Raw genomic sequence first — 72,089 nt, forward strand, 5'->3', positions numbered from 1 at the left:
CTTGACCAGAATCGAACCTGGGACCTTTCAGTCCGCAGGCTGACGCTCCATCCACTGAGCCAAACCGGTTTCGGCCGATTTGAATTTTTTAAAGTTGTTCCACATAGGCTTCAAGTTGACCACCATTGTGCAGACAAATTCACAGTAGACACTGTGTGTGTGTGTATGTGTCTGTGTGTGTATCTGTGTGTGTCTGTGTGTGTGTCTGTGTGTGTCTGTGTGTGTCTCTGTGTGTGTGTATATGTGTGTGTCTGCGTGTGTGTGTCTCTGTGTGTCTGTATGTGTGTGTCTGCATGTGTGTGTATCTCTGTGTGTGTGTGTGTCTGTGTGTGTGTGTGATGGTCAAGATCCTTTCTAGTTTCTTGTTGCTTCCTGAAATTTATCCTACTGAGTTTCACAGCTGTTAAGACATCTGTATGTTCCAGCTGACACTCTGGATTTATGTATTTCTGTAGTTACACAATTTCATTTTTACTTTAAATGACAAAATCATGATTAATACTTCTGTAAGAAGACATTCTGATTCATTACTTTTCAAGAAAACATATGTTTTCATACATATTTTCAAAAAAATAACTTTATTGAATTTCAGCTTTTATTTTACCAAGAAAATGGTAACTTAAAATTCTTATCATCATGCTGGAAAATCTTTGTGCAGTATTGCTGTTAGAGGAACAAGGGCATATTGAAAAGTACTTGTAATTCCTATTAAATGATGTGTGTTTGATTAACATAGTAATACAAAACTACTTAGACACAATAGGAAGACATTTTAAAATTAGAAAAAAGACTTATTTTAATTCATTTACAAATTACTAAGCATGACATTTTAAAATAATAAAGAAATAAATTGAAAGTTTTCTTTCTTATTATTTATATATTTCCCATTCTTAAATTAGTTACAAATGAAGGTCACAGGAAAAATGCAAAATCTTAATTAAAATATTCTCTCTCTACAAAATATCAACTCTTTACCTGGAATAAACGGGCATATATTCATTTTCTGATTATAGGATCTACTCTAGTACATACTAATTAAAAAATTACCTCTAGCCAGTTTTCCTCAGTGGATAGAGCATCAGCCGGTGGACCAGCAGTTCTCAAACTCTGGGTCGCCACCCCTTTGGGGGTTGAACGACCCTTTCACAGGGGTCGCCTAAGACCATCGGAAAACACATATATAATTACATATTGTTTTTGTGATTAATCACTATGCTTTAATTATGTTCAATTTGTAACAATGAAATTGGGGGTCACCACAACATGAGGAACTGGATTAAAGGGTCGAGGCATTAGGAAGGTTGAGAACCACTGCTGTGGACCCAAGTGTCCCAAGTCTGATTCAGGTCAAGGGCCTTGGTTGCAGGCTCCTCCCTGGCCCAGGGCCTGGTCATGCCTTGTACAGGAGGCAACCAATCGATGTGTTTCTCCCACATTTATGATTCTCTGTGTTTCCCTCTCTCTTCCACTATCCCCCCAAAAAGTTAAAGGAAAAATATCCTTAGGTGAGGATTAAACAAAAAAAAAGTTACCCCCAAATATTATGTATAATAACTGTATCTGACAAGATCATGTAATATTTATGTTTTTTTTAAAAAAAAAAAATATATATATATATATATATATATATATATATATATATGTAAATTTGACACAATGAATAAATTTTTATATTTAAAGATTGGTGTTTTAGAGTTTAAAATATAATTTAATTTTCAATCTTACATTCTATGAATATTTATTACCTGAAATGTTATTATGATAATCCACTAGTACTTCAGCAACAGAAACAGTATTATAGGTTCAATTCAAATTTAAAGTTAATGTTCTACCAATAATAAGGTTGTACTATAACAACCTAATCAATCTAGTGTTTATTTCTAAAAACAAAGGACATGACATATATCTGTAGTTTTAATATGATATTAAATTCTCATTTTTTAAATATAAGTAATCCATATATCATGTACATGGAGCCTTCCAATTAATTCTTATTTGACTTATCAGAGGGCTCAGTAATTTAACTGTTTTGCTCATAACCCACTATAGTTAAAACCTGTTGACAATAAAATAGACAATGAACTATGTGTAGAAAATTAAATGCATATAATCTTTTTTTCATGTATTCTTTTCTGCATATGGTCAGTCTTTAGTTTTTTCACTATACTATATCTTCTGAATATATTTTATGCATCTTAATTTATAAAGGTTTGATGACTCATCAACTATATTGAATAGGAAAGGAAGGAAATTGATATTTACTGAGTAACTACTATATCCTTGATGCTATATTGGATGATTTACTCTCACTGTACCAACTAATATTTAAAATAATCCAGAGACTTTTATATCACCAGAATAGAAAGCTGATATTCATAAGGATTATGTAACCTGTCAAGGCCTCAAGGTACCATTACACCATGCTGTCTCATCACAAGGGGAAATAGTGATATCTTATACAAAGAAAATCTGAGGGTATGGTTCCTTTATATGGAGATGTAGTTTTGATAATAATAGATACTGTGAATGGTGTTATGCAAAGAGCTGAAGTAAATAAATTTCAAACAGAGACAATGGAATACCTTGAGAAATGAGGCTGGATGAGTAAGAAATAAGTGACCGATACTTATGGGGCCATAAAAACAGATTTTCTCATTTTGTGTGGAGATATATGACTAAGACTCAAGGGCAAAATGAATAGTGAAGACAAGCGAGCACTAACTTGCTATAATTCTTTATACTAGTATATAAAAACTTGATAGAATTTAGCATACCATTTTGGTAATTCTAGTCAAGTATAAATATTACCAATAAGTAAATTGCTATTCACCATTATAGAATTCCAATTTGAAAGACTCTATATCAAAATATTTACATATAATTGTAGTCATTGAAGAAATGATCAGTCACTTGAGTCTAAGTGGATTCCCATTTTAGCTGAGAGATGAAAAAAGTTTTGTAAATTGAGGAATTCAATAAATTATTATATAAAGCATAGAGTAACCAAAATGCAGATTTAGCATATTTCTTTTTGTTTTTTAATATATTTTATTGATTTTTTACAGAGAGGAAGGGAGAGAGATAGAGAGTTAGAAACATCGATGAGAGAGAAACATCGATCAGCTGCCTCCGGCACATCTCCTACTGGGGATGTGCCCGCAACCCGGGTACATGCCCTTGACCGGAATCGAACCTGGGACCTTTCAGTCCGCAGGCCAATGCTCTATCCACTGAGCCAAACCGGTTTTGGCAAGCATATTTCTTAATAAGATAGAATTATAGTGAGAAAACACACCCAGGATGATAAGATACATTTACTTTTAAAAAAATTAAATGGCAGTGTTTTTTTTTTTGTTTTGTTTTGTTTTTGTTGTTTTTTTAAATCTGGAGTGAGATACCTAAAACTGTGATTAAACTAAAAATATAATCAGTGAAAATAATGGGAAATGTCATATATTTTGGAAAAACAACACCTTACTGATCATAGTAGTTCATCCAAAGACTAACTAGTTTTTAAATTTATCATCACAATTTTACTAAACTATAAATGATGAATATGAGAATTAAGGTATTCCATTTAGTCAGGTATTTCTTCAAATATCTCCACAATTAATACTTAGAAATGTATCCAGGAATTGATGAGATTAATTTTGGGGTATCTACTTATAAAATTCTATTTGGTTTGTTTCCAATGTATTAAGACTGAACCATTGAATATATATATTCGTATATCTCAGGATGATAATATATCTAAACTAGAGGCCTAGTGCACGAATTTTTTATTCACAGGTGGGTTTTGGCCGGCCCAGCCCCAATCGAGGTGAATCAGGGCCAAGCCTGTCAGGAGGAGGTATAGCAGGAGGTTGGCTGGCCAGCCCACCTCAATTAGGGACAATCAGGGCTGGGATGGCTGGGGGGTGGGGCAAAAGGCAATTGGCTGGTGGGGCCCACCCCTTATTGGGGTGGGGGGTGATTGGGAGTGAGGCTGGACATCAGGAGGGGCTGTGGGCAATGGGCTGCCTGGCCCCACCCCAAAATGGGGTGGGGGGGCTGATCTGGGGCCAGTGGCTGGGGGAGGGACCATGGGTGGTTGGCTGGTGGGCGCTGCCCCTGATCTCAGTGGGGGGCCTATTAGGGGTAGAGATGGCTGGGGGGAGGGGCAGTGAGCTGATCACAGTCTTGTGGGACCCTGACCAGGGCGGGGGGCGATCTGGGGTGGGGACAAGCTGGGAGGGGGCTGCAGGAGATTGGTGGGCCAGCCTGTTCCCTATTGGGGTAGGGAGGAGCAATCGGGGTGGGGGTGGCTGGGGGAAGGGGCTGCAGGAGGTTGATTGGCTGGCCCCACCCCCTATTGGGATAGGGGTATGCATCAGGTTGGGGCCAGCCAGAGGGGAAGGGACATGGGGGGTTGGCCAGCCAGCCCAACCTCAATCTGGGTGGGAGAGGCTGATCAGGGGTGGGACCAGCTGTGGGGAGGGGCTGCCGAAGGCTGGTCGCTGGCTTTTTATATATATAGATAAGTAAAGATTATTTATAATATAATTTATAATATATATGACTACAAATTGCCGGGAGCCGGTCCATCCTTGCTGTTTCAAAGGACCTGGCATATATGGCATACTGTTCTTAATATGTTTGCTCACCTTCTTGGCACTATGTGTTTTAACCAAGGTCTCTGAGAAAGGTTGTTTCGCCAGGTAGGGATTTTCCCCTGAAGTTAGGGAGGGAATAAAACCCCTCAACTAAGTGCCAGGCGGGTAATTAATCACTTTAACTACGAACAATCATGCTTAATCTGGAGAACCTAGCAAGAGACCATGGACACAGAACCTGGCTGGAAATCCTAACCAGAACTTCGCTGGAGATCCTAGACAGAACTTGGCTGGAGAACTGGCTACAGAACCTGGCTACAGAATCTGGTGACTGAACCTGGCTAGGGAACCTGGAGAACCTAGAGAACCTGGCTATGATGATCAACTGAACTCTGCCTCCGTGTCCTTCCTTCTTCGCCGACTCCGTCCACACCTTTGGGGACCCCTGGACCTGCTGGCGCTGGATCCCGGCATATGGCGCCCGAACAGGGACCCCTAGGTAAGCGCCCCACACTCGGGACGGATAAGACTCCACCATAGGAAGAGGGTGGATAGTCTTCGCCGAGTCCGTCCACACCTTTGGGAAACCCTAGAACAGGATTCCCCTAGGTAAGCCCCCACACCCCCATTGAGAACCCCACACTCGGGATGGATAGGACTCCACCAGGGTACTGCAGACCCCCCTATAGAGGATAAGTAGGGTAAGAAGGTGGATAGTACAAAACTTAGATTGAGAAGATGTGCCATACTGAGTCCAAAGAAAGAAGACTCTGTATTGATTCTTAGATTGAGAAGATGTGCCATACTGAGTCTAAAGAAAAAAGACTCCGTATTGATCTTTTAACACATATGCTTGCTAGCAGAGGAGTTAAGGTTACTCCCAGTCAGATGGAACATTTTATACAAGAAGTATGTCCATGCTTTTCTGAGGAAGGAAAGGTGCCGGAAAGGTAAATGTAGAGGCATGGGAGAAGGTAGGCCCAAGGAGCCTTATCCTTAACCCCACTGCAGCCTTTCCACCCCGGGAAAGTGCAGGATTGGCAAGCTCTCCCTGGGGTGATAGATCAGGACTCAGGTAATAGCGGAAAGCGCCAATCCTACTCTTAAAATGGATACAAGAGAGCATTTCAGGTTTTTCTTTTTAATGCCTGCTTTTAAAAAATAAAAAAGGGGGAATTTGCCGGGAGCCGGTCCATGCTTGTTGTTTCAAGGGACCTGGCATATATGGCATACTGTTCTTGATATGTTTGCTCACCTTCTTGGCGCTATGTGTTTTAACCAAGGTCTCTGAGAAAGGTCGTTTCCCCAGGTAGGGATTTTCCCCTGAAGTTAGGGAGGGAATAAAACCTCTTAACTAAGTGCCAGGCGGGTAATTAATCACTTTAACTACGAACAATCATGCTTAAGCTACATAATCTTTACTCCCTGGAATGGAGATAAGAAACGCCCTAACCTTTGAAATAGAGATTGATAGGATTGAATCAACTGGTATAAATACAGATGTAAGAAGACAGAACAGAGAGAGACAGAAATTGGCACAGAACCTACACAGAACGTTCTCTAGAGACAGAAGAACTTCGCTGGAGAGAACATGGCAAAAGATCCTGGACAGAAACTGGTCTCAGAACCTAGAGACAGAACCTAGCGAGAGAACATGGCAAAAGATCCTGGACTGAACCTAACTACAGAAATTGGCAAGAGAACCTGACTAGAACCTGGCGACTGAACCTGGCTGGAGAACCTGGACAGAACCTGGCTGGAGAACCTAGTGAGGGAACTTGGCTACAGAACCTGGCTGGAGAACCTAGCAAGACAACATGGACACAGAACCTGGCTGGAGATCCAGAGCAGAACCTCTCTGGAGATCGAGACCAGAACTTGGCTGGAGATCCTGGCTAGGCTGCTGATCAACTGAACGCTGTCTCCGTGTCATTCCTTCTTCGCCGACTCCGTCTACACCTTTGGGGACCCCTGGACCTGCTGGGGCTTGACCCCAGCAACAAATCATCTAAATCTTACAATGAAATTTATTTACAAACATTTGTCAGGCAATATGTAATTACTAAGGGCATTTGAACATTCTGCTGATAACACTTGGGGGGTGGGGAAGCATTTGTATGTAAAGAAAGAAGAAAATTAATATTCAGGTAAAACATTTAAGTATATATGCAAAATAATAAGAGGCTTGCCATCTTGTTTATATTATGCGGTATTAAGCATATAAAAATTTATCACTATTCTATTAACTTGCAGTATTTAGGTCATTTCTGTAAGCACCAATATCAGAAAAAGCTTAGAAATACTAGCATCCTTGTCAGTGTCAGCATGGAGGTATCTCCACCACTCCATGAATTTTGGGGATTGATAGAAGGCTTTGATTCGCTTCTTGTCAATCAATACTTCATTTTTCACTTTCAATAGACTCAACAGTATAAAGATGTATTCCCCCAGCCACTTGCCCTTTGATTTGAATTGTTTTTCTTGTTCCAATTCTGTTAATTCTCTTCAAAGTCTTCAGCAGTTAACACTATTTTTTACATTACCCCATAGATTGTATAGAAATAATATATATTACATACACTTAAAAATATTTTATATTTTCTCCTACACATATTACATATTCCTGAAAATATTGATATTAATAAAGTCTGGAGAATTCACTGAACTTGCAAGCCAAGTCTACTATTTAAAGATTTAAAGATTCATATTTTCTGCTTGTGTATGTTAAACCTAGTGTATCTTTGAAAATATCAAAAATCTGACTATTCTGGGCTCTCATTCCTAAAGAAAGCTCATGTCTGTAGTTACCCATTTTTACAATGTTTCATTCTAAAAACTAAGTTAAAAATTTGAATTATTTCTAGAACTTTAAAAGAAAAAAAATAGCTTTATTTTAAATTATGAATGACCTGCTGAAATCTAATTCTTTAGTATTTTTAGCTATTCTGTGATAATATGCACTGTAATAGTTTTCTAAGTATATGTAAACATCCTCACACCTTTAATGCTTTCACTCTTAATTTTGTCAATATAGAAAATATATTATTTTCATTAACAATGCTCATTAAACAAATATTTATTGAACACCTATAATGTGCTAGATATTGTTCTAGGTACAAAGGTTACGTCAGAAAACAAGCTAATCTTGCTATCTTTTATATTTTTTCTATACAAAATTTTTAATACTTAATTATTTAGTGTATATCTTTACTGTTTGGTGTTATAAGACATCAATAACCTCAAGATTAAGCCAAAATCTTTATACATAAATTCTAACATGTTTATTTTAACTTACATGTGTTTCCCTCTAATGGATTATCTCTCATGACACATCTCTTTAAAATATATATAAAAATAAACAGTTTTAAAACCAAGAAAAGAACAATATCATTGCAAACACCTACAAAAATTAATAGTGGTGCAAAAAATTATGCACAGCCAGCAAAACTAGCAAAATTAATGTGCTGATTCTAACCAGATTTGCAAAAATGCAAATACTGCAGTTTTATCTCACAGTTTAAAGAGATAAATTTCAAGAAAAGAGCAATACTTTTTTTTATTTACAAACATAATAGTAAGCTTAAATAGTTCTTGGTACCAAAATATTTGTTACAGCAAAATTTGAACTGTCAGAATTTATATTTATTTCTGTAAGATAAAAATTTTCTAAACATCTTTGACATAATATTTAACTTCATTTTTTTGTTTTTATTTTTACAGGGCTATTATTGTTTACATCATCTACAAATACTACTGACTTTATAAATAGGAGTATATATAGTTCTCCACAATGCATTTTACATCTTAACTACTTGGTGGCTCATTAATTTACTTTTGTGTATGAAATAAGAAATCTAACATTAAAACTGGTTACAAAAAACACACACCATAAACCTGTTTACAAATCAGAATTTAAGGTAGTGATGTGCTGAACATGCTATCAGGATATTTTAAAGGACGTCTTTTCCAAAAGACAACATAATAAATCCAATATCTAGGTGAGGCTTCATGTTTGGTAACATAAGCAGAGCTGGGGTTTGCTATAAATGCAGATTCCATTCTAACTATAATAAAAAAGGGAAGAAACCATTTCCTTTAAAATGTATAGTCATATGAGAAACATACTTGCTATTATGTTTATAGTTTTAAAAAGTGTTTTCTTTCAGCTCACTATGGAATTTTGAGCATGAAGGAATTTTAAAATATGAAAGATAAACTGGTAGGGGTCAAAACAAGATTACTCGTTTAAAAAATTTTTATCCAGAAAAGATAGAATAACAATAACATGAAACACCAAGAGATAAGATTCTTTCTTCCTCTGACAGTGAAATTCATCAGCTATGTAATATTCAACCCTTGGCTTGAGAAGGGTCTGTTCAAGAAGCAAATGAAAACAATAAAACAGAAAATAAAATAAATGTCAAGTAATGCAATTCAAAGATATTTAAGTGAAAACAGGCTAAAATTAAACTTGATTTTACTACATACAAATTGGAAACCAAAGATAGAGATTATAAAAGTTTCTAACAGGTAAGTAAGTGGTGGCTGAAATACAGACTAAACAGAGGCCCACATAAGGATGTTCTGCCTTCAGTGGCATCAAATTGAGACAGTATATATGCAGAGATTACGGAAGATATGCCTATGTCTGTATCTTTACCTGGATAGATGGATGGATGATAGGTAGGTAGCTAGCTAGCTAGATAGATGGTATGGGGAACAAACATATATAGATAATGAGGAAGAAATGATGGAGTAGTAAGAACCAAATATTGGAGGTCCTTTCTAAAAAAAAACAAAAAAAAAACCCACAAATATTGGAGGTCCAATAGAAGGCATTAAGGGGAGGATCAAAAGATTAGGCAGATAAATAGTAAGAAACAAATCTGGAAGAAATGGAAATGTGGAGTAAAATAAAGATGTCAGGAGAAAATAAAAATAAAAACAGAAAGAATTTACAGTTAGTGGAATCTTATATTTCATTGAGCTAGGTCATCTATCCAGTGGTCAGCAAACTCATTAGTCAACAGAGCCAAATATCAACAGTACAATGATTGAAATTTATTTTGCGAGCCAAATTTTTTAAACTTAAACTATATAGGTAGGTACATTGTTATTAACTTAATAAGGGTACTCCTAAGGCTTAGGAAGAGCCACACTCAAGGGGCCAAAGAGCCACATGTGGCTCGTGAGCCGCAGTTTGCCGACCATGGATCTATACAAATAAGAATATAGTCATCAGGAACTCAAGTTGAGGATTGCTGTAAAGCTTCTGAGAAAAACTTAAAGTCTGTGTTTACTTAGTGGTTGACACTGGAAACATTTTCTTTCACAGGAATCTGGTAATGCCAAGGATTATTTGGTTTTTATATTGCGGTTTAGAAAATGATGTCATTTCAAATATACAGACTATACTTCATAATACTTTTTTTTTCTTTTTAAAGAAATGGTCAAACTAAACATTCTTTTAAAATATTCTATCTAATAAAAGATAAACATGGTAATTGACGTACGACCGCTACCCTTCCCATTGGCTAATCAGGGCGATATGCAAATTAACTGCCAGCCAAGATGGCGGCCGGCAGCCAGGCAGCTTAAACTGAACATGAGGCTTGCTTGCTTCAGTGACAGAGGACTGCAAAGTTCCCCGCCTGCCTTGCTGGCCCCTGAGCTTGCAGTTTAAGAAACATTGTAACGAATATAGAAGCTAAACAAAACCCCAGAAACCAGCTTTCGGCGAGCAGGGATCTCAGAGCTGGAGTTGATACAGAGTTTCGATTATAGAACCTAAACAAACCAGATACCTACTTTCAGCAGCTGAGGCCTCAGAGCTGGAGCCAAGCCTCAGAGCTAAAGCTGGCCCAGAATAAAAAAAAAAGAAAAAAAAAAAGGAGCAGTTGGGAGCTTCAGTCCCAGCCTGAAAACAGCCCTCAGCCCCTCACCCAGATTGGCCAGGCACCCCAGTGGGGACCCCCACCCTGAAGGGTGTGTGACCAGCTGAAAACAGCCATCATCCCCTCATGCAGGCTGGCCAGGCACCCCAGTGGGGACCCCCACCCTGATCCAGGCACCCTTCAGGGCAAACCAGCCAGCCCCACCCGTGCACCAGGCCTCTATCCTATATAGTAAAAGGGTAATATGCCTCCCAGCACCGGGATCAGCGGAGCCGCGAGGCCTCCTGGCACCGGGATCAGCGTGACAGGGGGCAGCGCCCAAACCCCCTGATCGCCGCCCTGCGGCTCTGTGTGTGACAGGGGGCGGGGCAACAACCTCCCTATCTGCCCTGCTCTGTGCCTGATAGGGGGTAGCTCCCCAACCCCCTGATCGCCCTGCGGCTCTGTGTGTGACAGGGTGCGGCGCCTCAACCCCCTGATCGGCCCTGCTCTGTGTGTGACAGGGTGCAGCGCCCCAACACCCCCACCCCCCACAGGCCCTGCTCTGTGTGTCATGGGGTAGAGCCATAACCTCCCCATCGGCCCTGCCCTGAGTGTGAGAGTGGCGGCACCCCAACCACCTGATCGGCCCTGCTCTGTGGGTGATAGAGGGCGGCGCTCCAACCCCCTGATCCGCCCTGCCCTGAGTGTGACAGGGGGCGGTGCCCCAACTCCCCTATCGGCCCTACTCTGTGAGTGACGGGGGGGGGGAGCTCCCCTACCCCGTGATTGACCCTGCTCTGTGCATGACAGGGTATGGAGCCCCAACCCCCCTGATGGGCCCTGCTCTGTGCATGACAGGGGGCAGCGCCCCAACCCCCTGATTGGCCCTGCTCTGTGCATGACAGGGGGTGGCACCACAACCTCCCCATATTCCCTGCCTTGAGTGTGACAGGGGGCGGTGCCCCAACCCCCTAATCGGCCCTGCCCTGAGCGTGACTGAGGGTGGCATCACAACCTCCCAATCCGCCCTGCTCTGTGCATGACAGGGGGCGGCGCCCCGACTCCCCAATCAGCCCTGCTCTGAGCCCGACCAGGGGCTGCACCTAGGGATTGGGCCTGCCCTCTGCCACCCGGGAGCAGGCCTAAGCCAGCAGGTCGTTATCTCCCAAGGGGCCCCAGACTGCGAGAGGGCACAGGCTGGGCTGAGGGACCCCTCCTCCCCACTCCACCCCACCCCCCCCGAGTGCACAAATTTTTGTGCACCGGGCATCTAGTATATATATAAGTTGATTTAAGAGAGGAAGGGAGAGGGAGAGATAGAAACATCAATGATGAGGGAAAATCATTTATCAGCTGCCCCCTACTGAGAACTCCTGGCTCACTGGTCAACACTCAACCATTTAGCAACACAGGCCAGGCAAGAAATTCTTATTCTGGAAAAAAATACCAACATTCCTCTCACATTGAATGCACCTATAAAATCTAAATAAATTCGTTGAACAACTCTTTGAGGTTTCTCTAACTTAGATATCAGCAGGCAGGTTGGGAAAAGCATCAAAATCCAAAGAACTGAAGAAATGGTAGTAAATTTTGTATGTTTTCCCCTCAGGCATTCACTGGCCTGAAACTGAGAATTGCAGAGAGAGGTCCCAGAGAAACTGCCTGGTTCTAGATTGAGAAACGGAAAAGGAAACCCCTAAATGCAGAGAGAGTAAGAACAATCCCCTATGTTTTCTCCCCTTTTTTCTGTATATACTTACCCCCCATACCCAGGCGACCTGATGCTGGGTGTGACAGTGGCAACAAATGCAGCTGACTGCTGAGGCAGAAACTCTCGAAGAGTTCAACTTATTTCTAATTAAATGAGGCTGTGTTTGCAATAACGTGGAATCCAACACACTGCTTTTTTTTTCTTTCCCTTTGTCTTCCAGACTCCATGCTGCAATCACAGCAGTGATTATAATCTGAAACATAAGACCCATCAAACCACAGAAAGGAGGAGATAGTAGTGGGAGAGTTTGGAAAAGCAAGGCTGTTTGTGAATCACGAGGCTGCTCACAATCTGCCCATGTGTGGCCATGTCCCTAGTTAGGAGGTAGAAGTCTTCAAACGCTGAGGCAATGTAAGAGCTCTTAACCTGGAAAGAGCAAAGTTACTCCAAATACAGCCAAAGCATTTCATAAAAATAAAAGCAGAAGTCAATGAAATTAGAGGAAAACACAAAATTGGTTTCTTTTGAAAAGATTAATAAAATTGATAAACTTCTTAGCAAGACTGATAAAGCCAAAGAAAATAAAAACACAAATTATAAAAATCAGGAATAAAAAAGTGGTCTCATTACAGTCCCTGCAGCTATTAAATAAATATTACTGTAATGCTAATTCTAATTACTGCTATAAACAACTCTACGCACTATCAAAATGCAGCCCAAAATGAAACAAATGATCTGAATATAACTATTAGCTAGACCGAATTTATAAAAATGTGCAAAACAATATCTTGACAATATTTGCATTAGAGATTCATCAACTATGTTATGAACAAAATAGAGGCCCGGTGCATGGATTCGTGCACAGGTGGGGTCCGGAGTACCTGCCCCGATGGGAGCCCATAGGGCGGGGCTGGCCAGGGTTTTAATGCTGGAAGCTATAGCTTTCCTCCAGCTGGATCTAATTATACTTAAAGGATGGCCAAAAGAAAAGCCACAACAGAATTGTTTTGCATTTCACATGCCATGAGATGAAGTTGTTTATGTGTCGTTGCAAACGTATATCAAGATGGAAGATGGCCCTTTAACAATTTTTGCTTTCTTCCAGGGGCTCTGCCCTCAGTTTCCCAATATGATCTTCATGTATATTTGTTTAAAAGTTTTTCTGTATTTGAATGTGCCTACCCTTCGCTGTTGCTCCTGGCAGCCTGCGGGTCCTCTTCACTGCCCCTTTTTAAATAAAGATTGAAAGCTCACCTAATCTGCAAGGCACCGCAATTTCACAAAATCCCCATGCAGCCTCTCTACATTCCTCAGCAAAGGGCTGCCATCCTGTTAATGCTTAGGTCGCCTTTTTGGCTAACTTGGAAGGTCTCCTGGGGCTGCTGGCCCTGGAGGGAGAATTCCACACCTTGACTGCAGGATTAGCAGAGCTCTCCAGAGACTCTGGTTGGGGACAGAAGGGACTGATAATTATTTCCTTGTGCTTTCACTAAATGTACATGCACCAGGGAGCCAGGCAGTGATTTAGGGGTGTTGGGGGCTGCTCAGGAGCAGGACCAGCTGGGGCGAGGGGCTGCTGGTGGCTTGCTGGCCAGCCCCGCCCCCGATCAGGGGGGGGGGGGCGCTCACTCCAGGGCAGGGCCAGCTGGATGAGGAGCCCCAGTAGTTCCACCGTTCAGTTGCTGGGCTTTTATTATATATGATGATACTTCAGATTCTACACAATCTCTTCTAGATAGTAGAAAAGAACACCCCTGATTCATTTAATCCTAAAACTAGACAAAGACAAAACAAAAGGGGAAAAAAAGTCACAAGCCAATATCCTTCATGAATTTAGACACAAAAACTCCTCAATAAGTTTTAAAAAATTAAATTTGGATTTTATAAAAGGAGGAACATAGCATAACCACCTAGGACCTATTCTAGGAATACAAGGCCTGCTCAATATTTGAAAACTAGTCCGTGTAGCCCCCCATAGTAACCGTCTGAAGAAGAAGAAAACGCATGGCCATAATCACACCTCACATCACACTTAACGGGAAAGCGGTAAAAATGTTCCGTTGAGAGAAAGGCAAGGATATTCTCTCTTAACACTCCTACTAAACCTAGTCATGAAAATCCTAGCAGGTGCAATAGGCAATGAAGAGATATGAATACATGCAGATTGTAAAGGAAGAAATAAACCAGCTTCCATATTGGACACCATGACTGCCTATGCAGACAATCCAAAGGAACTTGCATAACAGCCCAAGAACTCATAAATGAGTTTAGCAAGGTTGCAATATACACAGTTAGCACACAAAAATCAATTTCATTTCTACTTGCTAGCAATGTACAATTGGAAATACTAATTTTAAAAAATGTATTAATATCAGCCCCAGCAAAAGTTAAATAGTCATAAATCTATAACAAATAATGTACATCTGTACACTGAAAAATGACATCGAAGACCTAAATACATTAAGAGAATTCTGCAGACACCACCACCCTGAAGTCCCCCATGACCAGCCACAGAGTACCCCGCTGTGTTCTTCGACATCCCTGTAAACCTCGAGCCCCTGGGCCGCGTCTCCTTTGAGCTATTTGCAGACAAATTTCCAAAAACAGCAGCAAACTTCTATGCTCTGAGCACTAGGGAGCAATGATTTGGTCATAAAGGTTCCCACTTTCACAGAACCATTCCAGGATTCATGTGCCAGGGTGTGACCTCACAGGCCATGATGGCACAGGGGTCAAGTCCATCCATGGGGAGAAATTTGAGGACAAGAATTTCACCCTGAAGCATCCAGGTCCTGGCATCATGTCCAAGGCAAATGCTGGACCTAACACAAATGGATATTTGGGAGGAAAATGCTTTTCCCCGCAATATTTTCAGAGTGTCAATCAATTTCATGACATTTACCTTTTAAATATGTACTATTTCTCAATGTTATTAAAGTAAAAAACCCCGTCCTCACTTCCTTGCTACACGAAACATTGATTTAGTGTCTGGTAAATAATATATAACTAGTGTAGTTAAAGTTGCAGGATGACTAATGATATTGCTATAACATTATCTTGTTTTTACTGGCAAAATTTTTTCACTTCACACACTCTGAGACAGATATGCTGCCTTGACAGTTAAAAATATGGATAACACTACTGTATTTTGTAATCTTCACTGCTTTTCAGAACTAAGGTTATTATGAACTTTTCATGTATGTGATCAATAAAAAACAAAAAGAACAGTGATGTGTTTGAGTTTGCATGTAAGTAAGCTGACAGTTTTCCAATATTTTTTGGTAGACTTGCTATAGTAACAGCTTTTTCTGAAGTAGTTAAAATATGTGTGTGCTTTCATTCATTATCCTTTTAAGGAAAATATGAATTTGTATTATTATAATTATGCAATTAGTATTTTTAAAGCTCTTCTTGAGGTGACGCATGCTCTTAATATTACATTGCGAATCAGCATTTTCAACTTTCAAAAAAAGTAAAGCCCTAGCTGGTCTGGCTCAGAGGATAGCTTGCTGGCCTGCAGACTGAAGGGTCCCATGTTTGGTTCTGGGCAAAGGCACATGCCTGGGTTGCAGGCTTGGCCCCTAGTGGGGGGCATGCCGGAGGCAGCCCATCAATGATTCTCTCTCATCATTGATGTTTCTATCTCTCCCCCTCCCTTCCTCTCTGAAATCAATAAAAATATATTAAAAAATATAATAAATTAAAAAAAGAAATCCTTCTTTTTGAGCACTACAATTATACTTGGACCTAAGACCCTTATGGCATAATCACCTTCATTCTCTTTACCTTGACTGTAAATATTTTTGTATCATTGTATGCTCTCACTTAAATATCTCACAGGGACATTAAATAGAGCATATCACACTCATTAGCTTTTTTCACAAATGTGGTTCCCTTGCAGATTTCACTATTTTTAAATGAATTCACCACTTTCCCTTCCAAACTGGGAATCATCCTTAAAATCCTCCTTTCTCATCACTTTATTACTCCTGTATATCTTCAATTTTGTCTTTTGTATATTCTGAATATTGGTGCAAACCTTCTAGTGTTCTCCATTTCCATCACCTCCACCTAATCCAAATGCTTTTCATTTGTTTTTATGGTGACTCTTGTAGTGACTTTTTGGCTGAATTGCTTCCATGCTCTCTAATTCTCTTTACTCTTCACATGCAGCCACAGCTGTTTAACCATAAAGAAAAATGAGTTTTCTCATCCCACCGAAAAAATTAATGAAAGGCTTCCCATTGTTCTTAAACATAGTCACTGCATTTTTTATCAAAAGCTACCTGCAAACTCTGCTTTAACCTCTACCCCTGCCTATGACTTCACATATGCACTGTCTTCTCTCTTATCCTCATCTCACATCATGCTACGCACACTTTTTACTCTTTTGCACTCACTCTACACAGTTCATGTTACCTGTGGGGAAACTTGTGAGTGTTTTCCCACAGGCTACCTCCTCCAACTCCTCCTAATCCTTCTGATTCTCCATGACTTGGGCGTATTTACAAACTGTCATGTCATAACAGCATACACTTCTCTTCTCTGGCATTTTCTGCCACTGACATTTCCACTTACATGTACTTTCATCTAGAGCAGTGGTTCTCAACGTTCTGGCCCTTTAAATACAGCTCCTCATGTGGTGACCCAACCATAAAATTATTTTCATTGCTACTTCATAACTGTAATGTTGCTACTGTTATGAATCATAATGTAAATATCTGATATACAGGATGGTCTTAGGCGACCCCTGTGAAAGGGTCGTTCGACCGTCAAAGGGGTCGCGACCCACAGGTTGAGAACCGCTGATCTAGAGCATAAGCTTCATAAGGCAGGCACCAACTGTCTTCACTCGCAGTTTTGTATAAAGTGCCTAACAAAGAGCCTGAGACATTTTAGTGGTGCAAACATATGAACAAACAGAATAGTGCAACGTGAAGAAGGGAGCAACATTCTAGATGATTTAATGGGAAGTTCAATATAATATTGGTGTATGACAATATTAGCTTTCTAATGTATTTATTTGAATGTTTTATTGATTTTTTTTAAGAGAGAGGAAGGGAGTGGGAAAGAAACATGGATGAAAGAAAATAACCCATTGGCTACCTCCTGCACACCTTACTGGGGATTAAGCCCACAATCTGGATATGTTTCCTGAAGGGGAATCAAACAGGTCACTGCTTAGTGCACAGGACGATGCTCAGCCAATTAAGCCACACTGTCTATGCCAGCTTTCTACTTTATGACTGGACAAAAATTGCCAATGAGAATAATCAGATATGTGCTGTATCTGAAAAATAATTCAAAAATACATTTATAAACATGTTCAGAAAGAAAAGAAAATCATGATTAAGTACAGGAAGGTATGATAGTTGCATCAAATAAAAATATCAATAAAGGGATAGAAGTTGTAAAAAATTAAAAAAGGAAATTCTGTAGGTAAAAAGTGCAGTAAGTGGAATTTTAAAAAAATCACTAGAGGATCTCAACAATAGAGTTGAACTTTCTGAAGAAAGAATATTGCAATCCTGGAGGCTGACAGAGATCTCTCAAGCCAAAGAGAATGAAGTCAGATTCTTACTGCTAACTTTAATCAGTCTGCATTCTGTCTGTTCTTATCGGTTTGGAGTTTTATGATTTTGTCTGTGTTTTTTTGTTTTTTGTTTGTTTTTTTTTGGGGGGGGAGGGGAGTCAACTACTTTAATGAATGACTCTTTAACTTTCTTAAATTTATCAAATGTGTATTAAATGCATTTTCTGCAAAGGCTGAGCTGAGGAGTCCATATCTTCCCACAAAAGCCACCGTGTAATTACGTTCTTTGATGCTCCATGGTGTTTGTGGTGGTTTTCGTTCATGTGTCAATATGTATGTTTGAAGGGTTAATTAGGCATGAAAGTTGTCCTCAAACCTCTCACTGTATTTACATCTCTCTTAATTTCTTCATGTATTTCTATCAGTTTTATTTTATATATCTTAAATATATGTTATTAACTGCATAAATGATCAGCAATACAAAATTTCATTTGGTCCATGGCTGACATATTTTGTTCATACATTTTAATGACATATTTTTCATTTATAGTTAGTGATATTTTCTGTCAATAGCATATAGTTGCATTTTCTTTTATCTATTCTTTCAGTGTAATTTAGTGAATCAAAATTCTGTATATTTACCGTACTTTTAATAGTATTATATTTAGACATTTTATATATTCAAATTTGAACTTATTTATATTTCTTATATTTCCTTTCTCTTTTCCTGATTTCCTTTTGATTGAATGGTTCTTCTTATTTGGTTTTTTACATTCACTGCCTTACAATGCATACATTGTTTATATTCTTCAGCTGTTACACTTGCAATGTCAACATGCACACTTAAACTGAGTCAGTCAGGGTTCAGTGTCTGACACCTAAACCATCCAAAGAATATTAAGGGGGAAAGACATTTCATACAAGAACTCAGGGCTTTTGGAGTTACTGAGAGCACTGGAGGAACATTCCCCAGAGGCTGCCATTGGAGTCCCCTCCCCGTGCACTTGCTTCCCAACCAGCACCACTACTGCAACTGCTCTGGATGCGCTTGAATGTGGGATCGGGATCTAGCCACTAGGCAGCAGACACAGTAAAACAGCAATAGGAAATTTACATTTCTGTCTTCTCAAAAATGAGTTGCTGTGTCTTAGTGATAAAACTCAATTTGTATAAGGACTCAAGTTTCAAGGAATCTAAGATACGGAGTTTTTAGATTTCCATCCTCTATGTGGAGATTCAACAGAAGCAGGATGGAAAGGAGATGGAGTAAAAATCAACAATATCCACTACAGAAAATTTAGCTACCAGTAACTCAATCTTTAAAAACAAATACAGCAACAGCTCTGGCCAGTGCGGCTCAGTCAGTTGGGAGTCATCTCATGCACCAAAGGGAGAGAGACACAGTCAGGGCACATGTCCAGGTTGCTGGCTTGATCCTCAGTAGGGGGCATGGAAGAGGCAGCCTATCAATGTTTCTCTCTCTTCCTCTCCCTTCCTCTCTCTCTCTAAAAATATCAATAAAAATTACAGCAAAAACATTATCCTGAATAACATCATTTACATCTTGCCATTGCAAAAGAAAACATGCTCAATCTCTTTCCAAAGAGACATTGAAAATCAGTTACTCTGTCCTATTGAAGTTTAGTCACATAAATTTGAAATACTGATGGCTTTTTTCTCTGTCGCATTGGGTTCTTGGTGTTCCATGACACAATTTTCTCCCTGGACCCAATAATATGCCAAAAATAGATTCTCAATGTTTCTCCTTTGCCTAGGAGTTCAGATCTTTATTTGAAGATCTCGTCTTTCATTGACTTTTCTCTTAGGGATAGCTCTGACATTTTTCCAGGAATGTGATATTACCTAAATATTCCTTCTAGGAAAGTGTTGAACAAAATATTGGGACTAGAAATCAGCCTAACTTCTTTCTATCATGCAAGATTAACCGGTGACGTCTGCATATTTGTGCAAATTGCTTAATGTGTCAAAAAGCCATTTCTTTGAATTAGAACTCTCTTCTGTGTGTGTTTATGTTTCACTTCATTTTGTATTGGAATAAATTTGTTTTAGAAATTGAGACAAGAGTTAGAGAAATTAACACTTTCACTCATACTGAACTCTACTGCGATGATTTCAGTCACTTGCTACTTCAATATTCATGGGCCACTTGACTCTGGCCACTGAGGCATACAACTTTTTAGGGGAGCTTTTCAGAAAGTAAGCCTTTTCTTTCTTTTATTTCTTTTTGCCCCATAACTAGGGCAAACATAGATGGTACTGCCCTCTTTTCTCCTGTCATGAAAATGAATGTACTTTTTGGAACAGAAGCAGTTGTCATGGGAATGAAAACTAACAGGCATGATGAATAAAGCCATCGCACTGTACAAAGAATACAGTGAGAGACCGAGGCTGGCATCTTTGATCAGCCAAATTCTTGTATGCTACATTTACTTCTAGATTTTGTGTTAGGTGAGAAAAAAATAATACTTATTTTTGGAGCTACTGAAATTTAGATTTTCTGTTACTTGAATCAGAGCACATTCTTAGCCAAACCAAAGCTAAATAATTTGCTTACTAGCTCTGCATATGTAAATGCTTATGTGTAACTTTTTAAAGTTTTTATTTTTTTTAATCCTCACCCAAGGATATTTTTCCATTGATTTTTTAGAGAGAATGGAAGAGAGAAGGAAAGACAGAGAAAAAAATATTGATGTGAGAGGGGCCTGCAACTGAGGTACATGCCCTTGACTGGAATCAAACCCAAGACCCTTCAGTCCACAAGCCAACGCTCTATCCACTGAGCCAAACTGGCTAGGGCTTAAAAGTTTTAAATAAAAGCCAAGCATGAATGTGTGTTTTAGAATCAACAACAACTTTATCTCAATAAACTATGAATACATTCATATTCAATATTCCTCCCTGATACTATGGATTGCCAGGTGTTGGCATAAGATACATCTACATGTAAGTTTTAAGAACTCTTTTGATTCCACTTGTGTGTGTGTGTGTGTGTGTGTGTGTTTTCTTATTGGCATGCTGGAGATCTTTAAATTTTCTAGATATAAACAACAATTCTTCCCCCCTCTTTAATGAAATTTTTTAAACCGCCAGAAATCCAGAACTTTCATAACAAGAGTAGTATACAAAAAAAGTGACAATAACCTAGAGCTAATATATTCAAACAAACTTAGGAACACAGCGCCAGGATCTAAGGATTCCTGATCTGAAGAGTTAAAGAGGGAAGTATCACCTGGTGACATGAGCTTGAAATGTGGAGGATTTTAGGTGGGAGAGAAGGTCCTGCGTAAGTTGTGATGAGTGCAAAGAACACGCTTATTCATTCCCATACCCAGCGATTTGCAGAGAAAAGAAAGTGCTACAACTTGAGGTAACTGCAGGTTCAGAAACAATATCCTAATAGAAGGATCAGTTTTTGGTTTACAGAAAAATATAGAAGAAATAACAGTCCTATATAATAAAACCCTAATATGCAAATTGACTGAACGGTGGAATGACTGGTCGTTATGACGTGCACTGACCATCAGGTGGCAGACACTCAATGCAGGAGCTGTCCCCTGGTGGTCAGTGTGCTCCACAGGGAGCTCTGCTCAGCCAGAAGCCAAGCTCACGGCTGGTGAGTGCAGTAGTGGTGGCCGGAGCCTCTCCCACTTCTGCCACAGGCAGACATCCCCCAAGGGCCCCCCACACCCCCTGCGACTGCAAGACAGCACAGGCTGGGTTGAGGGATCCCCCCACCAGTGCATAATTTTCATGCACCAGGCCTCTAGTAGTAATAGTAATAATAATAATAATAACAATAATAATAATAATAATAATAATAATAATAATCGATTTCTCATGATGAGATGTGACTGTTTAGTGGAAAAGTTTCTATGTCTAGAGAGAGTACATGGATTTGTGTTAGTGCTATGGTTGGGGGTGGCCTTAGAGGGCCTGAGAGTTGAGATTTGGGAGAAATCCTAGGGTTTGGGGGCTTATTCATGGCAACTGATATAAATATGCAAAATAACATGGTGGGATTAGTCCTGGTCTCCTGACATTATTTTGATAAAACTGAATATTAGGGTGTGCTGATAGGAAAAAAGAACATTTCCAAGAGCAGGCAGAATGCTATTAATCCTTCCGTTCCTGGTAAAATCAGCATGAAATTCTGGAGAGGATGGTGTCTTGAGGACAGCAAGCCCTTATGTCCATTGCTACTCATTTTGAATACAGGTGTTACAAAACTAGATCCTAAAATTTTGATTTAAAAATCCAAGAACATTATTACACTGAGTGAATGAAGTCAGATAAAAAAGAATACATATTATATGATTCCCTCTACATAAACTTTTACAAAATACAAACTAACCTATAATGACAGAAAGGTTACCAGTTGTTGCCAGGAGCCAGAGACTATATGCACAGAGACATTGAAGAGCAGGAGGCAGAGATTATAAAGGCACTTGAGGAAACCGGGGGGAATGTGGCTATGTTCCTTAACTTGATTGGTTTGATGGTCTCACTGGTGACAGCATATGTCAGAACATATCCAATTGTATAATCTAAGTGTACTCAGTTTATTGTTTGTCAATGATTCCACACTAAAGGCATTACAACTTTTCAGTAAAAAAAAGAGATCTTAATGAGGAGCTCATTTATATCAAAGAATTACTCATGGGAAAAATCTCTATATTACACAGAATTTTCTATAAATGACTAGAGTGGAAAAGATACAGAAAATACTCTAGGTCAGTGGTCAGCAAACCACGGCTCACGAGCCACATGCAGCTCTTTGGCCCCTTGAGTGTGGCTCTTCCATAAAATACTGACTTCTGCGCATGGGCCACGAAGTTTCAATCGCACTGTACCTGCACGCCCGCACGTGGTATTTTGTGGAAGAGCCACACTCAAGAGGCCAAAGAGCCGCATGTGGCTCGCGAGCCACGGTTTGCCAACCATGGCTCTAGGTTGTCTGCCAGTTTGAGATGGTCTGGGAACCAACCCAAGAAACACTGCCTCAGGTTTGCTCATTTTGGAGGTGCAACCAGTCCAAATGCCTTTCAACCAATCACCCCATGTCACTGCAAACCAAGCTCGTCTGGAGGATTGCTTTCCACTGTTCTCTAATATTTCGGCAAGTGAAATAACAAACTGCAGGCATGAATCAAGTAGTGCACATTTCCTCAGGGTTACTAAAACGTGTAGTAGTATGTCTTGATTTGTGTCATTGGGTATCTGATAGGGAAAAAATAAGAGAATCATACTAAGAATATATACAATACTTTAAAAAGTTTTCTTGTATCTTAACAGAAATATTGATGAAAATCATTTTTTAATACAAACACATAAAACTATGATGAACTCTAAAATTTTGGTTTGGGTGGAATCTAACAAAACCAGTGGGCAGCACCAAGGGTATCTCTGGTCCTCCCCGCCTTTCAGGGATGTAATGAAATTCCACAGTTACAGGGAGGCACCATGTCATCTGGACAAAGACAAGGAGGGCCCTCAGAATCAGGCGACTCTCCTTACATGAAAATGCAGGGAGCAAAGGGACAATGGCTTGTGGTCCTGGAGAATGGGGTGGAGGATGGGGGTGGGGGCAATATTAATTCCTGGCCTTAGCTGCTTAAGTGAAACATTCAGAAGTGCACTTTGTTCTGTTGATTTCCTTCTTTTCTCTTACTTCTCTTTTTAGCTCCACGTTTATATAGATCTCATCTGCACTTTACACACATACACATGTGCCAACACACACACAGACTCACCGCACTGTTATCATTCCCAACACAAGTGCTTTATATACTTGAATACTGAACTAGATAAAAGTTGCTCAAATCTGTTTGACCAAGGACACCTAACAAAGTAAGTCTGTGTGGAAGTTTATAGCACAAGTGTTCTGGTTTTCCAAAATTTCACAGAGAGCATTTGTGTGTGTGTGTGTGTGTGTGTGTGTTTTAAAATTTCTCCCCCCTTTTTTGCACAGTTTCAGCAAGTTATGAATCCTTCATTAGGACCCACTGTGTATCAAATCAGTAATAAATAACTAAAACAGCTAATAGAGAAAATTTGGCCAAAATATTTAAACTCTTACACAGGATCTAACCTAGTTGATTCTCTTTTGTAATTAATCAAATCGCGTATTAACAATAAGCCTTTATAAAAATAGAAATTATAATGCTAAAATCCCCTTCCCATAATCAAAATTATGATAAAGTGTAATAATGAGGGGTGTTGAATGCTGCCTTTTCCCCATGAATGCCCCATTTGTTTTGTGTTGTTTAAAAACCAGAAGTATCCACATTACCTGGAAGCTACCAAAATGTGTTTCAAAGATACAACAGCATAAGTATTACCTGGGAATTTGCTAGAAATGCAGTCTTGGGTTACCACCAAGTTCTACTGAATCAGACCTGCATTTTAATAAGACACCTATGTGATTTGTCTTCACATTATAGTTTGAGGAAAGCTGTCACAGAAGAGCACCTGAGTTACACCGAAGAGAAATGAATGGAATATATGAATGATATTTTCTAAGTATATCCACAGTTCCTTGAATTTTTAATGAAAATGAGCAGTTGCTTTTACTCTGTCAAGATCATATTCCTGAGAAGCTATGATCCTATTGACCTCACAGTGCAAAATAATTTACTAAACTGTCTAAGGAAAATGTGACTCAATCTGCCCTCGCAGCCATTCAGCCATATGAATGTTAATCAAACTGCCTTCCTCCTAATGAATAGAAAATGACAATCAGGATAAATTGTCACCTCCTCAGAACCACCTGTAAAAAGTTTCTCAAAAGTCTGATACTTGGAAGAAGACTCTATTTTCTAGGACCTCGGAATTTTTCTGGTAGTAATAACTCACCATACTCTGTTCAAAATAAGCAGAAAGATTTCATTCTATTCCCTAAATACTTAATGTAGAACCTGATAGGAGTTACAGTCCAGATCAATGTGTTGAGTTGCTATGGATTTGAAGGTGTAGAAACCATGATCTGCACGGTCATATGTGAGAATAAATAACAACTGTAAGGTAGAATACTGAATTCCATGTTTTCTTAATTAGAAGAAAATTAGTTTCTATTTTTAACTACCAATTGTACTAAACTGATAATGATTATTACTAGTATGTGTAAATATACATACAGAGTGGGACAAAGGTAGGGTTACAGTTGTGAATATATCAAACACAGAGTTTATTCTTGTATTATTGATTAATCCTTGTATTATTTTCCATACTAACAACTATAAACTCATTATTGCCCACCCGAATATTTAGCATAGGATCCCTTTATGATTTCAATGGTCCATCTCTATCTCCTTATATAATATCTTCCTTATTCCTAAGTGCCAAACTGTAATTTGGGAGAGTTCCTGATATGCTAATGTAACTACCTAATGATTTTACCATGTCTTCCTAAACTTTTATGATGCTTTAACTCAATAGCATTGCTTAATTTTAAGAAATCTACCCAGAAGTTGTCACTTAAATAATGATGGCCTGCTCCTTTACACCACTGAAGAAATTTTAGACTAATAGCAGTTTGTCATATAGAGGAAAACTAGTCATTTCTAAATTTAGAAAGCAGAGTAAACCAAGATTGAGGTTGGCAAGATCATGACAAAAAAAGCTATTTGTCACAATAATTGCTCAAATTAGGGGTGAGGGGTGGGGAGTTAACTGTGGTATTAAGAAAACACAAACTAGCAGTGATTGCATGACTTTATTGGTATCTTCATCTGATTTTTTTTCTGAAACCTTTGCTTTGCATTCCCTTAAATAAGTTTTGACATTATCAGTCAGTCCAACATTCTTTGTTTTTTAATATATTTTTATTGATTTCAAAAAGGAAGGGAGAGGGAGAGAGAGATAGAAACATCAATGACGAGAGAGAATCATTCATTGATCAGCTAGCTGCCTCCTGCATGCCAGGAAGGAGCCCACAACTCAGGTATGTCCCCTGACTGAGAATCAAACCTTGACCTGCTGGTTCATAGGCTGATGCTCAACCACTGATCCATGCCAGCTGGGCCAACATTCTTAATTTATCCATAGAGCTTGTATCTGATAATTGGTAAAAATTTAGAAAATTGGCATCTTATTTATATTAAAATTATTTTAAAATAATTATTTGAAAATATTTTCTAGGTAAAAGAAATTACATATGGAGTATTTAATATATTTTTTGATTGTTTGATTGTGTAACCTAAACTCCCAGTTAGAACTGTTACAATTACTAGGAGCCATAAAACATTGCATTATAGTTATATAATAGTAGACATAATTTTTTTCCTAAAATTTCAGTAAATAAGTTTATTATGGGCATTTACTTATTCATGGTCAAACTCACACTGCTGAAAAACAGAAAAATTGAAAATAAAATCCAATAGAATCCTGACAAATGAATTAAGCTTCAGTTTATAATTTAAACTCTTACACAGGATCTAACCTAGTTGATTTAATGTTAAATTAAGATGTTAATATGTTAACATAAAGTCAAAATGAAGTTAAAAGTAAACTATCTTAAAGATGTGGTTAGCCCAGCTGGTGTGGTTCAGTGTGTGAGCATCGACCTATGAACCAGAAGATCATGATTCAATTCTCACTCAGGGCACATGCCCGGGTTGTAGGCTTGATCCCCAGTGCAGGAGGCAGCTGATCAATGATTCTCTCTCATCAATGATTGTTTCTCTCTCTCCCTCTCCCTTCCTCTCTGAAATTAATACAAATGTATTTTTAAAAAAGGAAAGAGATGTGGTTAGATGACAGTTGTTAAGAAACCACTCATGTACTCTCAGGAGGACTTTTAAAAGACTGTTCACATTTTAAAAGAAATGGCCTATCAATAAATATGTGCTTATATTACAGAGGTAAAACTTACACACAGACAATTAATATGGCTTAAATAATTTATTTTTATAAACTTAAATAAATGAATTTATCTATACATTTTTGGTTTACTTTTGTAATCTAAGTTAAGACTAGTTTGTCTTCTGAAACTATTGTCTGAACAGAGAATGTCACAATCACGTGTATCACAGCAGTGGGATTTTTCTCCATAACCAGCCTGCACCTCCGTGGCCTGGAAGCGGGGGTCTTACAGAATACTAAACGGGGAAGTGTCTTTCTGGAGAAGACCAAAGCGATGAATCTCCATTCAGCAGAAGAACCCTGTTGGTCTCAGCTGTCCAATGCTTAACTACCAGTTTCCTCATTGATACACAATGACTACTCTACTCTTTTCAAACGTGCTCTCTCTAGATAATAAAGATAACAAGCATCAATATTATAGGATGTCCCTTGTACAAGATTTCTGGTAAGAGAAAAGTTAGATCAAGCTTTCCTGGAGTTCAGTGTTTGTGTAGAAATGAGTTCAGGATGAAACATTCAATACCATAACTCTATTTGCTCTATCTGTGCAATTTTCCTGAGTACACGTTGAAATATAGCGTTTCTTTTATTTCTGGCACTTACAGTTAACATAAAATCTGAGTACAGCCTTCAACAGTTTTCATTTTACTTTTCTCCAACAGAGATTGGTATAATACATCAGAAAACCAAGGCTGTGTAAATTTAAAATAATTTATAATTCAGTGAGTAGGTAAAACAATATAAAGTAGAAAACATTTAGGGATATTCATAGAGCTAAATAACAACATACATATAAATTCTGATCCTGGTTTGCCACAATATCCCTACTCAGAGAATAAATATTTATGTGTCACTATTAGAAGGTAGCTTATAAAGGAGGTATCTCTAACTACCTCTAAGTCTCTACTTGAAATGCTTGGCCATTCTATCTTCTTGGTATTCTATTGGGACTATGAATGTTATACTTGCTCATCCCAGTTTTATTTGCAATGCCTCCTATCTACTGCCAAGAATAGCTCTTATTTTTTGCACACTTTGCTATTTGGGCAAGACATTAAAGGTTCTTATTTCCATTTCAAAGTGATCTTAGCAAAGTAGAAGAACTCAGAGTTCAGCTCTTTACAGAATGATACCCTTTGAAATAACCATCCCAATAGTGTCCTTGAAATAACATCTGTAGCCCACTATCACTGTTTTCTTCTCCCAAATCTGCTGTGGCTTTTCCACCTGCTAAATCATATGAATAATTACTAAGTGTGTGTGTGTTTTTTTTCCTGGAATACACCTGTTAAACTAATTGAAGAGGTGTCTTAATATTGTCTGCAGGGTTACATAAATATTATATAAAACATACCACTATAATTTTCTGATGTTGCTGAAAAAGACCAAGATAGGCAAGGTAGTTTTGCGTCATATTTTCTTCATTTTATTTTATTATCACAATAAAGTATATTTCATAATTTTGCATTACCTTATTCTTCAAAAATGCTAAGTCCACAAATGTGAATTCATGGAGACCCTCCACTAGAATGCATGCTTTCATAGATTGTTGTGCTTTTCAATGTCAAATAGCATTCTATTCTAAAAGATCACTATAGCTTATTTGGAAGAAATTAAGGTTTGGGTAATATACAATGAACATGAAAAACAGAATATATTTTTAGAAAGTGTTTTATAACCCAACAAAACACTGAAACTTACATTTTTGAATAAACAACTTAAGTCTGGATTCTTCTTCCAATTTAGCTTTTTTATTTTAATCCTCACCCAAGGACATACTTAGAGAGAGGAAATGGGAGGGAGAGAAACATCAATCAGTTGCCTTCCCTAAGTGCCCAAATCAAATCCACAACTCAGGTATGTGCCCTGACCCAGAATTGAACCAGCGACCTATAGGTGCACAGAACGACAATCAACTGAGCCACTGTATCTGGGCTCAATTCAGTATTTGATTAATAATGGAGCATAAAATTCTTTACGAAGGATAGAAATCGTTAATAAAGAATTTATTAAAAAATTTCTATGTTCATTATCTTTTGCTAGGGTATAAAGGAAATGAACTTTAAAATTAAAACAAAAACTATTTTAACTGGAAAAAGTAGCTGAAGCAACGATTATTGTCATCAAATGCCTAGTCTTCATTTCTTAGAGACAATCCCTGGTATTTAGCGTAACACCCAGACATGCGAAGGTTGATATTCCCCTGCCTTCCTTGCAGTAGAAATACATAAATTTGAAGGGAGGTATTATATTATTATTATTATTATTATTATTACATAACAAAAACATCATTACTTGCAGATGACATTGTCATCGGCTTTGGGGGGAGGAGACAATAAAATAATAAAAAAGTGCTATAAATAAAAATACTTTCCCAAATTTTGCAATAAAATGGTTAACCTATAAAAACATTTATCTCTAATAGCAATGGTCAAGTAATAACAGGAACAAAAAACAAGATATTGTTAGTGACGATAACTTAAAGGATGACCCAACTAGAAAGACTGAAGAAAGGGGCTTCAGCAAAGATTCCTGTCACTTATTCTTTTTATGTTGACATAACAATTTAAAAGTCAATGCTCCACAAATTAACCTATAAAATAAATGCACTATCAATAAAAATAGCCTAGCAACATTCTTGGGCAATTTGCTAAACATTGTGACATTTATGTGGACTACTAAGGCATTAAAGGGATACATGAATGGTAGTAAAATTTCACCATGAAGTATTATTAGAAGAGCAATTGGGAGTAACATATTAATGTGCAAATAATTGTCTGAATGAATTTTAAAAGCACTTAGTATTTAATGAAAAAGCACTAGGAGCTATACAATGCATTATAACATATTAAAATGTTTATATGCAAGGAAACATAATTTTATCAAATAAAGATATTAAATAAGAAAAGGACTGCACAGACCTGCAACAATAATATTGCATAGTTGAGGAATATGCTTAATTCAGCTGTATGTTCCTACAGTACAAATAATTGAAATTATCTCAAACATGGTGTCATACAGGAATAGTTTCTGACCCAATAGTATTAAATTAAAAGCCAATAATAAAATAATCATATTGTTTATGGTAGATAATTAGATATTTAAAATATATATCTTAATGTATATATATATATATATATATATATATATATATATATATATATATTAAATAGTTATGGAAAAACTATAATGAAAATCCATCCAAAAATATTGGACACCAAATTCTAGATAATGCTATTTTTAAGAAATGAAGAAGGGGATGAAAATTTTGTCTCATGAATGGTTTTTTATTCATGCTGCTTCAACCTTAGATTTCATTTGTATATTCTGCACAAATAATTTTTGCATTTAATATTCAATCAAATATTTAATTTTTTATGAAAAATGTTTAATGTTGACATTATTTCCAACTCCATAATAAAATAGTTTTAATTACAAATTTATTTTTGAAAAGAAAAATCAGTGGTGAGGATCTAAATTAAAATAATGGGAACTGAATGATAACATTAGTTAACACTTATTGTAGAAAGAAAATAAAAAAAAAACAGGAAAAAATAATCTTTCATTAGTTGGGTCTGGGGACACATCACAGCTTTTAGTCCTAAAGGGCAGGACAAATCTTTCATTCAGATCAGAGCTTCCAAGAAAGGCCAGTCACTGGTGTCGAAATCCCCCACAAAATATCTAATGGGCAAGGCTAGATTTCTACTCTAACGGAGACAACTGGAAGATGCCTACTTTGGCCTAAGAAGTAGAAAAATTGAGGCACACATAGCACTACAAATAAATCTCTAAAACATTAAGTACCTGAATTGAGTTGACAACCTCCCCCTCACCCCCCGTGTTTCTCCTTTTTTCTAGATATCTTGAGGAGTCTATTTGCTCCATTCATGTGTTGAGTTAGATTATCATACATGACCCCTGACATTAGCCCTGTACAAATCAACTTTGCTGGTAAAATGAATTTGACTCTGACGTGGAGCTACTGTATGTCCCACGTGTGCATGTGTTCACTAGCACATCTTTTATATGAAGAAGTTGGGTAAGTCTTCTGGGTGAAATAAAAACACATGCCCAGCAGCTCTATCCCTGGCAGCCAACCTCCAGAGGCAGCGCTTGTATTTAAACAACTGCTCTCCCCAGAGCAGCAACAAATTGCCTAGTGAACTCAGCCTCATTTGCCAATGGACAGAATTTTGAACTAAATGAATGAATTTTTGTTTAATCACAAAGTTTTGAGGTGATCTGACATGGGCAATAGGTAACTGTTACAATAGATAATCTATAAATTATTTGCTGAATTTGGACCATAATGTCACCATTTCCCATAGAGTGTGGGATAAGGTAAAACTGCTTATTATTTGTAAAGTAAAAATAAAAGCAAAACACATTATTTTTTCTTTACACTGGATCTTCAAAGATCACAGGCATGAGGGGCAATATCTCATTAGCACTAAAATATTGATGCACTAGTCAAACACTTACCAGTTGCTCACTGTAAGGTCAAATCATAAATAATTCTCACTATACATTTATAAAATGACATCTCTGAACCTCCTCCTCTCTGACTAGCCTAGAGGGCTTCTCCAGATCTTCTACTCTCTATATACTTCCAACATCTCTTTCCCAGTCTTCACTCCCAGTTGATGACTTCCTTCCAATTCTACTTGAAGAAGGAGAGTTCAAAAGAGAACTTCTACTATAACCAAGTCATCTACCCAACCGCCTGAATCTTTGATTATATATCACGTTTTCCCTTCCATTCTGTTATTATAATTGATCTAATCTTGTTCTTTATGCAAGACAGGGAATAGCTTACCTATTTCTGCACAAGATCTTATGTACTCTCAATTTTTTAAACACTCTTTCACCATGTCTTCCCTTTTCTTCTACTTTGAGTTTCCTCTTTTTATTAGATTTTTCTCACCCTTTTATTTCCACTTTTAACTCAAATTATCAAAATAAAATAGTAAGTATAATAATTTTAAATGACTACAATTTAATTTTTTTCAATGAAGACTGACTTTGATAAGTATATAAACAGACAGATCAGATTATTTTAATGCTTGCTTACAAACATTTAGTGTAGAAAGTTATTCTCATACATGAATTCACCATCACAATACATACAATTTAAATAAATTATTAGCATTTTATGTAAAAAATGCATTACTATTCAGGATGATTTTATGAGATGTAAAAGAGGAAACAGTAATCATAGTTTTCCTCCTCTCTAATTTATATTATATTTAATAAATTTAAAAGCATATTATTTGTGTCTCCTGGCCTACAAAAAAGTTTTCACTTGTTTGCAAATGCATGTTAATTGCAATTATATTATAAATTTGACCATAGAGGTGTAATACATGCCAACTGCAAGGTCTTGAACTTCTAAATCTGGAATATAAGATTTCTGAGATAATAGCCCAATTTATGGTAGAAATATAATAAACATGGTATTACCTCAGACATTTCACTTCTATGTAATAAACATGGTACTACCTTAGATATTTTGCTCAAGTTTCATGAAAATATTTTCATTGAATGTCTTGGAAATTTTTATGGCTTACCATCTATACTAATAAAAGAGCAATATGCTAATTAGACTGGGAGACCTTCTGGACGTCCTTCTGGACAAGGCTGGGGGCTTGGCCGGCCTGCAAACTGCCCCAAACAACCCTCAGCCCCTTGCCTAGACCGGCCACACCCTCCGCAGGGACCCTCACCCCAATGGGGGTGTGGCCAGCCTGTAAACAACCCCCAGCCCCTTGCCCAGGCATGCCCCGCACCCCCGTGGGGACCCCCACCCTGAAGAGAGTGTGCCCAGCCTGAAAATGGCCCTCAGCCCTTCATCCAGGCTGGCCATGCATCCCAGTGGAGACCCCCACACTGAAGGGGGTGTGTCCAGCCTGCAAATGGCCCTCAGCCCTTCACCCAGGCTGGCCACGCCCCCCAGCGGGAACCCTCACCCAATGGGTGCATGGGCAGCCTGCAAATGGCCATCAGCCCCTTGCCCAGGCCCACCCCAGCCCCAGCTGGGACCCTCAACCCAATGGGGGCATGGCCAGCCTGCATGGCCCTCAGCCCCTCACCCAGGCTGGCCATGCACCCAGCGGGCACCCCTACCCTAATGCAGGCATAGTTGGCCTGCAAATTGCCTGAGCCCCTCACCCAGGCCAGCCCCACCACCCAAGGGGACCCCCACCCTGAATCCAGGGCCCCCTTCAGGGCAGACCAGTCAGCCCCCACCTGTGCACCAGTCTTCTATACTATCTTCTATACTAATAAAAGGGTAATATGCTAATTAGACCAGGAGACCTTCCCAACATCCTTTCAGACAAAGCCATGGAGGCAGGGCAGAGGCAGTTGGGGGTGATCAGGCCAGCAGGAAGGCAGTTGGGGGCAAGTAGGCCAGCAGGGGAGGAGCAGTTGGGGGTGAGCAGGCCGGTGGGGGGTGCAGTTGGGGGCAAGCAGGCCAACAAGGGGGCAGTTGGGGGTGATTAAGCTGGCAGGGTAGGGTAGTTGGGGGAGATCAGGCCAGCAGAAGAGGGTGGTTGGGAGTGAGCAGGCTGGCAGGGGGGAAAGTTGGGGGCAAGCAGGCCAGCAGGGGGGAGTCAGCTGGGGGAGATCAGGCCGGCAGGGGGGGAAGTTGAGGGTGAGCAGGCTGGCGGGGGAGGGGGGCAGTTGGAGGTGAGCAGGCCAACAGAGATGGTCAGTTGGGTGCAACCTGGTCGGCATGTGGGGGCAGTTGGGGGCGAGCAGCTGGGAGCAGTTGGAGGTGATCAGGCCAGCAGAGTGGTTAGGGGCAATCAGGCAGGCAGATGAGCCATTAGGAGCCAGCGGTCCCAGATTGCGAGAGGGATGTCACTGTGGGATCGGGCCTAAACTGGCAGTCAGACATCCCCTAAGAAGTCCCAGATTGGAGAGGGTGAAGTCTGGGCTGAGGGACACGCCCCCCCATGCTCAAATTTCGTGCACCGGGCCACAAGTACTATATAATAAAACCCTAATATGCAAATCGACTAAATGGTGGAATGACAGGTCGCTATGATGCACACTGACCACCAGGGGGCAGACACTCAATGCAGGAGCAGCCCCCTGGTGGTCAGTGCACTCCCATAGGGGGGGAGAACTGCTCAGCCAGAAGCCAGGCACACAGCTGGCGAGTTCAGTGGTGGTGGTGGAAGCCTCTGCTATCTCCACTGCTGGTAGGCAGTAAAGAGTGTGGGTCCCAGACTTCAAGAGCCTTGGACTGCGAGAGGGATGTCTAACTGCCAGCTAGGGTCTAAGCTGGCAGTTAGGGGATCCGGCCTAAGCCAGCAGGGGGACATCCCCCAAGAAGTCCTGAACTGCGAGAGGGCACAGGTTGGGCTGAGGGTCCCCCCCAACCCCCCCCCCCCCGCATGAATTTCATGCACCAGGCCTCTAGTTTCTTATAAACATAATTGATTTTAAAATTAAACTTCTCCTTTGGTGTTTATATAATGTCTTTATTAGGTTGTTTAATGTTTTGAGACATATTAGAAAAATACTTCCAAGAAGACCTTCCCTTTATTCTCTGGCAGGGTTTTGTAGTGCACAAGAGATTGAGGATGCTGTTGCTTGAAGTGATGTTGTAGCTGTGTTCAGCAGACAGAGAATCTCAGTCTAGACACACACATCAACTTTGGATGCATGGGCAACATTAGAGGAACTGGATGCTGTGTACTGAAGAAGGCTATGAATGATAAAAGTTCAGGAATGTGATTGGTGCTGGCTTTTCTGAGACAAGTCTAAAGTAAATATTTTACTTCCATTTGAGTAGAATTCATCTTGCTGAATTATATATTTTGACAACTGGTTTAGGGAAAAAACCCTCTATCTCCTATATTCAAGAAGCTCAAGAATATTGTTCCTGCCCTAACTGGTTTGGCTCAGTGGATAGAGCGTCAGCCTGCGGACTGAAAGGTCCCAGGTTCGATTCCGGCCAAGGGCATGTACCTTAGTTGTGGGCACATCCCCAGTGGGAGGTGTGCAGGAGGCAGCTGATCGATGTTCCTCTCTCATCAATGTTTCTAACTCTCTATTCCTCTCCCTTCCTCTCCGAAAAATCAATAAAAAATATATATATTTTAAAAAAGAATATTGGTCCTTAGGTAACAGCATCACAGCCATATTGCACAAAAACAGTGGAGAGATATGTTATATTTGCTTCAGGTAAACCTGAAAATTTACACCCACTTCTTATATCCATTTTCTGAGAATAATTAGAAGTCAGACAGCCACCCTCTTCTAAGGCTGGTGGAAGTGTGGATATATTTTAAGACAATGAAAACATGTTTTAAAACAGCTACTACAGAGAAACACAATAGAGAGACAAGAGAAAAATAAATGGAATTCAAATATGAAATAAATTTTAAAAGACTACATACATTTCAGTGTCAGAGATTTTAAAATAAAATCACTGGGCATTTTTCAAAACATTATACTAATATTTTAACCTTAAAGAAAAACAGAATAATCAAAGAAATGCAGAGTTGAGTTTGGCAAAAAACTGATAAGAGTACTAGGGAACTAAAGGTACCACAGTACAAATATACAAATGTAGTATCTGACTAAAAGATCGAAATGATTAAGAAAATCAAGTGAATTTAGCAGTAGTAATGAGAGAGAAATGTCATGTGTTTCAAAGAACTGGAGTTTATACTGATGATTAGCAGAAGTAGAAAGAGAAAATGAGAGAAGTTGAAAAAATTTTGTGGTCAGAGGAGGAATTGCTGATTTTGAAATATTCAAGGTGAAACAATATTAAATGGTAGTGAAATGCAAAATGGAGTTGTATTTGTAAATAATTGAACTAGGTGGAAATGAAGTGAATAAACATGACAAATTAAAATGAGTCTTTGAAAACAAGAAAAGGAAGAATATGAAATACAGAGATGTCAACAATTTTCCAAAATAAGTTTCCAGGACAACTACCCATAATAACAATGGTGATCAAAGGATATGCAAATTGTTACTCTAAGTCTCTGCATTGGAACAACAATATCCCTTTGATAAAATAGTACAGATGTAATAGCATCACGGGAAAAACAGTTTTCTATTGATTCAAGGAAGAAAACAAAGCATTTCATAACAGATTGGAGGTTTGAAGAAAAGAGACCTACTAGGTTTAAAGGATTCACAGTTGTGCCCCTACCCCACGTAATATCAAAAATTTATGAAGAACTCAACAAACAAACAAAAAAACCCCAAACGATACAATTAAAAAATGGGAAAAAGACCTGAATAGATACTTCTCCAAAAAGGACATATAGATGGCCAATATAAATATCATCAGAGAAATGCAAAGTAAAACCACTATATATATCACCTCACATCTGTCAGAATGGCTATCATCAATAAATAATAAACAAGTGTAGGAGAAAAGGGAACACTTGTGCATTGCTGGTGGGAATGCAGATTGGTGCAGCCACTGTGGAAAACAATGAAATAAGCTAGTCAGAGAAAGACAAGTACCATATAATGTCACTCCTATGTGGAATCCAAATGAAAAAAATAAACAGACAAAATAGAAACAGACTCACAGATATAGACTGAAAGATGTCAGAGTGGAGGGGAGACTGTGGAACTGGGTGAATATGGTGAAGGGATCAAGAAGAGAAACTCATAGACACAGACAACAATATGGTGATTGTCAGAGGGAAAAGAGGGTGGGGTTGGTAGAAGAGGGCACAGGGGGATAAATGGTGATGGAAGGAGACTTGACTTGTGGTGAACACACAATACAATATACAGATGATGTATTATAGAATTGTACACATGAAACCTATATAATTTTATTAACTAACTAGAGGACTGGTGCATAAGATACGGGCACCTGGGGGGCGTCCCTCAGCCCGGCCCGTGCCCTCTCGCCGTCCGGGAGCAGGCGTCGGAATCCTTAGCGCTGCCATGGAGGCGGGAGAGGCTCCCGCCACCACTGCTGAGCTCACCAGCCATGAGCCCGGTTTCTTGCCGAGCAGCATTCCCCCTGTGGGAGCACACTGACCACCAGGGAGCAGCTCCTGCATTGAATGGGATCCGGCCGAAACCAGCTCTTTGACATCCCCCAAGGGGTCCGGGATTGTAAGAGGGTGCAGGCCAGGCCGAGGGACCCCACCGGTGCACGATCAGGGTCAAGGAGGGACTCAGAAAGTTAGCCAGCTGGGGAGTGACCGTGGGAGGGCTCCAGGGTGTGTCTGGCCTGTCTTGCTCAGTCCCGATAAGCCAAACCCCAGCGGGAAGCTAACCTACCTGTACAAATGTCTGCCCCTTGGTGGTCAGTGCAAGTCATAATAAGCTGTTGAGCTGACTTAGCATATCATTAGCATATTACGCTTTGATTGAATGACCAGATGAATGAACAAATGGACACTTAGCATATTAGGCTTTTATTAATAGGAAGCCAACTCAATGAATACAATTAAAAAATACTGACAGCCCTACTGGTATGGCTCTGTGTTGAGCAACAATCTATGAACCAGGAGGTCATGGTTTAATTCCAGATCAGAATGCATGCCCAGGTTGCAGGCTCAATTCCCAGTAGGAGGCATGCAGGAGGCAGTCCACCAATGACTCTCTGGCATCACTGATGTTTCTATCTCTCTCTCCCTCTCTGAAATCAATAAAAATATATTTTAAAAGATATTAACAAATAATAATTTTAAAAAAACATATTACTAGGAGAGGTCTGAAATTTTACTACGTTTTCTTTGAGGATTTTTATCGTTTTGAATCTTATATTTAACTCTTTATTCATTTTGAGATTATTCTTGCATATGGTGAAAGAGGCGGTCTAATTTCATACTTTTGCACGTATTTATCCAATTTTCCCAGCACCATTTATTGAATAGGCTGTCTTTACCCCATTGTATATTCTTGCCTTCTTTGTCAAATATTAACTGGCCATATAGGCCTGAATTTATTTCTAGGCTCTGTATTCTGTTTCATTGATCTTATATGTCTGTTTTTATGCCAGAACCATGTTGTTTTGATTATTATGATCTTGTAGTACGGTTTGATATCAGGTACTGTGACTCCTCTAACTTTATTCTTCGTTCTCAAAATAGCTGTGGCTATTAGGGTCTTTTGTGGTTCCATATATATGTTTGGGTTATTTGTTAAAGTTCTATAAAGTAAAGCCATTGGCATTTTTATAGAGTTTATTTGGATATATAGATTCATTTGGGGAGTGTGAACATTTTAACAAAGTTAATTCTTCTTATCATTAGCATGATATGTGTTTCCATTTAATGGTATCTTCTTCAAATACTTTGTATAGTGTCTTATAATTTTCTGAGTACAGCTGTTTTACCTTCTTGGTTAAACTTATTCCTATGCATATTTTTATACAATGGTAAATGGGATCGTTTTCTTTATTTCCCAGTCTGATAGTTCATGATTGGTGTATAAAATGCAACCAATTCCTAGAGATGTATTTTGTAACATGCTACTTTACTCAATTTATTTTATCAGTTATAGTAGTTTTTTGGTGACATCTTTAGGGTTTTCTATACCCAGTATCATATCATCTGTAAATAATTACAGTGTTACTTCTTCCTTTCCAAGTTGGATGTGTTTTATTCCTTCTTCTTATCTGATTGCTGTGGCTCGGACTTTCTGTACTCTGTTGAATAAGAGTGGTAAAAGCAGACATCTCTGTAAGGGAAATGCTTTTAGTTTTCCCCCATTGCATATGAAGTTAGCTCTGGTTTGCCATATAGTACCTTTAGGATTTTGAGATATGTTCCCTCTATTCCAATTTGCTGAGAGTTTTTTTTATCATAAATGGGTGATGGATTTTGTAAAAATCTTTTATGCATCTATTGATATGATCATATGTTTTTATCCTCCCATTTGTTTATGTGTTATATAATATTAACTGATTTGCAGATATTGTACCATCCTTATATCCCAGGAACAAATCTCACTTGAATATGTTCATCAGGGATATTGGTCAACTTTAAAAATTTACAAACAATTTAACTATTTCTTATAATGTTGTACTGTAGTTGTTCATTAGGTAAAAACAAAGAGATACTTCTACTGATTTCATGAAAGTTCTGTAAAGACTTTATAGGTTACTATTGAAAAAATATGTACCTCAGAGAAATTCCTTAATGTGATTCTGAACTAGGTATTCTACACTTGTCTCTTTATATTTATTACACTGAGAGAGAAAATAAATAGCTTGAATTACTTCTTCAAGTATTAGAAATTAGCCACTGGGTTTGGATTTGTTGTTCTCTAAAGCAATCCCTTAGTCCACATACTAATACTTTAACATTCACTCTCACTTAAATAGCTGAAATGCCAAAATCAACAAAACTAGCGACTGCCAATGTTTCACTATTCTTGGATAGTGCAGCTCCACATAAGTATTAGACAACAATGTAATGTTTCTAACTAAATTAAGCTCAAGATCTTACTTGACAAGCTTGGACATTCCAAGATTTAGCAGAAAGACAAAATAATAATATTGAGATAATAATATTCTATAGTGGACATATAACACCTGGCTTTGAACTTCCCTGTGAAGCTTTGTTGTTCAGAGATTGTACTTGGACTTTTAAATACCGAAATACAGAAAACTTTCCATAAGGGAGCAATAAATATCCCGGCAGTGAAACAAAGGAAGTTGTCTTGATTTCTTCTTTCATTGATATCTCCTGCATTTTCTGTGTATATGGGGAAAAAAATGGCTTTCTACTGTCTGTTTCAAAAAATAGACGCAGAGATACTTAAGAGCAAACTAAGAAGAGTTTGTGTGTGTGTGTGTGTGTGTGTGTGTGTGTGTGTGTGTGTGTGGTTACATTGAAATGTGACATCAGTCTACCTCTTCCACATGTGCTCGTTAAAATCTGCAAGCTGCCACCACACAGGTCTTCTTTCAAGGTTTCTCTGTATTTCCCCTCTGGTTTCACATTGTTAATTGGCTTAACCAAAAAGAACATAATGTCTTCCTAGTAACAGGAAGGTATCCAAGTTTCATATTAGCTTTCTTATCTCTAGTGGCTATCTCTAGCAATACAGAATACTCACGAACAAAATATAACGGCCTCTGTGAATGGATGAAAAGGGAAAGGTGATGTGCATTTCTCAAAAGTTGTACCACTAGAACACATGTCTCCTTGCAATTTTCTCCAGTGTGGCCTCAAACATATTGTAAGTAGACCTCCAATGTGCTGCGTTCTTTTTGTTTAAGGCGTGATGTTGCCAAGCTGTTAGAATGATGCAGCTGGGTTTTTTAGTCAAAGCTGAACAGTGTCCATAGATTTTTCTGAGCCACTTCCAACATACAGTAGCAGCTGCTGTGTTTATGTACGGCACCACTGTGCAAGTGGCAATTAAACTCCCAAATTCTAGATACGGAGCTGGGAAGCTGCAGGCAGTCGGCACAAAACTGGCATTGAGCTAAAACAGAAAAGATCCCTACTTTGGAAATGTAAGTCAAAAGAACAAAATCTCATGCCACTGGGTACTTAGAATGGTAGGTAAAAGCCAACACTGTTTGATAGACCAGGACAAGAAGTTTTAGAATGAAATATGAAAGTATTATGTCCTTCATTTTTTCCACATCTGGCTTTAAAAAGTAATTACAAGAAGCATGAACTATGTAATACATTATAAAACAATTAGTGTGTAAGATTCATATCTATATACCTATATCTGTATCTATATCTATATCTATATCTATCTATATCTATATACCTAAGCATATCTATCTATCATCTATCTATCTATCTATCTATCTATCTATCTATCTATCTATAAAAGCCTAAGCAACCGTTATGACCGGACAACCGGCTGGTAGCTATGATGCACACTGACCACGAGGGGGCAGACACTCAACGCAGGAGCTGCCCCCTGGTGGTCAGTGTGCTCCCACAGCCAACCTCCTGCAGCCGGCCAACCTCCTGCAGCCAGCCAGTCTCCTGTGGTCCCTCCCCAGGGGCCGGCCGGCTGAAGATTGGGACTGGGCAAGATAGCCCCAATCAGCCCCAATCGCCAGCCAGGCCGAGGGACCCCACCCATGCACAAATTTGTGCACTGGGCCTTTAGTAATATAATAAAGTATAATTTCAGTGCCTGTCCTATGTGTGCAGAGTCCTAATACTGATCTTATAAGGGCAAATTATTTTGAAATCATTATAGGTTTTGGTTTTGACATTTGGGGCATATGACTAAGAATGTCAAAATGTCTCTGATGCAAAATAACAGGCAATTACAGTCACAGGCATTGCACTTACTGGGTATTTCCTCTCTTTGAAGTTCTAGACATAATGGGATTTTTTTTTTTTTCAAAATTACCAGCTTTAAATTCAGTGGACAACACCTTTCAGCATGTTATTAACCCCAAAAGGAAAATTTTAGATGTGAATGACTACCCACTGGGATATTGTCAAGTGCTATAATTTTTTATATGTTGTTAAGTAGATCTTTTCATGTTGGCAGAAAAAGTATAGTATCTTATCTAGCATATTTTGGAGAAATAATTTATTTTTATTCTGTAATTGTTTATGAAACACTATAAAATACAGTTTTGTTTAATTCATACTTGTTCAATCACCTAATGAAAAAAAAGTTAAATACACCTTGAAGCTTTATATTAGCAAGACTGGTTCACAACCTGGCGGTACCATGTGACCAGTTTGGAATATTGGATTTAATGAATACCAATTTCTAGCCACACCACAGAAATGCCATTGAACATGACCTCCCACTTTTGATCACTGTCCAATAGTAATCCAATAAGACAGAGAGGAAAAGTAGAAACAAGCTGGAAAGCGTCTGTGTCTTTGAATTACTACATAGCAGAGAACCACCCAGAATCCCTACACAAACCAGAACATTTGCATTTGTTGGAGCAGGAAATAAAACTCTGTTTATTAAAGTCTAGTCATGGACCCCACAGAATGTTGCTTCAATGACAGACTTCATATACTAAGGTGCTCCCGTAAGATTATAGTAAAGCTGAAAATTTCCTATCACCTAGTGACATCATAGCCATTGTAATGCTGTAACACAACTCCTTACTCATGTGTTTGTGATGACGCTGGTGTAAGCCAACCCAATGCGCTGCCAGTCACATAAAAGTATGGCACGTCCATTTCTCTGCAGTACGTCATACTTGACCATGGTAAACAACCATGGTGCTGGTTTATGTATTTACTACTCTATACTTATTACTATTTTAGAGTGTACTCTTTCTACTAATAATAAAAAGTACTGCTAAAAACCAATATATTCTGTTATGTCAACAGCAGTCTCAGATATCTGTTTTCAGCCTCCCGACTGTATCCTTTTCTCTTGTGCTTGATTTAATCTTGTGTCATTTTATAACTTTAGTGCAGCATGAGTGTGCAGTGTTTATAAAGTCCACAGCACTGAACAGTCATGTCCCCAGCCCTCACACTCACTCACCTCAGTCACTGAGGCACTGATAATGAGGTGACTAAATAAAACAGAAATCTGTATCTAGAAACAGGGTTCTGTGATAACAAATCTTTTTGTGTAGTTGGCTTCGTATTCAAGAATTGTATTTGTTAATACAAATTTCCAATGTTGCTGCACATGGTCACTTTCTTCACGAGAAAGTAGTGAGTTTTTCCTTGAAAGACTGAATTCTGGAAAGACCTATGTTTTGTATCAGTGACATTTTTGATAAAATTATTAACTTAGATAACATGATTATATGACTCTCTGCTGAAAGCTATTAGGTACAAAATTGGAAAACAATGCCATAGTCACATGTGCTGGCTGATATTGACTATTTTTGTCAAAATATGACAAGGAAGAGAGGAATTAAAAAATAGAATCAGATGATGTATAAGTAGAAAAGAAAGCATATAAAGCTTCTATAAATCCATGATCCTTCCATGTTAGGAAATCAGATGCAACCGTAACTCTAACATTTGAAAGTAAGATTTTTAAAGCCTTTGAACAGTGTCAATACTTCCCAATGAATGAGGTGATCAGAGCCTTCCACGGATAGAGACATTGTGGCAAGGGAGGAATGAGATAAAGGACACCTGAAGGTTATGGCTAAGAAAGAACTTTAAGATTGGTCAGTAAAACATCTTAGTGATGTGAACAGAGTCGTGAGGAAAGTCTACTGTCTGAGGAGTAAGGAGCCCAAGCTAAAAATAGCCTTTAATTTTAAAATGTCTTTTTTTTTTCATTTTTATTTGAGAGAGAGAGAAACATTGATTTGTTGTTTCGCTTACTCATGCATTCATTGGTTGCTTCCTGTATGTACCCTGACTAGGGATCAAACTCACAACCTTGGTGCCTTGGGACCACGCTGGAACCAACTGAGTAACCCAGCCAGGGCAAAAATAGAGTGTTCGTTAATACAAATTTCCAATGTTGCTGCACTTGGTCACTTTCTTCATGAGAAAGTAGGGAGTTTTTCCTTGAAAACAATAACTTAACTCCCTACAGTATCCCTTTGTTTACTTCTAGGTCAAAATTGTGTACTACACAGTTAAACAAAAGAGTAAATATGTAAATACAAACATGAAACCTTAATGATTTTAATTTTATTGAAACATTTCTACAAGTAAAAAATTCAGGTTTGTTATTGTCGATGTTTTGGTGTCACATTTCCTCCAAATTTTTTCTTTCCCATATTTAAATGGAATTTAAACATATCTCAAAATCTTTTCTATGATTTACAATAAGTGATTAGCCTTCTCTTAAGAAAGGTCAAGTTGACTTTCAATCAAAATAAGAACAAACTATGTGAAGAATAAGATGATCAGGGAAAGAAATGCCCCTCTTGAGTGTTCATGAGACAGACTTTTAGTAGAAAAGCAAGGAAAAAAACTTCCACGATGTGCATAAGAGAATGCTGGACATACTATCTTTGAGAAGTTTTTCCTGTAGAATTGTGTCTAATGGCCCTCAAATTCTTGAATATCCTTCAATGGCTTTCTAATGGAAGAACAAAAGGAGGTACAAAAATTATATAAGTCTAGGAAATTGCCTACACTTCTTTATTATTTTGCCACCCCTTTCCTCAATTGTCCTGTACAATATTATTTCATGACTTTGAGTGTTACATTTCCAACTCCTCTCTGCTTTCCTCTTCCACCTGGGCTGCATGACTACAATTTTCCGGAGTATTTGAGACATGCATATGTTGATTTTTCTTTCAAAAAAAAAAAAGTATCTAAAAATAGGAAGCTACTGCTGCAGGAATTAAATAGCCTTTTGCTTTCTGTTTCATGGTCAACTCAAAGTAAAGATTAAAGTTCCATTAAATCTCTTTTTAATAGTATAAGTGCCCTGATGAAATTGTCTCACTATACAAAACCATTATGTTAGACACAAATTAAGGCACACACAAGACATTACAATGGTATTTAGAGTGAAATATTTATGAAGTGATTTAAATACTAATGACACAGCATTCCTAAAGGAGCCACAAAATTAAAGGATAAGAACATTCCACACCAGCACCACAGTCCTTGAGTCTGCTGCATGTTGCATATATTGCTTCTCATTACTCAATTCTTAGAAGTGCAGCGGGAGATAGAAGAGAAAAAGGATGTGTGGGAAGGAAGGACTGGATTTGAAGGACGTAGCCTATTTACCCTTGACTCTTATAACCAAATCAGCAGCACCTCATTGGTCAAAAATCCACTTATGTAGTGATTTCAACTCAGACACAATCTTGTCATTCTTAATGGAGAGAATGTATACTGCTACTGGATAACAATAAATAAATGTCAGCTCTATCCTGTCATCGTTAATTCACCTTACAACTCTCTGCCCCTGCCATTCACAGCATGTTGGTGATCTATTTATTTGCAAGATAGCTGATATGGATCTAGTTGTCACAGGGAGAGACTACACTGTCCAGCTAAGTTAATGCATTTCCTTCCAGGTGTACCTATCTTATCAAGAACAAGTCCTTCCCAGATGTCCTCCAGCAGACTTTTCCTGGTTCTCATTGGCTAAGTCTGGTCAACATGTGCATGTGAACTTGATCATTACTGATCCATCTCTTGTGTTGAGAAGATTTCCTGAGCACATGCACCTACAGATGACAAATAATAAAACAAAACTGACTTATTGCCCATGAGGAGGAAGAAGCTGAGTTGCTTTTAATTAGAAAACTAGCTGTAGTTGTCGTAACTCTAAAGCATGTTTTTTAAAGTTAAATAAATATAGAGAAGAAATCAGAAAATCATAGAATTGAATGACTATATTTTAAATCTTTAGTCAGGGTTGAGTATTAAAAGCCATTACAAAAAATTAATAATTTACCAACTCTTAACTTATTTATAATTCCAACATTTGGTAAATTGATTTTTTTAAAGATACATTTATTCAGCATCATGATCAGACTATTACATTTAGCAATCAACAGCATAGGTGCAAAAAAAAAAATCTACACTAAAACCCTTGGTGGGAATGCTTTACACTTTCCACAGAACAGAAACTAAAATAACCTGTTATACAATTAATCACAAATACAGTCCTCGAGATTTTTTGCCCATTTGCATGAGTATTGTCTAACACAGTGATGGCGAACGTATGACACACATGTCAGAGGTGACACATGAACTCATTTTTTTGGTTGATTTTTCTTTGTTAAATGGCATTTAAATATATAAAATAAATATCAAAAATATAAGTCTTTGTTTTACTATGGTTGCAAATATCAGAAAATTTCTATATGTGACACGGCACCAGAGTTAAGTTAGGGTTTTTCAAAATGCTGACACGCCGAGCTCAAAAGGTTTGCCATCACTGGTCTAACATATGTCTTCTTTGTAGCAGCTAGGCCCTGCGACCACTGTGCTTGGCTGAGTTCACATATCTGTTGTAACCTGTAGCTTCCCTGTCACTTCTCTGGCTCTCCTCTCCTGCCAAGCCTTGTTTCCTGGCAGTAATTAAAACCTCTGACACTGCCAAAGCTACTGCTGCTGCTGGAACCGCCATAGCCACCTTGGTTTCGTGGTTTGGCTAAGTATTGACCTCCACCACCATAAGGGCCAGAGCTTCTGCCTCCAAAGTTTCCTACTTTCATAGGCCCAACATTTGAAGATTGATTGTTGTAATTGCCAAAATCATTGTAGCTTCCACCACCTCCAAAATTGCTTCCATCATTACCAAATCCATTATAGCCATCTCCACTACCACCATATCCACCGCCACCACGGCTGCCACTGAAGCCACCTCGACCACTGAAGTTCCCTCCACGACCAGAGTTGTTGTTTCCACCAAAACCACCTCCACAACCACCTCTGAAGTTTTCAGAACCACTTCGACCTCTTTGGCTGGACCAAGCACTAGCCATCTCTTGCTTAGATAGAGCTTTCCTTACTTCACAGTTGTGGCCATTCACAGTATGGTATTTCTGAATGACAATCTTGTCTACAGAGTCATGGTCGTCAAAGGTTACAAAAGCAAAGCCTCTCTTTTTGCCACTGCCTCGGTCAGTCATGATTTCAATCACTTCTATCTTCCTATACTGTTCAAAATAATCTCTTAGGTGATGTTCTTCACTGTCTTCTTTAATACCACCGACAAAAATCTTTTTCACAGTTAAGTGGGCACCAGGTCTTTGAGAATCTTCTCTTGAGACAGCCCTCTTTGGTTCCACCACTCTTCCGTCCACCTTGTGTGGCCTCGTGTTCATGGCTGCATCCACCTCCTCCACAATGGCACAGGTGACAAACCCAAAGCCTGGTGTCTGGAGCACTTGGTGTTTGGATCTCTCATCACCACACAGTCCGTGAGCGTTCCCCATTGCTCAAAATGGCTCCTCTGACTCTCATCGGTTGTTTCAAAGCTCAAACCTCCAGTAAAGAGCTTCCGCAGTTGCTCCAGCTCTTTGGGCGACTCAGACTTAGACATGATGACTACAACAGGGGAAATTCCAACGATGCTTATACCGCGGCGTTCACCAGCAGAAAGGAGTGATCTAAGGAACGTATCTCAGTAAACTGATTTCTTAAAACTTTTAACAGTTGAAGCAGCAATGTGAAGATAAGATTAAATAGATTAAGGCAAAGTTTTAGCTGTATAAAATAATATTGGATCAAATGTACGAGCCCAGATTAAAATACAATTTAAAAATAACACAAACAGTAATCATTATGACTTGGATTACATAACACTTTGTATCACAATAGCTCTTGAGATAGAAGTGTATGAAGACCCAAATGCAATATTATGTTTAATGTTTTAGATGATAATTCATATATATGAATCCCCAATGTTTTGAACATTGTGATAGGAAAGAGTAAATAAATCTCACATCTGTATGTTATAAACAGATATAATTTAATGTTTAAATTTGAAGAAATTATATTTCACTAAGACCTCACTTCATAAAAATTCCAAATAAATGAGGTGATTGGGAACTACAAAATAAAACAAAGAAAAATTCATAGTGATTATTTTAAGAGTGGTGTACTACAACAGTGTAGTGATTGTGCAGGATGGGTGGGTGAATGTGGAGGAGGGTATTGGGAAATAAATTGTGATGGAAAATAATAAATTTTAAAACTACAAAAAAGAGTGGTGTAGTAGACATACCTCTCATTAATGTATACTACTTACTTTTTATTATTAAATGTATTAGTTTTCATTCAAATGAAATATTTTCTATGCTTAAATACAAAACTCTTATCTAAGCAATTAAATTCATAAGATGGTTTCAATACTTACACTTAAAATATCAACATCCCATATTTCAGAGCTCCCATACTTTAGGGGATGCATATGTAAATGCAACTATGTAAATTGACCTAAGAGTTGCCTTGGTATTAAAAATAGTATGTACTTAAAGATATGATAGTTTGCAATATTTCCTGGAAGACAAAATTATTGTATTAAATTACTGACTATGAAAGTAGTTTAATATTTGCATTACATTAACAGAAGATGCCATTAAGTACATTTTATAACATTATTTAAATTAGATCAGAGTAAAAATATATTGAAACCATCTGGAAAGATGCTCTGTTAGAACACTGCATGAATGCATCCCAACCTAAGCCTACAGGAGGAATGTGATTTAGATGCTCCTGAGGAATTATTTAAATGGTTAAATGATAACAATACTCTAATTATCTAATTTCACTGATTGTTGACAGAACTTCAAAATTTTTACTTGGTTAATAATTGAAATGTATGAATCTTATCATACTAGTAAAGTACTATAACAAAAAGCACCTGAAACTGAGGCAAGAGATCGGAACTATTTCTAGTTCTGATATTAAATACTTCAGTGTTTTTGACCAATATATTCCTCTTTTTGGGTCTCCAATTGTTATTTATCTGATGATAAAAATGATAAGAGTTGAGCTAACATAGCTCAAGCATTCTATAAGATTATGGAACAAAGAGGTTTTAACCACAGTCATGTCATACACAGAATTTTTATGTCATTTGTACTTTTTGATATTGAACTAAAGTTTGTAATTTAAAAAAATATATATATTTATATATTTTTATATATTAATATATATATATATATGAAAGAAAAGGGAGAGAGAGAAATATTAATGATCAGAGAGAATCACTGACTGGCTGCCTCCTACATGCCCCACACTGGGGATCGAGCCTTCAACCCAGGCATATGCCCTGTCCCGGAATCAAACCGTGACCTCCTGGTTCATAGGTCGAAGTTCAACCACTGAGCAACATCAGCTAGGCTAAAGTTTGCCATTTTTAAATCATCATCAAGATATGTGATATTTTTATTTATTTTTAGAGAAAGTAATGGAGAGAGGGAGGGAGGAAAGGATGGAGAGAAGAAGAGAAGAAGAGAGAAACATCCATGTGAGAAAGAAACAGATCTGTTTGCCTCCCTTATGTGCCCTGACTGAAACTGCAACCTAGGTATGTGCCCTGACTGGGAATGCAACCCAAGACCTTTTGGTGTAAGTGCCCATCAGCAGATGAGTGAATTAAAAAATGGTGGTACATCTACACAATGGAATATTATGCTGATGTAAAGAGGAAGGAAATCCTACCATTTACAACAGCATGGATGGACCTGGAGAGCATTATGATAAGTGAAATAAGTCAGTCAGAGAAAGATAAATATCACATGATCTCACTCATTTGTGGAATATAATGAACATAAACTGAGGAACAAAAACAGATCCAGAGACAGAGAAGCATCGATCAGATGCTCAAACCTCAGAGGGAAGGTAGGGGAGGGTGGGGGTAAGGGGGAGAGATCAACCAAAGAACTTGTATGCATGCATATGAACATAACCAATGGGCACAGACACCAGGGGGGTGAGGGCATGAGTGAGGGGGGACAATGAGGGGGGATAAGGACACATATGTAATACCTTAATCAAGAAAGATATCAATGATAGTATTTTGAATACTTGTCCCTCAACTCTGAAAAAAACCCAAAAAGAAAATATGATGGGTATATTTCCCTTTCAAAGTTGGTATCTGGGTATTAACTTTAAGTCTAGAAAATTTTGATCACAGGAAATTTACTGAAGTCACAATATGGTGTATTTCAATCCCTTTTTATGTCATCAGTCTAAAACCTTATACTTTGTTGTAATTAAATGCATATGTTTTCAGATATACTATTTCTTTATATACCCAATAGAAGCCTTAATGAGGTTAGTAATTCATCTCATCCTTTCACAGAGGAAAACTAATATTCGACTCCAATCATTTAAATGACTTACCCAGTGTTAAGTTGCTTCATTATTTAATAGTACTTCTAACTAGACAGTGATCATATCTGTGCAATTTGTGATTAAAACCAATCATCAAGTACAAGCCAGAATTCTTTGTGCAGAGAATAGAGAACAAAGAAACTGAAGATTGTTTTCTATTTTACCTGCAAAACTATCAAATAATGAAAGAAGGAGGTTTTATTGAGAGCTTACTTTAATTTGCATCTCCCTGATGATTAGTGACACTGAGCATCTTTTTATGTATCTACTGGCAATCTGAATGTCATCCTTGAACAAGTGTCTGTTTAGATTCTTTGCCCATTTTTTAATTCAGTTGTTTGTCTTTGTTGTGTAAATTTTTTTCTTCAAATTAACCCCTTATCAGATTTATCACTGACAAATATATATTCTCCCATGCAGTGGGTTGCCTTTTCATTTTGTTGATGGTTTCTTTTTTAAAAAATTCTTTATTGTTGAAAGTATTACATATGTCCTCTTTTCCCTCTGTTCTCCCCTCCCAGCCTGCCCCTGCACCCTAGCCCAGGCCTTCACCCCCCTCCCCTATTGTCTCTGTCCATTGGTTATGCTTATATGCCCCAACTTACTGTCCCAACTCCCCCCTCCTCCCCTGCCTTCCCTCTGAGGTTTGATGGTCTATACAACAGACAGGGTTACACACATTATAGCCTTAATAACCTAACTGATTATAATGAGACCTTGAAAATAGGCATTATTATTTTCCTCATTTTATAGATGAGACACTTAAGATCTCTGGGTTTCTAATAACTTTCCTAAGGTAACATGGTAGGTCAGACAGATATCTTTTGCCTTTTAAGATTGCTAATTTATTATTGTAATTCTATATTTTGATCTGGGGAATTGCAATTTATAATTTGAGAGACCACAAATGTACATTTCTAAGGATTTAGAGCTATATATTGTATAGTCATTCACATAAATATGATACTTGGAGACATGTTACTAATAAATATTTCTGAAGGGAATAGATGATATAGATCAGTGATGGCGAACCTTTTGAGCTCGGCGTGTCAGCATTTTGAAAAACCCTAGCTTAACTCTGGTGCCGTGTCACATATAGAAATTTTTTTTATATTTGCAACCGTAGTAAAACAAATATTTATATTTTTGATATTTATTTTATATGTTTAAATGCCATTTAACAAAGAAAAATCAACCAAAAAAATGAGTTTGCGTGTCACCTCTGACGCGCGTTGTCATAGGTTCGCCATCACTGATACAGATGCAGGTAAACAGATATAGGTATGGATATGGATATAGATATCCATTAGGAGAGAGGGAAATGAGAAAGAGAAAGGGAGAGAGGGCAAGGGAGGAAAGGAGGAGACAGTGATAAAGGTAGAGGAAGTCACTTGAAAGGAAGGAAAAGGAAGAGAAAGTTTAGGGGAGGAGATAGGAAGGGAGGTAAAGAGGGGAGGGGAAATGAAGGAGGGAGGGAAGGAGATGGGAGAAGATGAGAACCAGTGTGGAATTTTCACTTGTGGGAAGTTGGGGAAATCACATAGTTAAGAAAACAGGGAAGGTTTAGAAGCAGGAAATCTCAATATCATGGAAGCCAAGAGAGGAATCTCATTCCTAAAAGAAAATAGGTGTACTTTTTAATTGCTGCATTTATTTTCTAACTAGAGGCCTGGTGCACAAAAATTTGTGTACTCGGGAGGGGGGCCCGTGCCGGGAGCCAGTCCATTCTTGCTGTTTCAAAGGACCTGGCATATATGGCATACTGTTCTTAATATGTTTGCTCACCTTCTTGGCACTATGTGTTTTAACCAAGGTCTCCTCTCTGAGAAAGGTTGTTTCCCCAGGTAGGGATTTTACCCTGAAGTTAGGGAGGGAATAAAACCCCTCAACTAAGTGCCAGGCGGGTAATTAATCACTTTAACTATGAACAATCATGCTTAAGCTACATAATCTTTACTCCCTGGAATGGAGATAAGAAACGCCCTAACCTTTGTAATAGAGATTGATAGGATTGAATCAACTGGTATAAATACAGATGTAACAAGACAGCAACACACAGAACTTAGAACACAGAACTTAGAAGACAGAACCTACACAGAACCTAGAGACAGAAGAACTTCGCTGGAGAGAACATGGCAAAAGATCCTGGACAGAAACTGGCCACAGAACCTGGAGACAGAACCTAGCGAGAGAACCTGGCTGAAGAACCTAGAGATAGAACCTGGCTACAGAACTTGGATAGAACATGGCAAGAGAACCTGACTAGAACATGGTGACTGAACCTGACTGGAGAACCTAGCGAGGGAACATAGCTACAGAACCTGGCTGGAGAACCTGGAGAACCTAGCAAAAGAACATGGACACAGAACCTGGCTGGAGATCCGAACCAGAACTTCGCAGGAGATCCAGACCAGAACTTGGCTGGAGATCCTGGCTAGAGATCCTGGCTAGGCTGCTGATCAACTGAACACAGTCTCTGTGTCATTCCTTCTTCGCCGACTCCGTCCACACCTTTGGGGACCCCTGGACCTGCTGGGGTTGGACCCCAGCAGGCCCGCAGCCCACCCTGTGCCCTCTCACAGTCTGGGGCCCCTCAGGGGGTATCCACCTGCTGGCTTAGGCCCACTCCCAGGGGATCGGGCCTAAGCTGGCAGTCAGACATCTCTCTGGCAGCCCAGGAGCCCTTGGGGGATGTCCAGTTGCCAGCAGGGAGCAGGCCTAAGCTGCAGTCGGACATCCTTAGTGCTGCCGAGGAGGCGGGAGAGGCTCCCGCCACCACCACTGTGCTGGCAGCCAGCAGCCTGGCTTGTGGCTGATCAGAGCTCCCCCTGTGGGAGGGCACTGACCACCAGAGGACATCTCCTGCATTGAGCATCTGCCCCTTGGTGGTCAGTGTGTGTCATAGCGACCAGTCATTCTCAGTCATTCTGCTGTTAGGGTCAATTTGCATATTACCCTTTTATTATATAGGATAGAGGCCTGGTGCATGGGTGGGGGCTGGCTGGTTTGCCCTGAAGGATGTCCCAAGTCAGTGTGGGGGTCCCACTAGGGTGCCTGGCCATCCTGGGTGAGGGGCTGAGGGCTGTTTCAGGCTGGTCAAACCCCCCAGTGGAGACCCTCACCCCGTGGGGGTGTGGCCAGCCTGGGTGAGGGGCAAAGGGCTGTTTTCAGGCTGGCACCCCTTCCAGGGTAGGGGTCCCTACTGGGGTGCCTGGCCAGCCTGGGTGAGGGGCTGATGGCTGCTTGAATGCTGGTCACACCCCCTTCAGGTTGGGGGTCCCCACTGGGGTGCTTGGCCAGCCTGGGGGAGGGGCTGATGGCTGTTTGCAGGGTGGCCAAGCCCCACAGTGGGGATCCTCACCCCAGGGGAGTATGGCCAGATTGGGTGAAGGGTTGCAGGCTGTTTTCAGGCTGGCCACAGCCCCTTCATGATGGGGGGCCCTACCGGAGTGCCTGGCCAGCCTGGGTGAGGGGCTGAGAGCCATTTTCAAGCTGGCCACAGCCATAGGCTGGAAGCAGGTATCTGGGATTTATTTAAATTCTATAATTAAAACTTTGTAGCCTTGGTCCCGCTCAAAGCCTGGGTTGTCCCTAGCAACAGAGGCCCCCAGCCCCTCCTTGAGAAGAGCCACTCTGGCTGGAAGCAGGTATCTGGGATTTATTTATCTTCTATAATTGAAACTTTGTAGCCTTGAGCGGAGCTCAGGGCTGGCCAGGGCAGGCAGGAAGCTTGGCTTCCTCCATCACTGGGGGCAATCAAGCCTCCTGGTCACTCCAGCTCTGTGGCCATCGCCATCCTGTGATGAAATGACGGAGTAAGGGAGTGAGGGTATGATGGTTAATTTGCATATTACTATTTTATTAGATAGGATATAGTTTTATTCTTAAATATTTCTTACCAATTCTTCTAATTCTCTTGCATAATTTAAACATTCAATTTTTCTATCATTTTGCCTTTTACTTCCTCCTGCTACTCTTCTGTTCCCAAACCTTCCAAGCATCCCTAAAGGTCAAAGTCAAAACTCCAAACAGAGCACCTTATATTTGAGGGTTGTCAAAATCTGCCCCACACTGTTCTCTATCTATAGATCCCCTACTGTCCATCACTATAATTGACTGAATAGAATATTTTTACATATTTCTAAAATCTTAGCAAGTTTTAAAAATTTCAAAAATAATTCTTATAAGAATATTCTTAGTTTTGACAATTTTTAATGTAAAAATGAAGACATGTCATTCTTAGAAATTTAGTAAGTGTCCCATTTTAAATAAATTGGCAGGTCAATTAATCCAGATAAAGGTAATATCACATATTTCTCCCTTATCATTTTAGAGATACAGCTGAATTTTTATGGAATATTCAATAACTAATGAACATTGAATTTTTGCCTATAATACTTGATATTTCAGTAATACTGGGAAACAACATGTTATGGTTCCATTTCTTGTGTTTTAAAATTCTTATGCACATCTTATTAGATCACAAATCCTTGATACAATAACAAAAATCTATAGCTCTTCACACTCTGCCTATGAAATGTTCTTCCAACAGCTGCAAAGTCAGGCAGCGAGGATTTAACAACGCTGCTAAAAATTAGCAGCATAATGCAATGTAACATAGAAACGTGGTCTCTCGGACCCTGACCCCAGGGCAGCTCATTCTCTTTCCCTGAATACAGAAAAACTGGAAAGGGAGAACAGCTGAGGGCTTCTAACAGCTGTAGGACAACTTGGGTTGGTACTGAGCCACCCTCTAGCCATACATTTCCCTTCAAATTTAGCTGCATGAATTGAAAACTGAGTATATGAAGAATTTCAAATAATCTATATTAAGCCTTAGTGAAATCTGCCTATTGCCAGGTGTTCTAATGAAAATGTTTCTACAAAAGTCCTAAGATAATGTAATGAATACTACTTAATTTAAAAAAAAAATGCTTCTTTCATGTGAACACGTTGATGTCTAGAAAAATATAATAGACTGAAGTTCAGCTGTTCAGAATAGTTCGTTTCCATGCTAAAAATAAGCTGATAAAATATCAGTAAAAATGAAATCTCCCTGAGGAATAGAAGCAGTTGGAGCATCTTGGGTGTTCATTGGATTCAGAATACAGAGGAAAAATTCTTTCTACATTGATGCAAAGTCCTGGAAATAGTGCAAGCAAGAAACGAAGTAAGGAGATGGAAGTGTGATGACTCCTTTGTACTGGCTGATGGTAAAAGTTCAGACAGCATCCTTTAACAAGCCCTCGACTCTCATTCTGTGTCAAACACTACACCCTGATGTTGGGGACTAAGAGAAAATACAAAGATTTTGTCCTCACACAATTTTCAATCCCATTAAAGAAGTCAGTCTCATAATTTATAATTTACGTAATTTATAAATTACAATAAAGAATATTTGAATATTTTTAATCATGCACTGCTTGATGATGGGGATCTGTTCTGAGAAACGCATCATTAGGCAGTTTAATTGTGTGAATATCATAGAGTGGATTTACACAAATCTAGATGGTACAGTCCATTACACACCTAGGCCATATGGTATAGCCTATTGCTCGTGGGCTACAAACCTGTACAGCATACTCCTGTACAGAACCACATGAGATTAAATCCAGCACAAGAGAACTGATTCAATCAATAGACCAGGTAAATATGAGATGTTCAATACTGCTGCTAGTATAACCCTGTATGTTGTTTTATAACAAACTTTTTTTTAAACGTGGAAAGAGTATACTCTAAACTAATGATACAAATTATCTTATCTAATAATAGAGAAACATGGTAATTAACTGTAACTTCGCTACCCTTCCCATTGGCTAATCAGGGTGATATGCAAATTAACTGCCAACCAAGATGGCGGCTGGCAGCCAGGCAGCTGAAGCGAAAAGGAGGCTTGCTTGCTCTAGTGATGGAGGAAGCCAAGGTTCACTGCCTGCCGCAGCCCAGCTCTGAGCTCCACATTCAACAATGTTGCAATTATAGAAGCTAAACAAACCCAGAAACCTACTTTCAGCCACCAGCACGCTCAGAGCTTAGAGCGCCAGTGATGGCAACAGAGTTTCAATTATAGAAGCTAAACAAACACAGATACCTGCTTTCAGCCAGCCACGGCCTCAGAGCTGGAGCCGGCTCTCAGCTCCAGTGACAGCAATAGAAGGTAAATAAATCCCAGAATAAAAAAAAAAAAGGAAAAAAAAGAGTCTGGGAGCTTCAGTCGCCTGCCAGCCTGAAAACGGCCCTCAGCCCCTTACCCAGACTGGCCAGGCACCCCAGTGGGGACCCCCACCCTGAAGGGGGTGTGACCAGCTGCAAACAGCCATCAGCCTGTCACCCAGGCTGGCCAGGCACCCAATCAGGACCCCCACCCTGATCCGGATCACCCTTCAGGGAAAACCAGCTGGCCCCCACCCATGCACCAGGCCTCTATCCTATATAGTAAAAGGGTAATATGCAAATTGACCCTAACAGCAGAAGGACTGGGAATGACTGGTCACTATGACACACAGTGACCACCAGGGGGCAGACACTCAATGCAGGAGCTGCCTTCTGGTGGTCAGTGCGCTCTCACTGCGAGGAGCTCTGCTCAGCCACAAGCCAGGCTGATGGCTGCCAGTACAGCGGTGGTGGTGGGAGCCTCTCCCGCCTCCTCAGCAGTGCTAATGAGTGTCCGACTGCAGCTTAGGCCTGCTCCCTGCTGGCAAGTGGGCATCCCCCGAGGGCTGCCAGGCTGCCAGAGGAATGTCTGATTGCCATTTTAGGCCCAATCCCCCAGGGAGCAGGCCTAAGCCAGCAAGTGGTCACCCCTGAGGGGTCCCAGACTGCGAGAGGGCACAGGCCGGGCTGAGGGACCCCCTACCCCTGAGTGCACAAATTTTTGTGCACCGGGCCTCTAGTAGTATAATAAATACATAAGCCAGTATCACATTCATTATCAATTATCACGCACTATACATAATTTTGTATGCTTTTTTTTATTGATTTCAGAGAGAGGAAAGGAGAGAAAGAGATAGAAACATCAATGATGAGAATCACTGATTAGCTGCCTCTTGTACACCCCCTACTGGGAATTGAGCCTTGCACCCCAGGCATGTGCACCAACTTGGACTCAAACCATGATCTCCTGGTTCATAGGCTGATGCTAAACCACTGAGCCACACCAGTGGGGCATGCCCTATATATAATTTATAGGTGCTATACTTTTATTCAGCTATAGGTGCAGTAGGTTTTAGGTTTGTTATACCAGCATCATTACAAACTTATGATAATGTTTTGTGCTACTATGTTAGGAAGGCTGCAAGATCACTTGGTGATCGGAATTGTTATAGATCCATTATAATCTTATTAGACCACTATCATACGTGGCCCAACATTGACTGAAACCTCATTATGTGGCCAAACAGTAAATTAGACCAAACAGTAAATGACCAAACAGTAAATTAGAATCATCAGGCATATATAATAGAAATCACACATTATAATTATACTAGAGGCCCAGTGCACTAAAATTGCGAATGGGTGGGGTCCCTAGACCTGGCCAGCAATCAGGACAGATTGGGGCCAGGCCGATCAGGGCCGTGATGAAGAGGAGGTGGAAGGAACGGACACTGGATGCTGACGCCGCCATCATTGGTGCCCTGCAACGGCACGGTTCCCTACCTCCCCACTTCCTCCTTCCCTCGCCTCTGCTCCACCACCACAGGGGGCCGATTGGGTCCTCCTGGCTGGGGGGACGGATGGGGCACAGGAGGTTGGCCACTGGCTCTGAGGAGGGAGCTGGCCCCCGCCCCTCCTGGGGAAGTGACCGCGTCTGCCACCCCCCCCCCACAGTTCCCTGCCCCAGCCCGGGGGCCGGGCCCAATCAGGTGATTGGAGCCTGCTAGCCCAGGGGGAGGAACTGCAGGAGGTTGGCTCCCCAGGGGAGGTTGGCAGTGGGAGCACACTGAGCACCAGGGGGCAGCTCTTGCGTTGAGTGTCTGCCCCTGGTGGTCAGTGCGCATCACAGCAACCACTCGTTCTGGTTGTGCCAGTTGTTCCGGCCGCTTAGGCTTTTATATATAGAGATACAAATAATTGACTCATTCAAAACACACTTCTTAAGGAGGCAAATCTTGAACCTAATTATAAACTAAATTTGTAGAGATAAGGGAAATGGCTGACAGATAGGAATAAGGAAGATCTTTAAGGTTGTTCAGAGTTGAAGGAACCTACTTCTCCTACCTTATTTACTACCTGCGCCCTTACTCATTAGGGTCTAGCCGTCCTTGCTTGCCTGTGGGTCAAGCAAGGGGCTCTGGCAAGGGCCCTGAGTCATCAAACTTCAGGGAAGGAGAACACTCAGCAGCTGCTGGTCTCTCTAAGAGGGTAACACAAAGCAGGATCTACAAGTGCAGGAGAACCTGGAATTCTGGGACTTTCTTACAGCTGCTCACATCAATCCTAGCATCATTCCCATGTAGCAGAGGTTAAGCAACTTGCCTAGAAACTTCAAACTAGGGTTCAAATCCCAGTAGGCAGGCAAATACCCAAGCCTACACTCAACCCTACTATGCTTCATTGCTTCTCAATACACAGGCCATAAAAGGTTTCTTTATTGTGACATCTCTGATAGTTACAGTACAGACACCTGGGATATTATGTGTTATCTTGGGGAAGGAGGGGAAGGAGTGCTGGACTTGTCCCTAGTACACTTCATTACTGTATTTCAGTCTCTATCACAAGGTAGGTATTAGTGACCACTGGACTCAGAATAAAACTCTACCATTCTACCTGAATTCAGGTTTAATACAGTATTTAAAGCTTTACTTAAGTTTATCTGGTCACAAAGATGTTATTTGTCAAATAACCACCATAGTACTCCAGTCCAAGAGAGAATCTAATTTACTTCCAATGAGAAGCTGAAGCCACATTTGAAAAGCTGGTATTGCTTTCTTCACCCTTTAGTAACCATTTCATTAGGAAGGGGAAAGACAATCACAAATCAGCAACTAAATTGCAGTTAGGGACATATTGCCAGAAATGTGTCCCAGTTATAAAGAATAAAGATAATCATGATTACTGATGAAAAGTGTCATGCTATGTACAATAGTCCATTTAAAAATGAGTATTTAAATCAAGTGCCTTTGATTTAAATATAGTAAATAACAGCAACACCAACTAACAAATCTGTTTCTCATACTGTTAATGTTTTCCCATTGTTGTTGAACAAGGATAATAATATTTTTGTCTCAACTTTAAATAGCACTGAAAATGAGATTTATTGACCACACTTCATTTTAGGTCCATATTCATGAAACCTATACATGGCTTAAGTTTTAACTCTACCTGTATTACATAGAACGTTAGTTATCTCTATCTGGTAGGATCTTTCACATTAGGTGAATATGAATACTAAATAACAGTGTATAAGCCCATCATCCTGAACTTGTAGCATGCACTTTGTCAAATACCTCAGCATTGAGCCAATAAAGCATGTTTCATTTCTGATAACAATTAAAGTATGTTATACTCAAAAAGAGGAACAAAGTATATAAATTATTGAAAAATAGCAGGTTGACAGATTTACACATGAATACAATTATTACATTATATTATTCACTTCTTCTAAAGTTAGGTTTATTTTTCTCAACCTAATAAGCTTTGTCAATGATGATAAGTATATATACATATACATAAAAGTTAATATTACATAAATTACTTAACATGAAATATACATGTATGTTTACATTTTTAAAAATCTTGTATAAAAACCTTTCAGCAGGCTGGTGAATAAGTAAGTTACAGGGAACCTTAAATATGTATGGCTAGTGAAAGAAGCTAATCTGTAAAGACTACATACTATATGATTCTAACAAGACATTTTAGATAAGACAAAACTATAGGGACAGTAAAAATAAAAAACAACACAGTGGTTTTAGGGGTTGAGAGTGGGGATGTGAGCTATGAATAGACAGAGCAGAGAGGATTTTTAGGAGAGGGACATATTCTGAATGATACCACAGTATGAATGTATGTCATTGCACATTTGTCCATACCCATAGAGTGTACATCAAGAATGAACTCTTAACGAAAAGTATGGTCTTATGGGGACTATGAATTGTCTACGTAAGTCCATCTGTTATAACCTAGGACCATTCTGGTAGGAAATGTGGATGTAGGAGATTACGCATGGGTCAGGGCAGCAGGTGGGTGAAAAGCTCTGTATTTTCCTCTCAATTTTTCTCTGAACCCAAAACTTCTGTAAAAAATAAAGTCTAAGAAATAGAAGCTGTGCAAAGCTCAAAACACATCTTACTTAAAAAGTCTGTGGTTCTTCAAGAATAAAATAAATTTATTATCTATTTGTGTGTATTATTATTATGTTTTCAATCCTCACCTGAGGACATGGTCATTGATTTTTAGACAGAGAGGAAGGAAGAAAAAGAGAGAAACATGGATGTGAGAGAGAAATACCCATCTGTTGCCACCCATATGTGCCCATACAGGAATGAAACCAGCAAAGTTCTGGTGTACGGGACAAGACCCCAACCAACTGAGCCGATGCCAGGGCTTGTCTGTATTAGTTTTTTAAAAGGTTACCAATTTTTTAGAATATAAATATTCATTGTTACTAGGACATAAATATTTATTAAAAGGACCTCTCAGGGGCTTAGGGATCTTTAAAATTTATTGTTTTGCCTTTTTTAATTAAAATGCCATAATTATTGTGCAGAATAAACACCCTGAAATGAGACTATATCTGACAGCCCTTCCCTATTAAAACATCATTGACAACTTATAATTGTATGTTCACAAATTCCTCTATAATGTTTATATACATGGACCCCCTCCCTAATCAAAGTCTATCTGACTCTTTATCTCACTCTAGTACCCCACTCAAAAATCTTTAACACAACTGGCCCTCCCATTCATTGGTGCTACCATCTTTCACTCTCATCCTAATCACACTTTCTCCTGCTTTGTTGTAGGCTTTTGAGAGGACCACATCCTTGGTTATAGAAGCTCTTCACCTACACTCCTGCTGCTAAGTGTGGCTATAAAAGAACAATCGCTGAGTAATTTCACAATATATAGTAATTGATCGGAATCTCTAGTAGGTTCTTAAGACTGCCCAGAAATTATGGTATCTTTATTTCCTTAGTGATAGCATCTCCTCTCATCTTAAACCCAGACACGTTTTTCCCAAATGAATTTTTAGCTGATTACTTGTTTTCTGCTTTAGAGAGAGAGAGAGAGAGAGAGAGAGAGAGAGAGAGAGAGAGAGAACTCACAGATTTCCATTCTCTGGCCAGCTCTGAAACCATATACCCTACTGTCCTACCAGTTTACTTGGATGAAAAGTATATGCTCCTAATACATACATAAATTATATAGTTAAAATTATATATTCATGTATACTCTAGTTAGTGCATAATTATATATAGTATATACTATACACCAAGTATATTATATATGGTATGCGTGCTGTGATACAGGTATAACACCATATATATTTATGTAATTTATTATAGACTATAGAATGACAATAAACAGAGGAATGCGTTTTTGGTTTTGTTGGAATAGACTCATTATAGAAAAAATACTAGGGAGCCTTAACAGTTCGAATTAACTGTTGTAGATTAGTGATTTAATTCAAGGAACAAAAGATACATGTTTAGCCAGAAAACAAATTGTTTGTTAAGATCAAATACCCAATTTATCAGACTGGAGCCTAAACCAGAGTTTCTGCAGGATGCATGTTCTTTCCACCTGTGCATGAGGGAAACCTAGAGGTCCAATGGAAGAATATGGCTGCAGTGTTTGTTAATGCAAAATATTTAGCTCACCTCGACCTTTAAAGACACCTGGGATGAAAGCAAAATTACTTAGGAAAGTTTGGATTTGGGAGTAACATATTTCAAAAGATGAGAGCTGTGACACAGATTTGTGGCATCTTAGGTAGAGCTTTCTTTTTTAAAATCCTGCCTTACTTATTTTTTCTACCATTTTTATTAGTTTATCTCACTATTTCTACACCATGACTAGATATATGATAATCCACTTGATGTGAATAATGTCCATAATAAAAAAAATGTCACACAATTTAAGAAATACATATAATAAAAAATAACTGCGGATGGCAAGTGGGCAGTGGATGATATCTTTGATTCAGTAATATAAATGTGTTCATATTACATGGGGAAAAACTTATATATATATTACTATATATATATACTTTCCTAAAAATGCCCTCAAGGTATATAGCTGTTACTTTTATCAGTCTTACAAACAAAAATAACATTAAATTTTGTAATAACATATTTAAATATGAAGGACAACAGATTTTTATGGAAAAGCTGTTGAGGGTGTAACATTTTAAAATGCAGAATGGAAACCACTATGAGAAGATGAATCACTTTCCCAAATGTCCCAGTGTATGAAATCCAAAAGTTATTCAGAATGACATTGTAAAATATTGTGTTGAAGATTTTATTGTACAATTTTAATTTTAAAAGAGTGGTCAAATATTGTCTGGCTTCATACATTAGCCAATTCAACCCTGAAAACAAGTGCTTAGGCTAAATGCAGAGACTAACGAGGGTGTGGCTGATGGAAAGGAGTAAGCAGCAGTATTAATAGTCATCTGAATGAAAATATCACATGCTTTGCTTCTTCTTTCCATTTTTTTTTTCAGATTAGGTGTTATGACAATCACTGTAAGTGCAGAAAAGCAGAACATATTTCATATGGGCTGTGTTACTATCAGTCATTCACAATTAACATGCTGCATCGTGCACGGTAATTATGCCTGACTTTGAATAACTTTCTCCATTATACTTCTACTATGACCTTCACTACAGTTAATCAAACCTGTCTACCACTTTCTTTAGCTATCTCTTCTCATCCTTCAATTTGCAATTTCCCTCTTTGGTGTATTTTTCACATCGTTTTCACTTAATTCAAGCTTTTAATGTTTGCTTGTTATTTTCTTTAGAACAGTGGTTCTCAACCTTCCTAATGCTTTGATCCTTTAATACGGTTCCTCATGTTGTGGTGACCCCCAATTTCATTGTTACAAATTGAACATAATGAAAGCATAGCGATTAATCACAAAAACAATATGTAATTATATATGTGTTTTCCGATGGTCTTAGGCGACCCCTGTGAAAGGGCCATTCGACCCCCAAAGGGGTCACAACTCACAGGTTGAGAACCGCTGCTTTAGAATATGTAAAGGGGGGTCTGGATAATTAGCCAGTTCCTTCCTTCCAGCTAACTGCCAGGTCTGAATATGATGAAACAAGGAGGCAACCAGAGAAGGGAGCAATTGGGCAGTAATAAAGGGTAAAGGGGCCAACTACATGGTGACTTTGGGTGATGAGCACACAATGCAATATACAAATGATGTATTATAGAATTATGCACTTGAAACCTATATAAACTTACTAACCAATGTCACCCCAATAAAATTGATTTAAAATAAGTAATGCCTCATGACTAATAGCCATTGTGAAAGAAAAAGAAAACACTTTGTACTTTCAAACATATCTACACTTTTTTTCTGCCTTCATATTTCTATGCTTGGAAAAGCAAGTCACCCTTCCCAGAGATATGAATTTATGATATTTCCATATTTTTCACAGGATTGAGTCTCTGTGAAGACTCAGAGAATTTCTAAATAGCCCAGCCGCAGCATGAAACTTGGAGGAAACTGTCTCTGTTCATAAAAGGATAACTGCAAGGAAGAAAACAAAAATGCTCAACAATGTTACTATGAGAGATGGTGGCCCATGCAGGCTTTCGTCTAGTCATAGAGCTGTTAGGGTTAGTGGGGATAGTGTCCAGCTCTGGAGTCAAAGAGACCAGATGGAATTGTCTCTGCCACTCCCCAGATTTCATATTTTGAGCGAAAAATGTAACTGAAAGCACAGTTTCATCTTCTTTAAAATAGAACAATGTGTGATACAAAGTAAACGTTCAATAATTAGCTATATATTGTGGTTGTCATGGCCTGCTTGGCTGTCATTATCACTGTTGCCATGGTTATCATAATCATCGCCATGCTGAGGAATGTTTCACGTAACTGGCTCATCATTTAATAAACAACGAAGGATCACTAAATCTATAGAACTAACATACTGAAACACTCAACTTCTTCATTTACAGTTCACCTCGGTGAATTATGTGTATACTATAAGCTAATCGGTCATCTAATGTAATAATAGAGGAATATGCAAATTAACTGGGATGCCGTAACATCACGAACGATCTACAAGCAGCGGAGGGCTACAGGAGGGTGGGGAAGCAGGCAGAGAGCTACAGGAGGGTGGGGCAGTGAGCTCTGAGCTTCAGAGAGCTACCAGTGGCAGTGGACGGGGTGGCCAGCTGAGGCAAACAGCAGCAAGCTACTCATGCACGGATTCATGTGCAGGGCTACTAGTGGTATAATAAGACAAATACTTATTTTTACCATTTAATATGATTTCTAACCAATCCAGGGCAGTTGTCACTTCTCCAGGCAACTCTGTCTTCTTCTCTCACCATTGTTTGCGGGTAGTTTTTATCAAGCGCTAACAGGTGGCGCGGGCCATTTTTGCTAATTTTTTGTGCAAATGGCAACGTTCAGTAAAATTACGATAACTTTAGTTTACGTTACCTGCATTCTACTGCTAGTCTATAAAAAACGTATCAATACGTGTCCCGCGCTCTACTACACTGGTAGAACATATAAATACGTAAAACGTATAAATACGTTTCCCGCATACAATGTGTTAAGATGAAGCTTTTTTTCTCATGATAGCAATATGGCTATTGTCCCAACTGGCATCAAATATATGACTACAGTGAAAGGACAGAGAAGAACAAAGGAACAGACACAAAGAACAATATTTCATGAGCCAACACAGCCTGTCCTGCCATCAGGTTGGGTAAGAGCTTCACCAGGGTCTCATTAGAAGAGTGAGGTCACATGACTGACTGATCCTAACTGGAATGGAGTCTTAGATGATAACAATAAGGCTGAAGTCTCTATTAACAGAATAAAACCAAGAAATGGCTTTTGTGAGCTAATCCACCCAGTCTGCAGCCATAGAGGAAGAGAGGAAGAGAATAAGAGAAATGTCACCTAGAATTGAAATCTGTTATTCCATGGGTCTTCTTAATATCTGAATAGAATTACTGCAGCTTCTAGAAGTATTTTTTTTTCTAAACTGAAAGTAGATGGGTTGAGAGACATTTTTACCTTCAGAAAACAGTCAGATGTTTAACATTAATCAGAGTCTTTAAAGTTGAAACTTGAAAAAAAATGTGGCCAAACAAGTCACCTGAAGAAAGGGCTTTGCTATGGCCTAAATTATGTTAAAATGATTCATTTATCTCCAACAAGTGAAGAAGCAAAGACCTCTTCCCCACATCCCCAATAAGAACGCCTAGAACAGTGGTTCTCAACCGTTTGGCCCTTTAAATACAGTTCCTCATGTTGTGACACAACCATAAAATTATTTTCGTTGCTACTTCATAACTGTAACATTGCTACTGTTATGAATCATTATGTAAATATCTGATATGCAGGATGGTCTTAGGCGACCCCTGTGAAAGGGTCGTTCAACCGCCAAAGGGGTCGCAACCCACAGGTTGAGAACCGCTGACCTAGAAAGTCTGGATTCAGCCCACCAAGTAAAACTATAGCTTGTCCCCAGATGGCACACAATTCCATTATGATGATGACCTTGTACTCACTAGGCCTGGTGAACAGGAGGCAGCCTGGAAGACTTAGAAGGTACAGCCCACATTTCAGGGATTCTGATCATACTGCCTTCACAACTTGGAGAGAGAGAAGACTGGATTAGTCTAAATTCACATCCGTAATTCTGGTGATTTGATTTTGATTACCAGTCACTGCTTGAGACTTGAGCTTGCACACACATACACACAGAGGGGACAATGATAGTGAGCAATTAAGGAAAGCCAGATGATCATGAAGTAAGCCAGAAGTAGGCATGGGTTAATTCCTAGGAAAATTTTTTTTGTTACTCAAAAAAAGACCTACAAGAATATATAAATATGATGATCTCTGTTTCCTCTGGGCACTTTTGTTTTTCAATGATATATATCGTTTTTAAAAAAATGTTTTTGTTGGTTTAAGAAAGAAAAAAAAGAGAGAGGAAGAGAGAGAAACATTGATGAGAGAGAATCATCTATTGGCTGCCTATGGGGATAGAGCCTGCAAACCCTGGAATGTACCCTGATAGGAAATCAATCCACTAATAGCAGATGCTCAACCACTGACCAACACCTGCAAGGTGAATGGGATATATCTTAAGGCTACACACCTCTTGTTACTATGAGAGAAACTAGACTGACATAAAATCTCATATAAAAATGGGGTAAAAGAAAAGAAGGTAGATTTGACTACAATTAAGCTCCAGATAAGGACCATGAGAGCTCTCTATCATGGAGTCTCCTTCCGTTAGTATCTGGACCACAAGGCTCCCTGGTGATGCCCTTTTTTGTTTAAATTTAGATTCTTTATTATTGAAAGTATTACATATGTCTCCTTTTTCCCCCATTGCCCTCTTCCAGGCCACTTCCCCTTCCCCCCAGCACATGTGCCCCGTCCCTACTGTGTGTCCTTTGGTTATGCTTATATGCATGCATACAAGTCCATTGGTTGATCTATTATCCTCCCCTAACCCCACTTCCCATGCATTGCCTCAGAGGCTGGAAGGTCTGTTTGATGCTTCTATGTCTCTGGATCTATTTTTGTTCATCAGTTCATGTAGTTCATTATATTCCACAAATGAGTGAGATCATGTGATACTTATCTTTCTCTGACTGGCTTATTTCGCTTAGCAGAATGCTCTCCAGGTCCATCCATGCTGTTGCAAATGTAAACAGTTCTTTATTTTTTACAGCAGGGTAGTATTCCATTGTGTTGCGGTACCACCGTTTTTTAATCCGCTAATCTGCTGATGGGCACTTAGGCTGTTTCCAAATCTTAGCTATGGTAAATTGTGCTGCTATGAACATAGGGATGCATATGTCCTTTCTGATTGGTGTTTCTGGTTTCTTGGGATATATTCTTAGAAGTGGGATCACTGGGTCAAATGGGAGCTCCATTTTTAGTTTTCTGAGGAAACGCCATACTGTTCTCCATAGTGGCTGCACCAGTCTGCATTCCCACCAGCTTTCTTCCCTGTGGTGCCCTTTTATAACCATACCCATCTTTCTGGTCTTCATTACTCCCACTGTGCCCTAAGCCCTGGCAACTGCTGATCTGCTCTCCATAACTGAAATTTTGTAATTGAATTTTTTGTCTTTCAGATTAATCCAAGTGGTTGGATGTGTCTGCAAGTTACTCCATTTTATTGTTTAGTAGTTATCCATGGTAAGTATGTGCCAGTTCACCATTTATTCATTAAATGACATCTGCAATGTTTCCAGTGTGGGATATTATAATCATAGCTGCTCTGCACATTTGTATTCAGGTTTTTGTATGAATATAATTTTCATTTCTCTGAGACAAATGGCAGTAATACTCCTTTATTATTCTTTTAATAGCTGTAGGATATGAATGATAATCCCTATTTCATTCCTGATATTAGTAATTTGTGTCTTCTCTATTTTTATTTTAGCCAGACTTCCTAGAGATATATCAATTTTATTGATTTTTTTTGAGGAACCAGATTTCTATTTCATGTTCTCTATTGTTTTCATATTTTCAATTTCATTGATTCCTGCTGTGGTCTTTATTATTCCTTCCTTGTGCTTAGTTTGGAGTTATTGTGTTATTCTTTTCTAAAGTAATTAAGAGAGTGCTTAAATTATTGATTGGAGCCTTTTCCTCATTTGTTATATAAGAATTTAATGCTATGAATTTCCCTATAAACACTGCTTTAATTACCTCCTGCTTATCTTGATATGTAAAATTTTCAATTTCTTATACATGTTTGAGTATAAACTTTAGTTTCAGACTTCTTAGAACCATGAATAATTTAGAAATGTATTGGTTTAATTTTCTCCTATTTGGTTTTTGTCCTGTAGTCTGTTCATCTTTCTCCCTCAGTTATTTCTACTGTTTTGTACATGATAGCAATGGGACTTGAAATCTTCTATGTGTAAAATTTCCACTGCTTTTAAGTTACATACACATTATTTCTAAACTACTTCAAAATAGCCTAGTCGATGTGACTCAGTGGTTGAGCATGGACCTATGAACCAAGAGGCCTGCAGTTCGATTCCTGGTCAGAGCACATGCCCAGACTGCAGGCTCAATTCCCCAATAAAGGGTGTGCAGGTGGTAGCCGATCAATAATGTTTCTATCTCTCTGTCCCTCTCCCTTCATATCTCTCAAAAAATGAATAAAAACATATCAAAAATAAAGTATTTCAGAATGTACATCAAGAAAAAAATACAATTCTAGATAAATGCAACTGCTGATGTTCTCTGACTGCTGCTAAGGTGCAGACAGTAATGGAGAGCCATCACAGCTCAAATGGGGCTTTGCGATTGCACAGACATGTAACATCCCTAAAGAGTGTATTCTCTGGTTCTCCACTGGAAAATTATTAGTTCCAAATCCAGGCTTGTGTTAGAATGCCTTCCACTTATAGTATATCAGAATTATAGGTGGGTCAAATAACCCTATATAATAAAAGGCTAATATGCAAATCGACTAAAGGGCAGAATGACTGGTCACTATGACACGCACTGACCACCAGGGGGCAGATGCTCAACACAGCTGGCAAGAGCAGTGCTGGTGGCAGGAGCCTCTCCCGCCTCTGCAGCAGCGCTAAGGATGTCTAACTGATGGCTTAGGAGAGTGGGCTTAGGGGAGTGGGCCTAAGCCATCAGTCAGACATCCCCCAAAGGCTCCTGGACTGCACGAGGGTGCAGGCCTGGCTGAGGCCCCCCTGCTTGAGTGCATGAATTTTGTGAAACTGAGCCTCTAGTGAAATAATAAGCAGATAGGAGCATTAGAAGGTTTGCTGATTCAGCTACTCAGCAATGCCATAAAGAAACTAAGTTCTTTCTATTCTGACATCTACAACTATTGATATTGCCTTTTTTCATGGACATGAGATGGCATCACTAATTCTAAGCACTGCATGAAAACAGGATGGTTTCCAGCAAAAAAAGGGGGTGTTTCTCTTTATGTAAGTATTTGAATTGTCAAAGAAAATCTTGTCCAGGAAGCCAACAAGTACACCATCCCTCAGGTTCCAGAGGCCATACTAGGCACACATATGTGCCCCCCATACAAATCATAACAAGAAAAATAAGACCACAGTGGTCTGTTAGGTAATATAAGATTTTTTATGTTGGCACAGGGTGGCAAATACTTTAAGTAAATAAAATGGTGATTAACTACATTAAATCAAAACTTTGCCAGCAAAAATAAATAAAGATATGCTTTTGATAGGCAATCAACAGCAGGAAAGTGGTGTCACAAGTTAAAGAAGCAACAGTTTGTCCAAGGAGGATCCAATTAACTAAATACAATGATTCTTATATAAAGTGAGACTTAAAAATTAAAACAATTTCATTATAGACATGAAGGTCATTAATGACCTTTGGAAAAGAAATTCTGTGAGATCATTCAGACTTGGGAAGAATAATTATAATGTCTCAAAACCAATTCTTATAAAATGGTACTGCCCAATGCTGACCCTGCTTGACCCTCACATCATCAGCTTTAAGTATTAAAAGAATAAAAACAAAAGGGAAATGGAGCTTGGATTACATATAGTGGTTAAAATAAGAATACTTATGCCTTGACCTTAAATAGAAAGACTTATTGGGGGCTTTTCATGAAATATTCCAGTTGGAATTTAGAAAAATAACGTAAAAATAATCCACCAAAGAGAAACCTTACAAATAATGGTTGTTTTTGCTTTGGATAGAAATGCAATTTATACTGCATCCTGTGAAATGTAGTAATGTTTCAAATTTATCCTAAAAGACAGGGCCATCTTCTACAAGACAATAGATGAATTCCCTGGAGGTCATTTAGCACTCTCTGGGTAGTGACACACAGAATACTTTCAAGAACTGATGTGAGGGAGGAAGTTAGTGCTAGGAAACGTCTAACGACTAACAGTGCCTTAGAAAAAAGAAAGCAATTTAAAAAATGTTGTGAATATTTATAATAATACATTAATTCATATAATAATTTTCAACTCCATAACTAAGCATGCTGTTATCTCTCATCCTAGCGTAGTTAATATTTCATAGTGTTCTGATATACTCCAGGGTTACCAGCACTGTCTTTAATGCAACATTTTTCTTTGAAGAACTGAAACCAAGTGGCCTCTCCAGGGCATCATAAATCTTAGTTTTCATTTAGAATATAGAAACCATAAAGAACATAAAACAATATTTAAGCCTCAGAGAAGACCAATTTCCAATACAAAATGGGACTGTTATGACAGTAAAGGAATGAGCGGATGAGAATAGGAACACTCCAATTTAGACGAGGCTGCCAGAAACAAAATAAAGGAGACAGAGGAGCCCTGGGGATGGTGCCCGATAGAGCAGTGACCAGGAAACTGAAATGGTCCATGGGGGCTATTCAGTTTTTCAATCATATGAAACCCAGACTATAAAATATCAAGATTAAATGATATTGCTAAAGACAAATGACCAAAAGACATATATACTACATATATATACATAGACACACACACACACACACACATACACACACACACACTATATGAATCAAGTAGTCAAGGAGTGATCAACTTAGGTAAATAAACAATGGAAATAATATGATTTGACAAAGCTTTAAGGTAAAATAATTGAATGAAATTAAGCCATAATACATTACAATTCCCTAATTACATACAACATCTTTAAACTTTTGAAGCCATTAAAGCATAGCAGGGATTTAATGGGATATCTAATTCTGTGTACATCTACTGCATGATTCATTTCTTAGAAGACTGTGTCAACCTAAGTGTGGGTCGGAAATTTCAGAATGTTTATTTCCCAACTGTATGCTTTTGTTCTATTTCTATATATTCCCTGGGGATTGTGAAAATAATATAGATGCATTTTTCTTATGATCATCATAGGACAACTCCATTAAGAGGTTAAAGAAAGTTTTTGTGGAAACCTTTATTGTGTTAAGTGGCACAAAGATATCAACATGTTTCTTTTCTCTCTTGGTGAAAACAAATAAAATGTGTTATAATTGACTTAATCACCAAAAAGGTATGTCTCAGTTAGCTAGGAAGCACATATGAAATATGATGCACTATTCTGAATGTTTTAGGTGTTTAACTCATTTCAACTGCACAATAACTTCATGAAGCACTGGCTATTTTTTCACAATAATTTTATAGATCTGTTAACTGGGTACAGATACCCTAAGTCTCTGAGCATCTGAAGAGCTGAAACGCAGCTCTAGAAACCTGTGCCTATAATGAGTATGTCATTTTCAAAACTTGCTTGTGAATTGTTTTATATACCAGTAAGTCAAGTAACTACTTTTATCTAAAATAATTTTGCAGAAAATACTGGCATTATACAGTAGCCCCCCTCCTTATCTGCAACTTTACTTTTAGTGGTTTCAGTGACCAGTTATCAACTATGGTTCAAAAGTATTCAATGGAAAATTCCAGAAATAAACAATTCCCATTTTCAATTGAACAACATTCTGGGTAGCATGATGGAATCTTGGACCCTCCTACTCCATCCCATCCAGGACATGAATCATCCATTTGTCCAGAGTATCCACCCTGTACAGACTACCTACCCATTAATCACTTAGTAGCCACCTCCATCAGCATATCAGCTGCGGTGGCATCACAAAGCATGTGTTCCAGGAACCCTTATTTTGTTTAATAATGGTCCCCAAACTCAAGAGTAGTGATGCTGGCAATTTGAATATGCCAAAGAAGTCATAAAGTGCTTCCTTTACATGAAAAGGGGAAAGTTATTGTCTTAAGAAGAAAAAAAATAATATGCTGAGTTTGCTAAGATCTACACTGAGAATGAATCTTCCATCTGTGAAATTGTAAGAAAAATAAATTCATGTTAGCTTTGCTGTGGCACCTCAAACTGCAAACGTTCCGGCCACAGAGCATGAGAAATGCTTACTTAAGATGGAAATGGCATTAAATATGTGGGTCGAAGACATGAACAGAAAACATGTTCTGACTGATGGTGACATGTTGCACCAGAAAGCACTGGAATCATATGAAGACTTCAGCAAGGGATATCCTGAAATTATTACAAAGCCTTTTACTTCAAGTAAGGGATGCTTACCAGTGGTTCTCAACCTTCTGGCCCTTTAAATACATTTCCTCATGTTGTGACCCAACCATAAAATTATTTTCATTGCTACTTCATAACTGTAAAGTTGCTACTGTTATGAATCATAATATAAATATCTGATATGCAGGTTTAGGCGACCCCTGTGAAAGTGTCTGACTGCCAAAGGGGTCACGACCCACAGGTTGAGAACCGCTCGCCTAAACAGACTCAGGTATGGGTTTGGCATTTTTGTCATTTCACATGGTTACCAAAAGGAGAACGGTAAGTACAATATATAAGATATTTTGAGAGAGAGACCACATTCACATAACTTTTATTACAGTACATTTTCATAATTCTATTTTATGATTAGTTATATTGTTAATCTCCTACAGTGCCTAATTTACAAATTAAACTTTATCATAGGTGTTGGATGTTTCTTCCCTGCAGCGACTGTGTCAAGCAGCAAGAATGGACTGGCTTCCAGGACATAGGTATGTGTGTATAGAAAAAAACATAGTATATATATAGGGTCAGTACTGTATGCTGTTGCAGGTATCCACTGGGAGTCT

At 38.9% G+C, this 72,089-nt stretch overlaps 1 pseudogene across 1 annotated transcript; it reads right to left on the bottom strand.

The window, feature by feature from the left end:
* Window positions 1-45,466: 45,466 nt before the first annotated feature.
* LOC308514382 (heterogeneous nuclear ribonucleoprotein A1-like) lies at window positions 45,467-46,482 on the bottom strand (annotated as a pseudogene). Its single transcript has one exon. The product of its transcript is annotated as a heterogeneous nuclear ribonucleoprotein A1-like (transcript).
* Window positions 46,483-72,089: the final 25,607 nt, after the last annotated feature.

Source organism: Myotis nattereri, assembly GCF_964212035.1.
Source record: "Myotis nattereri genome assembly, chromosome: 2".
NCBI classification, from domain to species: Eukaryota; Metazoa; Chordata; class Mammalia; order Chiroptera; family Vespertilionidae; genus Myotis; species Myotis nattereri.